General features: G+C 38.5%; 2 protein-coding genes across 2 annotated transcripts in view; both read right to left on the bottom strand.

The window, feature by feature from the left end:
• Positions 1–11,011: 11,011 nt before the first annotated feature.
• Positions 11,012–29,650, bottom strand: LOC139719678 (uncharacterized). The gene is made up of 2 exons (XM_071631077.1): positions 29,452–29,650; positions 11,012–11,292 (listed from the first exon to the last, which is right to left on the bottom strand). Exons 1-2 carry the CDS (start codon positions 29,648–29,650, stop codon positions 11,012–11,014), a joined length of 480 nt encoding a protein of 159 aa, XP_071487178.1.
• Positions 29,651–68,337: 38,687 nt separating this feature from the next.
• Positions 68,338–72,089, bottom strand: part of LOC139719679 (peptidyl-prolyl cis-trans isomerase FKBP14-like) — a 9,550-nt gene continuing 5,798 nt past the window's right edge. Inside the window, exons 4-5 of the mRNA XM_071631078.1 lie at positions 71,106–71,269; positions 68,338–68,460 (exon numbers count right to left, since the gene is read on the bottom strand). Coding sequence (XP_071487179.1) covers positions 71,108–71,269 — 162 coding nt within the window. The 3' untranslated portion in view covers positions 68,338–68,460; positions 71,106–71,107. The remainder of the gene's footprint in view (positions 68,461–71,105; positions 71,270–72,089) is intronic.

Here is a 72,089-nt window from a genome sequence, read left to right on the forward strand (position 1 = left end):
TGCATTGAGTCCTCCTTTTTGTGGATAATTAAAGGCAAAAACCCAAAATTAGTGCTTGAAAATTATTCTTAAGTGTGAGTTACGGATAGAAAGAACCTCTGTAAAAAAAAAATGAATCTGTATAATCAATGTTAAGTATTCTTAATAACACAAAATGTGAACAATATTTCTATGATAACATGTTTCCAGACTAAACCGTCCGCATTTATGCTTTAATGAGAAAAATACTGATATCTCTTTATATGTTTGCTTTGATTGCAAAAACTGTATATGGTAGGATGTCTTGTGATACAACAGGGGGGCATTTCATGAAGCAGTTTGGTCAGATATTTTTTCTGACAAACTGTTACAAACTACAGAAATCCTTGCATCTGATTGGCAGAGAGCAAATTTGTCCGACAACTTGTCGGACAAAATGCTTCATGAAATACCCCCAGACCTACACATACTATGCATAAAATGTGATATCCTGAACATTTTTTCAAGTCACTCTCCCAAAAGTGTATAAGGACCTTGAAGTTTTTCTTGTGTTTGTTCCTGGCAGATTACTAGTACACAAATGCTCCAATCCATGATGACCTAACGGAAATTAAGGAAATTAAAATGAATATACTGAAAACCAAAACTACAGATACTAATAACTTACTTCATTCTTCTCTCCCCACCCCACCCCACCCCTTCTTTTTGGTTTCTTGATATACTAGTAGATCTAGCTGACTTTGATAATTGTTATTATGTAACATCATCCTCAATTGACAAGGCGATAAAACTTAACAATCATTTCATTATGCTGCTGGACTAATGTGGTTAGTTGAACTATATTGTTTTTAATGTACTATACATTTTCCTCCTATCAATCACATGTATTTTGACATAAAGCATCATAGAATCAACCGCCTTTGGGGTCGGGAATTTTGTCATATTATATTGTGATTTTAAATAGATTCTGCTCTAAGCCGATTTTGTTTTATTTCTATCAACTTTTTAAACTTTCCCATAGACTTTTTTTCACCAGCCAACTAACATCCCACCCTCTTTGGATAATGTGAACCAATCAAACATTGCTTTTACTTTTTAATAACACGTCTATACATAGCTATCAGACCAAAAATATTCAAACCGCTTTAAGTCTTTATGAGTGAAATTACAAATATCAATACATTTTTAAAAATATTCAAATTGTCTAAATTCAACTTCATCTATGAAAACAAACTTTTAACCTTTTTAAACATTTGAATACCCCCATGAGAAATAAGAAACATATAGAGAGGGGAAGTGCAGACTATAAAAATTGCTTACGGGAACCAGGTAATCCCTGCGCTAAACCTATGGAATTCACACAATCTTGGAGGAAACGGGTTAAATTTGTTAGGAAATATGTAGGGCAATACCCAAAACCTTAAGTTCTCAATGGGATATGCAGCTCTTCTACTGGTAAACTAGTAGTTCTGGGAGAAAAAATGAGCTGTGACATAGTCCTACACCTGGCTCAGTCATTGCCCAAGATTTAAAGTATCTGAGCCAGAGTCACATGTCACTCTTTGCCATTTCTCTACAGGAGGTAGACAGTACTAAAAAAACCCTTTTCCAGAAATTAGTATCAAATTATTTAATGAAAAGGTGCTTAAGAAAACTGGACTATTCCAACACACCTCCCTCAGGTCTGCAACACAGACTAACCACCTGTTACCATAAGAAAACCAGTAAAAATGGTGTACAGCTGTACTACTGTAAACATGCACATAATATGTCGTATTATGGGTCTGAATTTTAAGACTAGCAACCGTGTACATTGCATTGCATTGTACAGAAACCTGGCGAATGCCCTGTGTATAGTCTTTGAATTCAGACATTATTGTTATGTACAAATTAAGGGCATTTTCTCATTTTTTCTGTTAGCGGATTTCTTGGAGCACCCCCTAATTTTGATCCTCATATATATACAAATGTCTGAGGAAAAAATGACACTTTTGTCCGGCGTGTCACGATTATCAATATATTTGTCACTAAGCCACCCCACTAATACTGCAAACACTGCGAACGTCACGAGGCCAATTATGCGGCATTAACAGCCCACATCAATGACGCTCATGGACACCCCATGACTTTAAAGTGTCAGAGGTGCAACTATGAAAGTGAACATCGAGCTGACATCAATCGCCATTACAATCGTCAACACCCCCACCATCGTCGGGAAACGACCTTTCTAGTACCAGACCCGGCAACCCAGAGGTATCTAGACAAGAGGCACAAAGGAGGAAATGAGAAGGAGAAGCAAAGTGACAGAAGGGTAAATGAATGGAAGTCTGGGGAAAAAAGGAAGCTAGAAGCCCATGAAGAAAAAGGGGAGAAGAAAGTAAAGGTGGAAAGAGAAAAGGAGAAGGAGAAGGAACGGGAGGAGAAGGAGAAGGAAAGGGAGGAGAAGGAGAAGGAAAGGGAGAAGAAACGTGAGGAGATGGAAAGGGAGAAGGAAAGGGAAAAGCAGAAGGAGAGCGAGAAGGAGAAGGAGAAGGAACGTGAGAAAGAGAAGGAGAAGGAAAAGGAGATGGAGAGACGAGACAAGGCATCTGGAACTCACCGTAATTCCCCCACCAAGTCTGCGAAGGAGGAGAGGTGGCAGGAGATAAGAGACCAGGAGGACAGCGATGTTGATGATGCAGGGAGCATGACATCGGAATCTGAGGGTGGAGATGGTAGCCAGGTCCTCGTCGAAACAGAGTCTAGGGCGACGGACGTCACCGTTCGAGTCAGGCACCCTGACGGCAGCGATGTAAAGCTGGTGAAAGTGGCCATCTATACAGAACGGTATGCCCACATTGATGGCAAGAAGAAGCTGGTGGAGAGTACATCCACTTTGTTTTATCCACAGTCCAGCCTGGAGGAATGAATGAATGAATTGTTGTAAACACATTGTATTTGGTTCTGGAGTTAAGTGTTAATTCAGGCAGGATATGTTGCAAATTTCACGATGATGTTTAGAGTGTTATCTACAGTATATTAGTACAAGTGACTTTAATCCGATCGCTGAGGACAGCGATGTCTGAGAGGAGGGCAGTGTGATGTACCACCCCCCCCCCCCCAAAAAAAAAAAATCATAAACTCTCAAAATACCATATTTTATTGTAAGTGTCAGATGTAAGCGAATATCACTTGTTTCTGCCAGAGAGACTTTGGCAAGCACACCAAAGTCATGCGTGCTTATGAATAAAAGTGAAAGGGCGCCCCCTTTTGTTACACTACGCACAGTCCTTACTGAGGGTCAATAAACTTTTCGGTAGCGTCCTTTTCTCAGGAATCCCGATCGTAGCGAAAACGATCTTTTATCCTCATCACTCTCCCCTCTCACCTCAATTATAAGCTAAAATGTGTCATTTTATATATAGATTCTGAGAGTATAAGATAAGGATGAAGAATGTTAATATGGATATAATGGCATAGTTTATTTTATATGGTATAATGCAAGAGATGCAAGAGCATCTCGCTCCATGGCCGAGTGAAGAGCCGGGTTACGTTAAGGTTAATGATGCGCCATTGTCGCATCGCAGAGCGAGTGACTCCACTGTAGATTACAATTGAGAGAAGGATGCGGTGTGCATCACCAAATCTTTTAATGATGAAGAGGATCAAAGCTCATTTGCATATAAACAAAGTAGTAAGTTTCCCGCGGTTCCTTTGATCCACTTGTTTTACTCTATAATATTTCAATTGTCAGAGAGATGAGTGTGGATTAAGGTATACACAGATAGTTTAACAATTTTTGTATGGAATAGAGTGATAAATTTGCTGGATAACGCATGAGAATCTTAATATGAAGAGTTTTCTTGAAAGCTGGTTTATTTTATGAGGTAAACTTCTCTAGGCCGTCATTGGTCAGTCGGCAAGTCCCGATATTTATTTGCATATTAAGTGTCCATTCATAGAAAGAGATGTTGGTACTTTTAACCAATGAGAATTGATTGCGGGATTATTGGAAGTGATTTTGGATCCTCGGCGGGAAGTATAAATAGCGGGGAAAATTTCTCAGAAGGGTTTGGCTCCACAACTTTCAAGGCCGTTTACAGTTGTCTCAAGTCCTGTCAAGTTCTAGCTTCCCGATCACTCCCGATAGTTCAAAGCGTGTTGCTGACGGCAAACACGGTGAGTGTTTTGATAGGCATATCAAGACTTTGCCACAAAGGCCCAAAATATTGTGATACTTGCGGAGATATTTGTTAGCGTCATTTTTTAGTATTCCTTCAGCAGAGATTCTGTATCTCAATTCTTCCATGTCATGATATTGGATTGAGAGATTGATTGTTAGGCTTTTTCGGACTGAACTTTCATAATGCCAAATGGAGTATGAATTTTATTTAGTGTCTGCTACTGTGGCTCACGACCAAAGACACAAATTTTTTTAGTCACTGTAAAGAATTCCCGTGGTTGAGGTGAAACCCCGTTTCTTTTTGGACTAGAGTTTTAACTCTCTGGTGATTGTCATAAAATCATGGCATCACACTGAATTCAGATTTAGTCCAGGATGTGTCACAGTTAGGCTGACTGTTGACATTGTAGCTAAATCTAGAAGCCTAGCCTCTTCCACGCTTATTCTCGTGACAAGTAGACATGTCGTAAGATGGACTCTGTTAGTAAATGACAATTAACGAGTGGTATCTTTTGTCATTTCTTTTGTCTTTATTAACAACCATAACGTTATAACAGAGGTCAGCATCATGATAGCTTTTCCGTGGAGTAGGGTCTTTGACCCTGGAAGACATGTTTTAATATTACGATAGATTTTATAGGCTACTTTGACTTCGGAACCGACTGATAACGAGAACGAACTTAGAACATTTTGATAGTTACTCAAATCCTGAAAACGATTAATGAGAACAAATTGTGATAGCATGTTTTATTGGTTAATCTGAAATTCTGCAAATGATTGACAATATAAACGGTTTGTGACAGAACGTTTGGTTGATAGATTTCTATGTCATTTTGGCAGTGACATACAAGAACGGAGTTTACGATAGAATGCAAACTATTCGAATAATGGTGTGCCTCAGTAGTTAGTTAGCGGTAGGGTGAAATATTGTAAAACTGTCAGATGTGTTAGAATTTGAAGAAGTTAAGTCGTTAGGTGATACTGAATGGTAAGACACAATGGCTGGTAAAGGTAAGCGGTACCAGTATTTAATTTATAGCCCTTGGCTGCTGATGGTTGGCAATAACGAGAAACGGTAGCCGATCCCGAATAGGGAGCCCCATTAGAAATCCTGAACAAGGTACGAGTAAATGGTCTTGCGCCGGCAGTTCATCAACAACCGCCATCAAGAATGGAAGGCTTTGGTCGATTGGATGTAATCCTGAATAAGGAATGTTAACAACCATCGTAGAATGTATCTCAAGCCTGAGCAAGGCATGACGAGATCACTGGCCATGGCGTGGCAGAGTGCAGTGGATGCAAGTGATGGCAGTTGATGAAGTTGGCAATGACCCCCCCCCCCCTTTTTGGAACTAGGTACCCCCCCCCCCCCCTTCCCCTTCTTATTTTTACCATGCCATATGTCTATTACCGTTTGATTACTGTATGTACATAATGTACAATATAATACAGGTTATAAAAGTTATTAAGTAACCAGAAACTGGTTTTGGAGTAATGTTGAGCAAGATATATGGTCAGTCAAGTGACACCTGAAGAGGTTAATAGTTTTCGTTTGGCATATGACCTTAGGAGTATCACGGAATTTCGACGCTCGAAGCTAGGGTGTAATGCGGGGCAGGTGGACGGTATGGTTATGGCATGGCCACCGACGGACCGAGTGGTTGCATGTTGCATAGGATACCAGTTGAGTGGTGCTACATTGTTATTGGTTTATTCTTATTAAAACCCGGAGAGGTGACAAGGAATGGAATAGTTTAGGATTTTTATGATAAAGGATGCCTTGGCCAGGCATGCCGGTCTGTTGACAAGGACGGGGTCTCAATGTGGCAGACATGGTTGTCACGCGGACGTGAAAGTTATTACCTCCGAAGAGTTCGTTTTGGACTGCTATTGAACACTGCCAAGTATAATGCCAATATGTCCTCCAAAATTCAGAATCTGTTAGGTTAGGGAGATAGTACGGTATTAATAGTAAAAGTCACGTGCATTTAAAATAATTGTAGGGGATAAGATAACAGGTAGTAGAATAAATATCCTTAGTGTGAGGATAAGGTTATTGATATGTAGCTGTTATTGACATCTGACAGTTAATGAGAACTACCACGTTGTGCTAAGTATGGTAAGGTGTGCACATCAGTTCGGGAAACCCACTCACAAGGGGGGCCCCTCCTTATAAGTAACCCGTCCCCCTTATAAGTAACCCCGTCCCCCTTATAAGTAACCCCCGGGGCACCCCTTATAAGGAGTCTCCACGCTTTTTTGCAATGCAACGCGAAAATGAAAGGACTGCGGCAATTCGCTTGATTATGTCCATAAAGCTTCACAAGTTTCCTAGTTACTCACGAAATTTGAGCAAAATCGGTTTGAGGCATCATATCTAAAATCATGGATTTAAATGCGATGTCAAACGACCCATGCGAATGCTGAAATGCGAGCGATTACTGGCGTGAGTGTCGCCAGGCGCGGCGGCGCGGCAAATGCTTGAGTGCAGACGTGGCGACTGTGTACATGTACTCAGTCGCCACGTCTGCACTCAAGCATTGCCGCGCCGCCGCGCCTGGCGACACTCACGCCAGTAATCGCTCGCATTTCAGCATTCGCATGGGTCGTTTGACATCGCATTTAAATCCATGATTTTAGATATGATGCCTCAAACCGATTTTGCTCAAATTTCGTGAGTAACTAGGAAACTTGTGAAGCTTTATGGACATAATCAATCGAATTGCCGCAGTCCTTTCATTTTCGCGTTGCATTGCAAAAAAGCGTGGAGACTCCTTATAAGGGGTGCCCCGGGGGTTACTTATAAGGGGGACGGGGTTACTTATAAGGGGGACGGGTTACTTATAAGGAGGGGCCCCCCTTGTGAGTGGGTTTCCCGAACTGACATACAATATTTTGTAGGCTTCTTTTGATAGTCAGTATGTGGTACAACAATGAGTGGATGGGCTGGAGTCTGCCAGCCAGTGATGGTTGTGAATTGTAAATACGTTTTATCAGGCCATGGCATTGCCATTGGATGGCCGGTGAATAAATGTACAAACGTTATTCGAGGCTGAAATTTGTGTTACTTACAGTTCTCGTACTGATAACAACAATTACAGTATACTGGTTAGAGAATTAGGCAGTATAGAATAACCTTATGCACTTGTCAATGTAATGACTCACCCCACTACCCCCGGACATGGGTGCGTCATTTCCTCGTTTGGTCCGTCAAATTTGTGACCCAGGTGTTCGTCATTTTACCAGCTTTGTCCGTCAAATTTTTGACCGAGGGGTGCGTCAAAATCCCATCATTGTCGGTCAAAATTTTGACCGAGGGGTGCGTCATGGTACGTCACTTGGCTATGGAAAATAACACGCATTTTTGCACGCTGGATACACGTACCGCGAGTGAAATTACAGTGAGCGCTTTCCCGCGGCAAGTGAAAATCAAAGTCGGGAAGCGTTTTGGAATAAGAGGAAAAAATGCTTGCCAGAATCTGGCAAGCAAAGAATTTAAAAGCCACCCTTTCTCCTTACATTTTCCCTCCAACAAACCCATGAAATCATGCATACTCAATCTCAAACCAGGGACTGTTCAGCGATGTAACAACTTAGTTAAATCTTTCCTGTCGAAACGGCAGCAGAAGAACTGCTTGCCGTATGCCATTTTCTGCTCGCGGGATAGCCCGACCAGCTGGCCAGACGCGCGCGCGACGCTGTTAGCTGTGCGAATCTCTACGTACCGCGACTTGGCTGTAGTTACGCAGTACTCGAGCGGGAATATGAATGCCGTGGCGTGGTGTGTACCTACCTGCGCTGCAGCAGTATGCATCCACCGCACTAGCACTAGCAATGGCCGCGCACACACAGCGCATTCTGCACACATGTGATTGTCATGTATGGATTGCATGCACAGAATACATACTACTGCACGGAATATCGTAGCAGCAGCGTGATGTACGGTGAATGACAATACGGTGCTTACATGGTAAGGGAAACTTGCCGAAACTTTTACAAATTATGTGTACGAACCAAAAGAAAATGAAATTGCTTGAATAAAACGTATGCAAAAATCGTTTCAGTATTTACGGGGGTGCGTCAAATGTACCGAGGATGTCCGTCACAAAAGTGACCGAGGTGTGCGTCTGCACTTTCAACGTGTTGTCCGTCAAAAAAGTGACTGTGGTGTTCGTCACTTGCAGCGTTATGTCCGTCAAAAAAGTGACTGTGGTGTCCGTCAAAAACCCCGTGTGGTCAGTCAAAAAATGACCATGACGCACCCATGTCCGGGGGTAGTGGGGTGCGTCATTACATTGACAAGTGCATTATGATGAGGTTGGTGCTGTGGCGCTGGTGAAGATGGTGGTGAATGATGAGTGTAGCACTTGGTAAGTGATGTGTGGCAGGTAATGACTGGCATCAGTATTCTAGTACAAAGTGGCATGTCTTGATGGCATGCAGTATTCTAGTATACATGAATGGCATGTGTTAGTGGCGTGTGATATCAAGTGGCATGTCTTGATGGCATGCAGTACATTAGTATGTGGCATGTGATAACGGCAGGTGATAATGGCAAGTGATGCCAAGTGGCATGTCTTGATGGCATGTAACCGCAGCAGCGACCCCATACGGACAAATACGTACCGTAACTGTGTTACAGCGCCCCGCGACGGGGTTAGATGGCATGCAGTATTTTAGTACAAAGTAGCATGTCTTGATGGCATGTGATAACTGCAGGTGATGATGGCAAGTGATAAATGGCGGGTGATAATGACTAGTGCTATTGCTAGTGCTATGTGTGGTTAGTGATGGATACACACACAAGTCTATGTAGGCTATGGTTATCCATGAACATAATGACATGTATCGTAGGCATGACAATCACACCCTACCCTCATACACATAGAATTACACATAGGGTGCTCGTATTTTAGCGTGAAGTCTACAGCAAAGTCAACCTAGAGTTGCAGCAGTTTCAAGTATCTGATTGAGTGTGTGGATTGTGGCAGTGAATCCCGTAACATCTATTTAGTAGGCAGTTTGGAAATAATAGTTCGTGGACTGCGAGCTACTTACCCAGCATCGAAGCTCGGCAGCATTATAAACTGTGAACACGCTACACGCGAAACGTATAGGGTTACTAGTGGTGATGTGGTTGTGTGGATGAACGGAGTAGGCGGTGTGGAAGTTGTTGTAGTCACATGGTCGTAGGTCCTGACATTATAGACACTTCCCTCGCACACGTTATTCTATGTACACATGGCATTGAGACCATTTATTGAGGTCGTGTCCCTCTCTCGACACGTGGTGGCAGCATACCGGTTTTGGAGGGTTTCGCGTTACAATATATATGTATATATATATGTATTTAAAAGAAAAATAATATATATGTATATATATATGTATATATATATATATATATATATATATATATATATATCATTTTTCTTTTAAATGAGAGGTTCTAGAAACTACAAGCTGTGCTTTTTTTTAGTATCTGTCATGAAACTAACAAATTGTATTACAGTTTACAGTTTGCTTTTTATTACATTGTTGTGGTACTACAAAGTACTACAAATTCAAAATACTGTAATATTATGTTGGAAACTAAATTCAATTCAATTTTCAATCTATTTCATACTTCTCGTATATCAATATCACATAAAGCATACAACAGCACAAGTTCATTTACCTTGTCAACAATTACAAAAAAAAAAATACATACATGATAATAACACATTAAATATAATGATAACTGGTCAAAACCAAAATGGGGTTGCACAAAGAGAAGTATGATGGGACCTACATGAAAGCAAGTTGCTTGGCTGTTAGTCCCGAGTAATCAGTGTTTGTGAAAGAGAAACGAAGAAATAAAATGAAACGAAATAAAATGGGGAAAAAATACCGAACATTCATTCTCATGCAGTATGCAATGCTAGACAGATACGACCAAAGAGTGTAGGGTGATGTTTACAAAGAGATGGAAAACACCAAAATATTCGTGTTTAAACTACATCGACATTGTCATTATTTGAATCCTTTACAGCATTCTCCAGCATATTTGGATTAAAAACAATCCAATCCCGTTCCACACAGCATGGTGAATGGTAATACACTTGTACTTTCTGGTACAAGAGCCCTTTTATTTAAACATGTAATACTATTATCGGTATTGTGGTAAGCAAAATTATTGCAGCTACTACATCCACACTCCGATCTGATGAGTCATTGCCTACTCTAACTGCATGTTTTTAAGTTGCAAGTTGTTGTTAAGTCCTTTATGGAAAGGAAGGCAAATATTTCATTGTGCTACCAAGAAAACTTTTGCAAGGAGTCTGAGATGCGTTGCCCTATTCACTTCATTTTATAAAACACGTCACGATATAATTATATGGGCATGCTGAAACGGTTATAAGGTTCGTTATTCCGAAGGTTCATTGTTCCGAATTTCATTTTCGGATTAACCAATCTTCGGAATAATGAACCTTCGGAATAACTCCACAAATTTTCGGATTAACGAACGCTTTTTCATTTTCGGATTAACGAACCTCTAGGTATAGGGAATTTGCATGTTTCGGATTAACGACCCTTCGGAATAACGAACCTTCGGAATAGCGAACCTTCGGAATAACGAACAGCACCCCTCTGAAACTGTCCACATGCAGAGAGTCGACAGTTTTAACGGCATTAAGATGAATTACGTTCACAAGTCATCTCAGTTTTTGAAATAGACTCATCACATACTGATACATGCAATGTCAATAGCAGCTCTTACAAAGCAAGACAAAAAGAACTATTGAGTATCGTGACCTTTGACCTCGTGTTTCTTTAAATTTGCGTCGCGTCAGTGGCCTTCGGACTCCAAAACGATCGTATACGTATCTTCCATTAACAGAACGAGTGAAACTTCCATCGACCAGTTGATCCCCACCATGTCATAAGCCCAATGGACCTAAACTCTAAGGGGTTTGGATCCAACCAATTAAAGAATGGCTCCGGGTTGCCATAGCGTCCTACTGAAAAGTTTCCCGAGTCAAAGTTCAGCCAGAAGCGATCGTAGACATGAGGTCCAGAGAGTCGACCTACGCTGTCGCTGAAGAGGGGCTTCTCCATCTTCCGGACATTGAGACGGTCAATTATTGTCCTTTTGTTACCATCTCTACCAAGACCTGTTTGAGAGCATAATGAATCTATAGAAATGATCAACATCTTTTTTTTTTTCAAGCAATGTTTTCATGCTTATACACATGATTCTCTATCGTGCATACACCATGACATTTCATGTAACCAAGGAAGTTCTTCATGTAATGGAGAATTTTCTCTATTTTTTCATAAAATTGAACCACATTTATCTTTTTACTACCAGCACCATATGCACTTGGTCAGCTTATTTCATTATGCATACGCAGTTAAGTCAAGTTAATCCAATTCAGATTTAATTTTCATTTCATTGATTGTTTCTGCATAGCACAAGAAATCAACGAAATCACTTTCAAAAATATACACATTGTTCATCTTTATTCATGGCTGATTTTGCACATGAAAGGTAAGCAAATAATTGTGACAGAGAACGGAGACATAATAAAAGGAAGAAAAAATCGAAGTGCCATATGGTAGGATCCCCAGTAAGCCGAGCTTTATATAGTGGCCTCATTGTATAAAATGCACAATAAGTATACCGACTTACTGATACGGCAAGTAACAAACTATTTCACACATCAAAACATACATGGTCATGTACACAGGTGATGATAAGCAATATCGAGAATGGGAGATGGTGAGAAAGAACATGAGAGAAAGAAATAGAAAGACTCCTCGTTCACTGTACACAATATTAATGCACTGTACAAATACAACACTATGAATTGAAGGTGTATTCACCCTGTTGCCATTCAGGTAATGGCTGGGTGAAGCAACGTATGGATTTTTCGGGGGAAAAAACCCTCGTAGAATACATAACGAGGCTTAACGTGTCAGTTTCCCTAGTGTCTGTCTCATTGGCCTTATTTGCTTACTATCGAAATCATGGGCTGTATGACTCGTCGGCTGTACAGTATGCCCTCCCCCCCCAAAAAAAAAAAAAAAACAACAAACAAAACAAAGCAAAAAACGCTTACAATCGGATTTCGAGTTGATAACTTCCAATATGATTTAACCGCGTAAATGCTGTACTTCAGGGTCTTAAAATATAACATCTTAGCTATATTATGCAGAAAACTAAATGTGGATCCTTGTAATGCATGTCATGGGTCTGATTCTTCCAAGTTAGGCACTTGGATGCTCTTGGAAATGCATCTTGCGTGAAGACAATGGACAGAACTCCGAGGGAAGGGATTCCTGGCATGCTCTACAAAACTCTTCATTTCTCTTTGACCACTGAAGCAAATCGGATGGGGTTTTCTGTAAGATGTGGATAATAAGTTATAGTTTCATACCGTGAAAACGTATTTGGATTGATTCACTATATTTTGTCAGGGTCCTTTTATAATTTTGGGGGGACATACGGTACAACTCGCGGACTGAGTGACTCATATGGACTGTATGAATAGTGGGCTGTATGATTCGTGGTTGTGGAACTCATTACATGCACCCGAAAAAAAAATCTTACCTGGTATTTTCTTTAGATCTTAATAACCAAAGGATGATGAAATAACGTGTTTGAAGATTTACGTGACAAATCTCATGTACCTACTTTTCTTCAGAACTATTGAGTGAAAAAAAATCTTCAAATGAATGCATTGTCCCAATGAATGGATGAATCCTGAGAAATATGTTGTCGAGGAGTTAGTTTTTCAAATGAATATGATAACGTTGTTTTAGGAACGTAGGCCTACGTTTCACACCTGCGCTTTTCCGTGAAATTTAGATAACATTAAGTTGCTGTTGGTTTTTCTATATGGTGAGTTGATTATGTTAGGGAATGTCTTACAGTTGAGCTATATAGTATTTCATAGTCCTTTTGATGAAGTGTCAGAGCATAATAACGAATGTATCGTATTCTTAAAACACTTTTATGGAAGTTAAAAAGGCACATTTACTTCGCCACGGAACATATGGCTTATCTGCTTGCCTTGGAAGGAACAGATAGTGGAGGTGCCATAAGCGCTTTCCGTGACATTCGCAGATTTATGTGTGTAGCAAGAGAGAAGGGGTGTGGAACGACATTTCAGATGTAAAATTGAAGGCTGTGTACTCAAGAAAAAAAATGGTGAGAACTCTTTCTCGTTTTTTGTTTTGTTTCGTTTTTTTCACGCGAATATATTGTTTGAGTTGTCAAACGTCGGTAAATATCAATATACCTAACAAATTACATAAACTTAAGACTAACAAGGAGACATTTTTGATATGCTTTAAAAAAAAACTAAAATCCTTGATCGTCAACCTAAAACATCAATGTACCACAAAAAAAAAGACAAATGGATACTCTATCATTTCCTGACGACAGTGTCATTTATCTTTTAGTGATGGTGAATTCTGTAATCTCATTGGTCAATCAACCACTGAATATATCCCGTATTCCGTGATATGACGTCATGATCCTGTATTACACGGCCAGCTGCGCGTGTACCAAAGACGCTTATAGGAAAGTGCGCGCTAATCCTGTACAAAACAAATGGACAGCGCGCGGTCCTCAAGCGTATTGCGCACATGACCTGAGACCACTAGACGCTTGATAAACAAAGCAACTTATCTGGCTACTGCACTGTAGTATACAAATATACCAGGCCTGAGAGGCTCTGGTTGAAACTATGCGCATGAGGTGACTTCAGTAGCACTATTTTCTGAGGGGCGCAGCCCCGAAGAAAATAGTGCTACTGAAGTCACCGAAGGCACATAGTTTCAACCGGTGCCTCGAAAAATTGGCCTGGTATATTTGTTTTATATCCCTCCCAATGAATTTAAGAGTATTCGACTGCTGGTATTCTGTAATTTACCTCTTTTTTAAGGGCATCTTGCTTTACTTTTCAAGAAGATTGACTAGTCATTATTTACGCTCGGGAAAGCAGCTCAGCAGGAGGGCAGCGCGTACGCGTACGTACTATGAAGAGACAACTGCGCGCTCAGCCGCTGAAGTGTACTCGGTGCATTGCTGTACAACGTACTGGTAAACATGCGCAAACTGCAAACTCACTACGCGCTTCACTATCCGATCTGTCAACAAGTACGTTCGGTTGCCAGTACAGTGCGGTGATGTGCGTGCTCGAGCTGATCAACGATGTGACTGTGAGCTGCAGTTGATTGTGTTTTCTGTCGTCTTTCTACCTAGCTGTCTGTACATGAATATGGACTATCACTTCCTGTTAAAATGCAAGTATACATTGTAAATTTGGGTAGCATTCAGTAACAGCGTATAAGGTTAGATTAGGCACTGGAAAAATTCTAGCGATTGAAGCATCGAGTGCCACTGTAAATTTGTGTGATTCGTACGGTTCGTACGGTAACTGACTCGTTAGACACTCTAAAAAATAATTATTAGGAATGAGATTACGGGAAATAGGGCCTACTGTTAGACAGGTAGAACTAACGTTAGGCTTAACTAGCGCTAACGTTAAAGCAGGCCTACTATCTACTGCAGTTTCGTTTGTCAACATCTTTTGGGTGGGTCGCTCGAGTTAGTGAACTGCGAGACCAACTTTAAAACGGCGAAGCATGAACTCCCCAAAGGCCTACGGTACGTCGAAGAACCCTAACGCTATCTTGCTTATTGTTGTCTAATTATAGATCTACGATATCGCCTACTCTGTTGTAACGTAATACAATTTTTTCTTTTTAGGTAGAATGAGGGCTTTATAAGAGTCTCTCTGAGTTTCTCTAACGTAACCCGTGTCGCATTGAGTGTATGCGTGCCTTGTGGTTTCCGAGAAGTGCAGTGATCTAAGGCGCCGCGATACCCATTCATTTGTACATGAAATCTGTCGCGAAGCAAAGGTGCTGCGATACCCATTCATTTACACGTGAAATATTTCGCGTCGCGACGCGAAGCAAAAAAGGCGCGAAAATCACCAGCGTGGTATAGTTTTTACCATTTCCCTAGGGAGTATAGTCTTTTTCGCGCACTTGTATGGTAGAATTATGTTTTGTTGTTTACAGTGCTCTCGACCAATCAGAGGACGAGATGCATTTTGTGAGGGATATAATATCTTATGGCTTGTACTGTACGTGTACAGTATGCGCGCATATAATCGCATGTATGCAGTAATCAGCTCGCTCGCGAGACGTAGGCCTATAAAGTCAACATGGTCATGGCTGACAGCCGGCGATTTCAACATCATTCACGAGAGGAAATCAGCGAGAAGAAGGTTAGCACTTACACTAAAAGATAAAATCGTTACCCCCTGCTTGTTCTTACGAAATACGGGAAATATCTACGGTCTGGTGCCATATTCCATTCGGCCTTCGGCCTCATGGAATATGGCACCAGACCGTAGATATTTGCCCGTATTTCGTGAACAAGCAGGGGATAACTAATATTATCTTTGTACTTTTGAAGGATTGGGGGTTGAATCTTGTTTTCCCTCTTTTTAATTCATATAATATAGGTTTTCCCGGTCAATTTCATACCTTTGTCACTCAAATTCATTAATGTGCATTCAAATTCACGCAGCGCACGCACGCGAAAATATTCGGGCATTCAAATTCAGAATCCGAGCGATCAATTTCATTTATGGGCGTTCTGTTTCGTTTTCGTGGAAATCAAATTCACGATTGGGCATTCAATTTCAAAATGCGAGACCGACTTTCCTACTCGGGCATTCAAATTCATGCGATAGTCACGTGATAGTCCCAATGAGCTTGTTTGGAGCGTTCAAATTCATTTTTAGGCGATCAAGTTCCTACTTCGTGCAATCAATTTAACGAGTTAAATGGAGTAGACTTTTAAGAAAGGAAAAAGGGCCAACACAACCAATGAAGGCTTGCATATAGTGTAATTATGATTGTTTACAGGTTCTACATTGTTCTCTTTTCATGTACTCTTTGTTTTTCATCTCTATAAATTTCAAATTGTATTGTCCAATCAGCAGTGCATCCAAACAACACAAAGGCAATTATAATCATATTTCTTGATGATACTGCATGCTGACAACGCCCCAACACCAGCCCTATAATGACAATTCATCAAAGACAAACTGACACACAATGATCTCACATAGTCCCGCAAAAGTAAATCAATAAGAGAGCAATACATAACAAACAAGACGTATAAAATGTTCATGTTTCAATGTCAATATAGTCGAAATTGTTTTTTTTTTTCCTTCGAAAGTGTCAACCAACCCTCCGTATTATGCTCGTCTGTAGGCCTATACAGTGCCTAATGTTTGTTTGTTTCATTTTCCATCAAAAAAAAAAAATGGCTGGATAACTGTCAAACCTCTGTTTTCTTAGCAAAACCTTAGAGAGAGTAGTATCCAAGCAGCTCACAACATTCTTACAAGAAAACAGCTTATATGATGATTTCCAGTCGGCTTATCGTGCTCACCACAGTGTGGAGACTGCTGTACTTAGAATTCAGAATGATCTCCTTCAAGCTATGAATGTTGGGAAAATATCTCTCCTGGTCCTTTTGGACATGTCTGCAGCCTTTGATACTGTAGATTATGGAGTTCTTCTTACTCGCTTGGAAAGCCTCTTTGGTGTAACTGAAATTGCGCTTCACTGGTTCCGTTCTTATCTCACTCAGAGAAAACACTTTGTGAGCATGGATGGTGCTAGCTCTGACAGATTGCCTTTGCAATATGGACTTCCTCAAGGATCTGTCCTGGGCCCAGTGCTCTTCTGCATGTACTGCTTGCCACTTGGAGATATCATCAAGAGTCATGGCCTTAGTTATCATTGCTACGCTGATGATATCCGGATATATTTATCAGTGAATCCTGTCCATTCTGAAGTAATCCAAGCAATACAGCGTATTGAGACTTGTGTTGATGAGTTGCATAAGTGGATGATTTCAAACTTTCTGAAGCTTAATGAAGGGAAGACGGAGTTTATGATCATTGGGTCTAAGCATCAAAGACCAAAGGTAAACGTCACTGGGATCAGAGTGGGTGGAGATAACATCCCTCCTTCAGATACTGCCAGGAATCTTGGAATCATTTTTGACTCTAATCTTTCCATGAAAAGCCACATCTTGGCTGTATCCAGAGCAGCTTTCTTAGCTCTCAGAAACATTGGCTTGATCCGCAAGTACATCAATAACCATGTTGCAGAACTTCTGGTGCATGCATACATCACATCGAGGCTTGACATGGGAAATTCAGTATTGTATTATCTGAATAAGTCACAAATACACAGACTTCAGCGCCTGCAGAATAGCGCAGCTAGAGTTGTCACCATTTCCAGGAAGAGTACAAGCATCAACTCTCTTCTGAAAAAGCTACATTGGCTATGTGTTGAACAGAGGATTGAGTATAAGATTAGTTTGGTTGTGTACAAGGCACTGAATGGCAGTTCTCCATCATTATATATGTGATCTACTAGAGCCATATGTCCCAGCAAGAGAAAATCTACGTTCTGCAGACAAGTACCTGCTGGTGGAACACAGAGCACACAACTCTTGGGGAGCTCGTTCATTCCGCGTGGCTGCTGCAAAGATATGGAATGGCCTTCCACAGTCAATCCGCCGAGCTCTTACCACAGAATCTTTTAAAACAACCCTCAAGACCCATCTCTTCAAATTGAAAAACTAGCCAATGTGTAAGAATGTATGTTTACACATTTGGAGACAATGACTTCCTGGAACTATTTCTTTTTGTTTTAACTGTCATATCACAAGCGGTGCACCCATGAAATTTAAGCTGAATTATGTATTTATTTTGGAGCAAGCGCCATGAGCGCCTGACTTGGCGGATACCGGCGCTATACAAGACTTCATCATCATCATCATCATAATCATCATCATATTCAACTGCAATAGTTGGTCTTAAATATGGGGTCCAGTTGGATGTTCTGCTCTCTGCGATGAATAAATGAAGTGGGATCTTTTACGTACATGAGTTGTGACTCTCTCACACATGGGACCTCCATTTCATGTCCAATCCGAGGGACATGTGCCTGTATATTCCTTTTTGCTTGGCGCGAGTTCAAAATAGTCAATGAACAGGTGGACCTCTACTGCAAATTAAATAATTATCATAAATCCCAATATATTCAAATCCAAATGAGAAACACATGCATACACGGCCCAAACTAACTAAATTCAGGACTTCTTTTAAATTGAATGCAGTTATTTGGAACATGGTTGCCTATTCACGAATTTGAATGACCGACGAGATTCCGTCGCCAGCTTGACATGAATTTGAATGCTCATTGGTGAAATGCGTGCTCCTCTCTTAAATTTGAATGCTCCGATAGTGAATTTGAATGTTCCGATAGTGAATTAGAATGCTCCGACAGTAAATTTGAATGCTCGGATAGTGAATTCGAATGACCGGATTTTGAATTTGATTACTGATTTAGTGCTGCGAGCGTGGAATGCGTGAAATCGAATGCTCGGAATAGGAACTTGAATGACAAAAGTATGAAATTGACCGGGAAAACATTATGCGTATATATATACATATATATATACATTACCTTGTCTCCGATATCTTCTGTTCTATTCCTGCTTCACGAAACTCCAACAGCTATGTCAAATTGCTTGTGTTCAATAATGTGAATATTTTGTCTTTCCGTTGTATATTCTTATATGAAAAATATGTATATGTATGATACGATCCATGACGAACAAAACTTACCTGAATCTTATTTTGATGTGCCCGCCTTTAACTCAAAATATAAAGATGCCAAGTTTTCTGATTCATTTTCGTTAGTTCATTTCAATCGTATAAGTTTTTCGAAAAATTTCGATAATTTGAATATGTATATAAGCAGCATTGATCATAATTTTAAGGTAATAGGACTTACTGAAACTTGGTTAAATGAATCTTCTTCAGTTGAAGCTTATAATTTCGATGAATATAATTTATTTTGTAATAATAGAATTAACAAACGAGGTGGTGGAACAGGTGTATATGTTCATAATTCCTTACATGTATTTATTAGACAAGAGTTGACAGTTATATCTGAGTCGTTTGAAAGTATTTTTGTTGAGTTAGCAAATAACAACACCAAATGTAAAAAAAAAAAAAAAACAATTGTTGGTGTGGTAGATCGTCCCCCGAATTGTAATATTTATATGTTTTGAATGAATTTGTAAATTTTTTACATAAGGTAAATCCGCGTGTATATAATTGTTTCATAATGGGTGACTTCAATTTAGATTTAGTGAAAATAGGTTTAAATTCCAAAATTGATTTATTTATGGATATTTTGTATGGATTTTATTTGGAACCTTTGATTAGCAGTCCCATTCGGATAACTGCAACCTCTGCCACTTTGTTGGACAATATATTTACAAATGTTAATATTTGTACTCACTCAGGAATTTTGATTAGTGATGTAAGTGATCACCTGCCAATTTTTTGTATGTCTTCATCCATTGCCCATTGTACAAACAAATCACCTCTCATTTATGTAAAGCGTAATATTACTCAGTCAAATATGATTGCTTTTTTTAACACATTGAAAAATGTTGAATGGGAAAATTACATTGATGTAGGAAGTGTTGATTTCAAGTATAATAGTTTTTTGCAAGTATTTAAAGATATTTATGAAGAATGTTTTCCTTATAAATCATATGATTTTAAGAAGAAGAATAAGAATCCATGGTTGACTAAGGATTTGATTAAGCTTTGTCGTAAAAAATCAAGTATGTATAAAAAATATGTTAAGAAACCAACCCCTTATAGAAAAGAGGTGTATAATAAATTTCGAAATTATGTTACACTTCGATTAAGGCAACCAAAAAAGAAATATCTTAATGAAAAATTTTATCAAGTGAAAAATGATATTAAATCAACATGGAAAATCATCAATAATCTTTTAAAGGGTACAAGAAATACCCAAAGTAGTTTAATAGAAAGTGCTGAGATTGGGAATGAAAAAATAACAAATAATAAAGATATAGCTGATTGTTTTAATGATTTTTTTGTTAGTATTGGGGAGAAACTGCAGATCTGTAATGATAAGAGAAATGAAAATTCATATGATAAATATTTGAAATTTCCTAATAAAAATAGCATATTTTGTAAGCCAATATCAAAAAAAGAAATAATAACGATTGTAGAGGAAATAAAAAGTAATGTAAGTTCAGGTGTAGATGGTATAGATATAAAAGTAATAAAGCTTGTAATTTCTGTTATATGTGAACCATTAAGTTTTTTTTTTCAATGACTGTATGTCTGTTGGTTTTTTCCATCAAAAATGAAAATTGCACGTGTAACACCTATTCATACAAAGGGTAACCGTAATGACATTAATAATTACAGACCAATATCGGTGTTAACTATATTTTCAAAGATATTAGAGAAATGTATATTCAATAGATTAATTGAGTTTATAGATAAACAAAGTATTTTGATAAAAAGTCAGTTTGGATTTAGAAGGGGTCATACAACAGCCACAGCAATACTAGATCTTGTGAAAAAAAAAAATAAATGATGCTATTGATAATAAAGAATATGCTGTAACAATATTTATTGACCTTACTAAGGCTTTTTATGTTATAGATAATTTTGTTTTATTACAAAAATTATATTATGGTATACGTGGCCCCCCATTTAAACTTTTAAGTAGTTATCTTAAAGATCGTCAAGAGTTAACTGTAGTTAATGAAATTGAATCTGATATCAGAACAATTAATTGTGGTGTTCCACAAGGATCGATTTTAGGCCCTCTTCTTTTTCTTATATATATAAATGATTTACCATTATAAACTCAACATTTAAGTTATGTTTTATTTGCTGATGATACCAGTGTATTTTGTAAAGGCTCAGATCCATGTAAACTATTTGATATTGTTAATAGACAATTGCGCAATATTAGTGATTGGATGGAAGCCAATAAGTTGATTTTGAATATAGATAAAAATCATTATATTTTATTTGGTATGCGAATCATAACAGACCACAATTTGCAGTTGTATTTTAAGAATATGAAAATAGATAGAGTTGTAAGCACAAAATTCTTAGGAGTAATTATAGATGAAAGATTATCTTGGAATTATTATATTGATTACATAGCCATCAATTCATGATTATAATACCAGAAATGCTCAGAGTATTCATCCCCCATTAAATCGCACATCTTGTACGCAGTCATCAATATTTTACAAAGGTACTATTTTGTGGAATAATTTGAATATAGTTTTCAGGATCAGTAAGACCGTAAGACAATTTAAAAGATTATATAAACAACATCTTTTTGATGCAATTAAGTTACAAGTTGACGAATAGTTGAATATGGAGTTTTCTTCTTTTCTTCTCTACTTTCATATCTAAACGTATCCGGTTTTTTATTGATTCAAGTTGTAAATCTTATCGTATTTTGTATTCATGTTTGTTTCAATTCAGTTACAAACCAATGATTATAAATGATTACATGTATTTACATCATAATATTTCTTAAGGGATCATTTTCAATAAGCCTACTTTGTGCTTCTCATGATTCCGCCACTATATTTGACACCCTGTATTTTTGTTTGTTTGTTTGTCTGTCTGTTTGTCTTTAATGCAAAGTTTGTAAACCAATTATAAAAGTGGAAATAAATGAAATGAAATGAAAATGAAATGATATATATATATATATATATATATATATATAATGTATACACGTATATCATATATACAAACACATATACATATGAACATATTCTAAACAGTAATCATAAATACATACCTGTACATCCAAGTTTTTGTGTAATCAAGCAAATATAGGATAGACATATAGATGAAACAAAATGAAATATAGCAAGTACAATTTTAAATCCTTGAGAATCATACGTTAAGAACATTTCTTTCGACAGGAAGGACACTCACCGATCACATATTCGTGGATATTCGTCTGGGAAGGGTTCATTGTCAGGGCAATGTGAGGGGCCTTGTCAGTACTGACTTCAAAATCCAGTGACGTCATATCCGTTGTTAGGTTCAGCCCATAAAAGTTGAAGACTAACTTGCGGCCGCTGTTTGGTGTGTGGATTACGTTGCATGCTTTAAGAAAAAAATGCATGTTAACTGCTTATGTAGTATTGCATGTGTAATATTTGTATATGTGTATGTGTGTATATATATATATATATATATATATATATTATATATATAATAGTTCCCTTCCCAAACGTACGCGGTGCCTCATTGTGGGTAGCATACTGAAAGAAATTAGACTGAAGCGGACGTTGCTCTCGATCTTGAGTCTCCCTTTTAATCAGTCGAGCTTTCGGCCAGTCACCAGGCCTTCATCATTGGGCGCGGGCCAGGAAAAAAAAAAACAGTGTGTGTGTGTGTGTGTGTGCGCGCGCCCAATGTGAAAGCTGTATCTTTTGTTGACATGGATCAACGAGCTTGCACAATATTCACCGTATGGAACGCGTGTCACACCCAAATTATTATCTCATACGTCGCAAAAATCCGTCGAAATTTGAAAATGACTGCATTTATAGAAATTGGCGTGAATAAACAGTGCTGAACCAAATTTAATGACTTTGGTATCATTGTCTTTTGCGGAAGATGCTCTTTCTAATGATGTCAAAAAAATATCACTTTTAGAGCGCAAGGTACTGAAAATCCACCGTTCCGCTTTTTTGGGGACACCCGGTATAGTTAATGTACATTTCATGACAGTTAAATGGTTTCCCGCTACAGAGAAAGAGTGCATTAGATGTTATTTAAGATTCATGCGAGGGCAAAATCTGAATCGAATAAAATCATAGTGCGCATTAACTTCACATTATATTGAAAGGCCTTAAGAAATACGAAACTGACTGACTCTTGAGCAATTTGGCCTGAATGTCTGTTGTATGCGTAAGTGTAAGGGTGCTGTGTTGGGGAGGCAGGCTCGTTACGTATACTTGTAGGGATGTTATTTCGTTTTGCATTTCTTTTTTTGTTTTTATCTCTTTTTTTTCAGGGAGAGGGGAGGGTCCAAATTTAAAAACAAACAAACAAACAAACAAACGGGCCTTTTCATTAAGACAATTCCTTCCGAGACCGTACATCCGTCTGGTAAAGGACATAATTTCATACTGTGACTGTCTAGGTCAAAACCAAGTAAAAGATTAGAATTCTCTATAATGGACCAAAACAGACATTTGCATTGACAGATAATTCATATAGATTTATTCATATATATATATATATATATACACACATTTATATTTATATATATACATATATATAGTGTATTTCTTCATGTATTCATATTCATTACGAATATGCACGTAATATAGATATATCATGTGCACATGTAGTCATAGCATATCTATATAACCTTGTACCACAAAACGAACAAAAAGTGGGATTTAGTTAAAGACACATTCTGAAAGAGCAATAACTCAATTCAAACGGACTTAATATCTTGACATTAAAAGGAAAACGCATACTCTGGAAAATTCTATTCAAGCCCTTTCTCTTACCAGCTGTGCTATCTGTGCAATTGATACGGACAAAAATAAAAGCAAGGATGTAAACACCATAGCGATAAGAATGAAGGGATTATCAGATTACGGCGAAATTCATCACGTTCTATCACCGCATTCTATCCGTTAAAGATTAAGAACAATTTTCAAAGCAGTATGGCATCATCTTTTCAAAAGTTATTACAGTTGAAAGTAAAGAGTATGTAAAGGAGCTATAAGAAATGAAAAGAGGACTCTATAGGGCTTTTTACACTTGTGTTTCTTAACCCCGGACTTTCTCTGACCCAGGACTATCGTTAGTCCCGTACCAATTTTTTCAGCTTTTTACACTCGCCAATTAGTCCCGTACTATCTCTTGTCCGGGGCTAAGGAGAAAACTGACCTTTTTACACTCGTATTTCTTAGCCCCGGACTTTCCAAACCACATGAATATTCACAATTACGCTGTGTACTGTACACGTACACGCACGCACCGGCAGCACTTGATTACCTCGTTTCTGATTGGTCAGTGAGGGTCGGACTTCGTCTCCGTCGCTTAGCCCAGGATTATTTTTTCGTTCTGTTTACACTCACTTGCTTGGCACCGCAATTGCGGTGCTAACCCCTGCTATTTTGCAGGGCCAGATAGTACCGTACTATCGGTGGGGCTAGCCCACTTTGGCAAAAACGAGTGTAAACAGAAAGTGGGCTAAGGATAGTCCCGTACCAACGGTGGGGCTAAGGCCCCCCCCCCCCCCCTTAGCCCCACCGTTGGTCCGGGGCTAAGCAAAAATTTACAAGTGTAAAAAGCCCTTAAGATACACCTAATCACATTATTGTACAAAAACAAAAGTGTTATAGAATATTGCCAAAAGAACCCCAAACATTACCATAATGTAGAAAAAGACTTGCCTTTTTGGAAGATATCAAAACTCAAGATGACTATAGGTTTACCCATTTCACCTATTTTAGATTCCTCACACAAAAGCAGTGTGCGCGACTTTTTGTTAGTCTTGTGATGCACAGTCACATACACAGCAAGAGTAAAAAAAAAAGTTTACGCTTAGAAAACTAACATTCTTTAAAAAACGGCTATGAACGAAATATTTGATATTGCGTTCGTGTATAATTAGTTGCTTGTGAGTAGATAAGAGATAAGTTGTAAGAATGTTTAATTGAACGTCTTTAACACTGAAATTTTTCATAACACACATTTTCAAGACATCATACAGCATGTACAGTATTCAGTTTCCGAAATTACTACCTCAGAACATCTTCTCCTTTAACCCCACTTTCAAACTTGCCACGTATGGGAAAATGATTTTTTTTCTTTCGGAATACATTTGAAAAAGTGGAAAAGGATGAAAACGATTGTTTTAAGTGGACCTTAACAGTTCATGCTACTGATGCACGATCAAACCTCGGTATCCTACCGAGGTGAAGACATTTTTGTTTCATTATCTATGAGATTCCCTATTTATAGGAAAAGAAATTATGTCTTCTTCGCTTTTTCCTATTTTTTTTTTTTTTTGGGGGGGGGGAGGGCTTTTTGATGCATTTTGTATGATTCAAACAATTTCTACAGATGGTGAATGTGTATTGGAAGCATATTTTTGATAACAATTGAAATAATGTATAGAACTACAAGTTGCCGGTCTAGCCATGACAACTGGTCTGTTTCAGATGAGCACAAACACACATAATTATGCTTGAAATGGTTCAGATTTATTACTTACAACAGGTTGGGCCAAAAAATTCTTCACCGCAGGAGCACTTGTATCCTGTGTATGTCTCCGTACAGATTCCTCCATTGTCACATGGTGAAGAAGCACAATCTGTAAAACGAACATGTCCTGTCTGAGCTATTTCTAGAAACAATCTAATGCCTGTGTTGTAATCATTAGGGACTTTGAATTTTAATTTTTAGATTTAAAAGCGCAAGTAGAAGAAAATGACGTGAAAATTGGTCTAAATGTTACCTGCTGAAAAACAAAATGTGGTCCACAATGATTATACAAAATGATGATAGTAATAGTAGTAGGAATAATAATAATGATAATAATAATGATAATAATTAACGACTTCTTTATCTAGGGTATAGCCTCTTAAGTGTTGCCACTGCTCTATGAAGGTCCTGACATTATCATTACCCTATAGCGTTGCCAGGTACCCATTTATACACCTTGGTCTAGAGGTAACGTGGTAGGTAAAAACATCTCATCAAAGGACGTAAGCACTAGGCGGGAATCGAACCCGAGTCCCAGTGTCCAGTCCGATTGGTTGTCGGGAGTCCTATCCACTATGCCATAGCGCCCACTCATCTCTACATGCCAAGTTTCATTAGGATACCTCAAACGTTTTATTTAGTTACGCTGGCCACAAAGTTGATTACGGACGGACGGACATCTCGAAACCATAATGCGAAACTTCGTGGAGGAGGCATAAAAAAGAATTACAAATCTCATCAATTTTATAGAGACACATGTTCCATCATGATAGTGCTTAAACTTTGAAAAAAAAAAAACTTGTCATTGTTAATGTTGTCATTGATAATGTGCTCAGTCATGTGGATCTTTTACCGATAGGTATCAATGGAAAAATCAAGAGTGTCCCTTTTCTCACAACCAGCATTGCGCTCTCCATAGTTGACATCATCGAAAAGTAGCCCTCTAAAGTTGGATTACTTTTTTTATATATACGCACTCTAGACTTATAATGGGCCTACTCATGATTATGTGCATGTACCCTATGACTATGGTTTTGTTTTACCTAAATAAGAAATACAAATAAAAAAAAAATGGGTACATTTGCATTTCACTCTCAGCGAGTCTATCCCAATAAATCTATCTCGGCTGACTTTTTTTTTTCTTTCAGGGCTACGGGAAATTTTACTGTAAAGTCAAGTCCAAGAAAGCCTTTTGTGATTGGTGACACGACATTTGCTCCTGTGACAATAAAATTGTTTCGGTCTTATTTTCTCAAAGAATTTAGCGTATGGGTCAGGATTGTGCTAGGGTTTTAGGTTAACTTTGATGTGAGGATTAAGATAAGGGTAATGGTTATGTTTGTGGGTGGAATCTATGTTTGGCTTTAACATACAGATATTTCATGGGAACAATAAATTGTCCCTGGAGCAAAATAATGTCATGGAACCGTCGTGATTACATTGATGCTTTCCCGGTTAAACAAAACAAAACCACAAGGTGGGAGAAGAAACATTATCTATTACATTGTATATAAACCTAGTCCTGTAACTATAGTTTGAGGAAAATATCAAGCGCATGTGTGCTTGATTATGTTGTGGTTGTGTTTTCATCTCATGATACGTGGAAAGTCATCTTGAGTTTTCTTTTTGACGAATATTGAATACGAGTTGTAAGTAGAATGTTATGCTACATTATTGGAGTTTGTACCGTTGAAATGACATAAAGTAGTGCAACTTTAGTTCTACCCAAACCCGAGTTTGGGTGGATAATGACGCAAGTTCGTAATTAGCTCATGTACACATTATTATGAATTACCTTCTTTTTCACTCTTTTTCAAAGCTGCATATTGCATAAGCTTGCCCGACGTAGTAATTTGTGGAATTTGCGTTCAAACTATGAATGAACTAGCGTTAAGACAAGTTGACAAGAATAGTCCATCAGTTAACATTGTAACAGGTGTCCATTTCATTGTTTTGTATTGAATGCAATAACAACCCTGTTCTATTGATATTACCAAATACCAGACTTGCTGCCATGTGGATGTGCTGGCAAGCACCATTTAGATAAGGATCACATGAATAATCATCCCATCGTAGATGCTTAATACCTTATCTCAGTGAATTAACAAACCAAGATGCATGTTATTACAGATGACCTTTTTCTGCTAATGTGCAAAGTGGAATAACGAACTGGTCTATAAAAACCAGTTGCAGTGAATAACTTGAGCTCATGTCTCATCAAAATCGAACAGGGAAGAAGGTCCTCAAGGGAAACACACCCCATCCATTTCTAGTTTATAACATTATAACGCCTATTATTACTTAATGGAAAGTATAGCAGAAATGTGATTTGCTTTTGTATTATCATCGTGGAAATAGAGTTTGCATAACAAAAAAAAAGAAAAAAATATCAGTAAGAAACAGCGTTTGAAAAAGCAACGAATCTGAATGGAATAATTGCCGGTGGACACAGAAGAATTTTTTTCTTAATTAATTGATAATCGCAAAATTCATGATGGTAATGTCATTACCTCATTATGTGCCACTTTTGCATGCCCCACCCAATCTATTACGGGGATCGACGAATGTTCATTTCGTTATGAAATCATTCCGTTGACGAAATGTTAATTTCGTAGCGAAATACAGTCACTTCGAAACGAAATGAACATTTGGTTCGTTGATGAAATGACAATAATCTATTGCCTGAACTAGGTTTGCATATTATGCTCAAAGGCGCACCCCACCCCACCCCCCCCCCCCCTAAAAAAAAATACCACCGCACAATGAGATCTTCACTCCTGATTCCGTTTCTTCAAACAGATAACTTGCGTTGGCAGATGATTGAATAGTAGCTTTCCGTAGGGGTTTTTTTCCGAGTAAATTCAAATTCTCTGTCGTGGTTGTGTCTGCAAAGGAGATGCCTCCCAGGCCTTGAAAATAACGTATAGCAACTGGCCATTAAGCGTCAAGAAGAAAATGTAATAATCGTAGATTGGCCATAGAATTTACATCACAGCATGTGGGAAAACGTTTCTATAACACATTGCATGGGCTGTGTGAAACACAGCGTTTTCCAGTCTTATTGAATTATTCATGACTTGTAAGTTGTATGATCACTTGAAGTCTCAGGGTCATCAATAAAAGCCTTGTACATTAGCATAAATTTCTCTCAACAACTTTACTCATTGCTTGTTTAGCATATGGGAAAACGTTTCTACTGTATAAAACATTACATGGGCGGTGTGAAACACAGCGTTTTCCAGCCTTATTATGAGTTATTCATGACTTGAATGATCATTCTGAAGTCTCAGGGTCATCAGTGAAAGCGTTGTACATTAGAATTCAAAACTGTGAAAGGGCAGCAATAAAAAAAAGAAGATAAGGATATGCTATTTTTGTCCTGTCACCATGTCATTTCATTACTGAAAGAAGAAATAAACGACCCGTGCCGACGAAAAGCAATGACAATAACCCATTACCGTGATTATGCAGCTTCGGGATAGCCGGATCCTATACTGTTATGTTTCCATGGTAACACTGTTATACAGATCGTGCTGGCAGAGGGAAGAGGGGGCACTTGCCACCCTCTCCCCCCCCCCCCCCCCCCCCCCCCACACACACATTTTTTTTCAGGGGGGGGGGGGGAAACTGGTTTCCCCCTCCCCGAATGTGCCCCTTTAATAAATAATAATCAATGATTTAAAGACCAAACTGAACAATAAAGGCATTTTTCTTGTTTAAAAATCGTCAATTTCATGACTGACAAATGCGAAATTTTCGCCCCTACCGGGGCAACTATACACTTACAAGTAAATTTAGTGTATAGATGGTAGCTTCGCTTCTTTTGACGAGTGTGCCCCCTGAAACATATACCTTTATATATAAAATACCATTTCATTTTTCCTTTTCTTCTAAGTTTTCTTGCAATATAAGAATATTTTATATCAGCATACCCCAAAACAGCACTAAAGAATAAAATATAGAATTTTTCCCCTTAAAGCACTATTTCTTTTTTAACCCAGTACTGATATGCATCTGGTATTATACTTTAAAAAAAAAACAACCGAAAAATAAAGAATTATCACAAACGCAAGATCATTACGTTAAATGGAACTGAGTTGTCAGTATACACACCTGGATTCCTACAGGTAAACCTTGTCTTCCCTTTCAGCATCGGATGATTTCCCGCTCGTGCTATTTCATCCTCCGTCATTAGTTTGGGTACCATGGCAACCGTTTCTCCGTTGCCCAATGTCACTGTCCGGGTGCCGCAAATCATTCCAAACGCAGGTGGGCAGGTTTCCTGTTCATTTTCTTGCTGCAGGAGGGCCATGGCCACGTCTATCATAAGAAAGAAAAAACAATACCCCAAAGTTAATGGAAAGTTATTATCATGATTAAGATGCGTTGGAGACAAAAGGTGACAAGTAACATCAAATTGCTTATGAGGGGATATGAGAGGAAAGCCGCAAAACTTGGACATAGAACACTGGTCATAAAATTGTATGTAATATCATAATATCAAAATGATAGCCTAATACAATCATGTACCCCCATTCCTGAGATATTCTCTCATCGGTGACTCATCGGAAGCAAAGCCGGCCACCCATGAAGTAGGCTACATCGGATCGCAGTGCGATGAATTCGACTAGTGTTGGTCGACTATCAGGTATGTCAGGTCAGTGTCAGACATGTCGGGCGGGTGCGAGATCCGATGAGGCAAGATCGTCTGATGAGGATCAAGCGCGATATGTCTGACACTCACCTGATAGACTTTCAACTTTTAGAATAGAATAGAATTTTCAGCTTTTGATTGTGTGGAGAAATTCGTACTTAGTCCTACTTTGTTACAGCTATAATATTTTCACAGAGTTTAAGTTTCACCTTGACCATTTTCGTCTTCATCCTATATACCTAATAACACGTGCCTTTTATATTTTTTGTCTGTTTTTGATAGAAATGTTCTGGAGGATAAAAGTAAGAATGATTGTTTATTTAACTGCGATTTTAAAAACAAAATTAGTGCACGAAAATTCGATCATGATACGCAAGTGTCGCCAAAGATTTTGCCCTAGGAAGAGAACATACCCCCTGTCACCAGCTAGGATATCTCTCTATTGTAAAGACATTTCGACTTCTACCTTTTGCGTGCCAAATTGATTCTCTGTTCTTAGTTACGTGTGTAAAATTTGTGCACATTATTTGACTCCTCGCCACCGAAAAGGTAAAAGCCTTATGCAATGCAATGTAAATGCAAATGTAAATGACTCGTTTTGGCGTCTGTTGACTTGTATTATCCTGGTGTATCACATATATATGTGAAAAAACAACATATTTCTCCAATCCAAGATTCTGTCGAGGACATCATATGTCCTTTACTGGTATAATACTGGCATGTTATTAACGAAGGACACTAGAATGCATTTTTTCCATAAATTGATAAGCATAAATGACATACTTTTATTTATCCAAACCAGAGCTAATATTATCATAATAATTGTATTCATGTTCTGTTGAAACGTACGTGATTCAAAGTTCCTTTAAATATTATGTACTCATGTAAGCGTTATGTATATTACTTTGTATCATGTTGTTTTGGAAATAAAATCATTTTGAATTGAATTGAATTAAATTGAAAACTTGTACATCTTAGGGGTGTATTAAACAACAACCACCAGAGGGAAACACATACTAATGATTTTACAACACATGTTTTTATATAGTAAGCAAATAATCAACGTTGGTGAAGGTGATGGGACAAACTATCACTTCCGAGGCGATCTGGATGTAGCTATCTTTCCGAAGCGCAGTTGAGGAAAGATAGCGTACACATTCAGATCGCCGAGGAAGTGATAGTTTGTCTCATTGCCTGAAACTAAAAGTTGATTATTTGTTTTATATTCCACATCTAGGGTCCTAGAAATTCCCATTTTATTCCACATCTGAAACCGTTTTAGCTGTGTTTAGGTATCCTTAGGGCTTAAGCTATGTGTGCGCGTAGATGACAAAACAATGAATTTGCTGCACGCATCGCGCGACACTGAAGGGAAAGTGCGTTGCACTGTGTGCTATCAAGTGACCTAGTTCTTCTCAGGTGATGTGATGGACAAAACTACGCTTTATCACGTGATCAGCTCTTGACCAATCCTATAGCAAGATTCTTAGTATGTGGAATATAAATAGCTAATATATTACACAAACACAAACTTATCATTTTATTACACATATTTATATAGATAGCTAATTATAGTATATTGCATGTGCACATATAATTTTGGTTGCTACAGCTGTACTTCCCGCACTCTACCGGCTCCATTGGGCCTGTAAAATGATTTTTAACGGTGATATTGCTAAATGAGAGGCAATAATGTCGTTCATTTCAACTATCCAAGTTAATAGACCAGACAGGAACGGAAATGGTTATCATCTCATTATGCTTCCACCCCATCCCCGTCTGTATGTTTGTCGGTCTGTATCTCTCTCTCTCTCTCTCTCTCTCTCCCTCTCTTTGTCATTATGAATAATAATCATAATAACATATATCTCTCCAATACTTTGTGAGCTTAAAGTGAGACAGTCCTCACGAATTTCCAAAAAAAAAAAAAATGTTGTTATTGGTACCTCCAATGAACTACTTTCACCAAAAACAAACTTTCAAATCATCAAATAAGCTCGTGAATTTTGATTGAAAAAGTGTGAATCTGCATGGTGAATATGCTAATGAGCAAGTCTTGGCGGAGAGTCAGACGTCACCGAGGCACAACTCTTCCCAGCCGTGTTCTGCTCGTCATACGTACGCTCCCTAATTATTTATAGATACATGTTTACTATTTATTTTTATATCAATTACATATATAAATAAGCTTGAAATATCTTGTTTGAAATAACAAAACCACATATTGTCACATTTTATGACAAAATCAGATATGATCATTTTGAACACTTAAATTGGTTTTCTGAGGCACGGCTGTCAACTTAGTGAGTTGGGAATCAATGACGTTGCACCTTTGTGCAGGCTCTTACACGATCGCTTGCAGGAATTATTTTTCTTAAATTGCGTACAGAGACAGTGTTTGCTTTCCGCGTGTATAAATTGGTGAAAGGTTATATCTTTTACTCTTCTTAATTATCATACAGTGAAAATCCTCAGGACTGCCTCCCTTTAATTGGCTGCCTGTGCAAAGCAGAGTGCATTATAAGATCTTACTGCTTACTTATAAGGTTCTCCATAACTTGTCTCCCGGCTACGTGTCTGCACTTATCAGTGTACGACAGCGGCGACCAACAATACCCGCCTAAAAATGTAAGGGGGTAGAGCCTTCTCTTCTGTTGCACCACGTCTGTGGAACTCTCTACCAGTCCAGCTTCGGAATTGCAACAGCCTCAATACCTTCAAGTCTAAACTGAAGACTTATATTTTCCAGCAACTTTGTGAATGATGTGTGACATATTTTGGGAGCATGGCACCTTTGAATGTTTCTGCAGATAAATGGCGCTATATAAATGCTGTTTCATCATCATCATCATCATCATCATCATCATCATTAATGCGTGTGGCGAGGGAGTGAAGAGTGATACGGTTGTTTTTTATGTTCTTGCCACAGCACATTGCACATTGCCGTCCCACCCCCACCCCCCCCCCCCCCCGGCCAGCCATACATCGACCAGACGATTTATTGAAATTACCCGCTGATGCGCAAGTGATCAAGGCACTTACCTTTATGACTGTTAACAATTCTAGCAATACACCAAATTGAAATTGCCTTGTGAGAGCGAGAGCTCGTTATAATTTTGGAGACACAAATACTCGGAAAAAAAAAAACTAACAAAGAAAACAAATAGATTATCAGCACGATTGATAGGGAAATTACATTTTCATGGCCAACCACATCAACTTCAATAATACCATACTCTGTTCTTTTATGCCTTTGCTAATCATCCTTTAGCAATGATTTATATATATATATATATATATATATATATATATATATATATATATATATGTGTGTGTGTGTGTGTGTGTGTGTGTGTGTGTGTGTGTGTATATATAAATAAATAAATATAAACGGTCATCGGCCTGTTTCCGGGAGTCACACTCCAGTGGATCCAGTCCAGTGAGGATGGCAGTGCAACGTCCGGAACCAGAACATCTAGGTCACGACAAAATGATACGACAATGGCTCACTACAACACAATAAGGAGAAATTTCTCAACCATTTATACGCACAACAAGACTACCTACTTGAATGTAAAGAAAGAGACATCATCCCTAACCTGAGGAAATCATACGCGCTCAAGGGCTCACACCTGTTAATAAAATGGAATGTCCCAGACCCCTTCACAAATTCGTACCAAAGATACCAAAATAAATGAAGAAAAAAATTCATTAAAAGTCATTAATGCAGTTTTGCATAAAACTGAATAGTTGCAGATATTGAGTATATATGAATTCCTCTACAAACTGCATTTTGGTTTGAAGATGAAAGCTTTTCTCATGGAATTTGGAGGGACTATATTTCATTGGGTACGTGTACGGAAAATATGTGATTTTTTGAGTGACAAGAACTCGTAGTTTGGCTTTGCGGATCCTTGGACAGAGTTTGAGCCGAAGAACCTGCCTTGAAAATTTCATGGATGACAGGGTATAGCTCACTTATCCAGGTTAGTGAAAATGAAACATCTCATTTCTCCCAGCTATTTTACGAATTTTGAATTTTAACACACGTCTCTATATGGGGATTTATTTACCCGTGTGAGCCCTCAACTGCGACGATGACACAACCAGCGAATGGCGGACTACACTTTGGCTTGCATCTCGCAAACTTCTAGACATCGTCTCCTCAGAAATCACGCGGAAAATAACAAGCACTCAATCGAACATAGAAACGGCCAGAGCTGAACTCTTTCAAAACACAACCCCGAGAGTGTGCCATGAAACACTTAACACAATCAATGGGAAATTAGCAAAGCAAAACCACGAAGAAAAGAAACAGCAGGAACGTAAACTGAAACGGGATGAAAAACTATGTGAGGAAATCAAGGCGTCAATCAAACACGACCAGAACTGCATGGTCCACTGGACAGTCTACCTGCCAGCTCCTCTAAGCCAACACAACCCCGGAACAAACAGAGAAATAGGCGATACAATAAGAGATCATATACGAAAAGAAGAAGAATCAGTAATCTAAGCAATACAACTGACTCCAACAATAATGAAACGAGTAGAGAAGGAGAAGAATTGGGAAATGTGCCAATAATTGTCAATCTTTCTGACCATGTACTAAGCCCTGCAGAGGTCAGTATCCTTTCAAAAGGTCTTACCTTCCGCCCAACCCCTCCCAATATTGATCATTTGCAAGTACACACAGATATTCTTAACTTTGAAATTGAAAGTATTTTTCAGTGAAAATGATCAACCTCAAGATGAATCGCCTCTTGAACCCACGCCCTAATTAGCAGCCACCAATGAAAATGCTGACAATTCCATTGTGTTAGAGACACAACGACGCTTCCGCTCCAATAGCAAGTGGAACCCACCTGTTCACAATGCACATTTAGAGGTCTTTTTTGGAAAACGTCTAGTGTGACATCGACAACGTGTTGCAAAGATACAATAAGCGCACTGACAATCTAGTCAAGGCTAGAAGGCACCCAACCTTGTTTTTCGATATATACAATGTTTTTTTATGGTTTCTTGTCAATTCGAGGGTGCTGATTCCAAATCCGATTGATGCCACTCGCGTAACCTTGAGCATTTTCGGCAAAATGCAAAAATCCAAAATGGCCGCCAGATATGCTAATTCGGCCATGATAAACACAATAATGTGCATTATATGACCAATTATTCCACCAAACTTTGTACATTTCTGTTCCTAGAGTTACTCCATCTCCATTTGCAAGAGAATTTTCATTTCATATAGGTTCATTTAGTATTTAAAGCTCATTTTTTTATTCAAAATGGCCGCCATTCCCATGCTTATGTGCTATATGAATGGCAAAACATATGCATAGAAATATAGAACAAATTTACTGTATTTCCAGTCCCGTACCTACGCTGTCATGAAGTGTTGCATGTGTAATACAAATATGTTGGGTGTCACTTACAATATAGACGGCCTACATGTATATTTGAGCATTATAATTCATAAATATAATTAATATTCATAAACCTTACGAGGTTTAAAGGGATCTTACAGTATTGGTGGAGATGAGAATTGGGCTTTTAACTTTTTGCGAGATACCAAGAAAACACTTATGATATAGTACAGAGCATACCATAAAGAGAAATTCAAAGTTTATTTGATGAAAATTGGGTTTGGAATGACTGAAACATCCAAAAACAAAGTAAAACAAAGCAATCGTAATAAAGTGTGGGTCCCACACTTTATTAGAATCGCTCTTTTTGGATATCTCGGCCATTTCAAAACCAATTTTCATCAAATAAATATTGAATTCCTCATAGAATTACATGCACTTTCATATTTCAAAAGAGGTTTCTCATTATCTCACTAAAAAATGTTAGAAACCTGAAATTAGGTCTCAACCAAAACTATACTATCCCTTCAACACAATTTCTTATATACTTCATTTTGTCTCAACAACGAATATAACTTCACTAAACGTCTCGCAAGATATCAATATACCATCATATTCTACATGCAGGTTGAATATAGAAATGTAATAGTAACACAATATACCAAGAAGCCTAGATGAATGGTATTTATCAAATAATGTTGAAAATGGAGGGGAAGCTAGAAAGCAAAGCTTCTAATATGCATTCCCCTAAAACCACACCAACAAAGTACAGAAAAATCCTATACAGTATAGTGCAGAGATACATGGTGCAGACAAAAATACATTGGACATTAATGAGCCAACTAAAAACCCTTTACATTGTAGATTTTTTTTTTTACCAGCAAGGAGTTGGGGGGGGGGGGGAGGGAGGAGTCCTGAGGCGAGTTTGAAATGGATCATAACCTCCATCACTTTGATATGATATAATTTAGAAGTACCGCCGTGATATTATCGAGCAAACTTTTCTTCTTGAATTAAAACAACAAAAACTTGTGAAGGCATAAACGTACGAATTTACATGCATTGTTTCTGTAACTCAAGAAAGTGAGATTTATGTTTGTATTACTTTATTGTGGAAAAACGAATAAATTCGAACTTGAACTTGAACTTGAACGAAACTGTCCAAACGCAATACCGTACAAATAATTCATTAAACATCAACCAAGGAGCAATGTGAGATACCTCTTTCAGTTCTCTCACAGTTCCCAGGTGTTGATAACACTTTGGCATCATGATCTCTTTCAATCTTGTCTTAAAACTAAAACTTTCATTAGTTTATCGTCTTTAAAGAACCCTTTAATTGGATGTTTGGCAGCAGGCGACATCAGCCCCAAATTTGAAGAATTCTCAGGCTAAAGATGCATATTAGTCCTGCAATTGCTTTAATTGCAACCACATCTGGTGATGTTCAGCACTTCCTCAGGGGTCAGAGGGCGATTATTTGCCATAGAAACAGAATGAAGACATGAAGACTTGCTTGATCACCACCCGTTAAAGCCCTATGGCTTTGTTGCCAGGCCAGAGACAGTTGTGAATAGGTAACTTGGGTTGTATTAGAGATGACACGAGACCAGCATCTGCACCAACCTGTTTTGGGATCAAAGCTTTCAAGTTACGGGAGGGAAATCTAGACTTGTGGGATTTCAGACGCATTGATGGCAGGTTGTTCAAGGGGGCATCCCATGAAGCGCTTTGTCAGATCTTTTCTTTTTGACAGCTGTTATAAGCTACTAAAATCCTTGCATCTGATTGGCTGAAAGCAAATTTGTCCGACAAATTTGTCAGACAAAACGCTTCATGAAATGCCCCCATGCTATCGTGTTTAGAAGGTCAGGGTATGCGTTGACGGCACTGGTGACACTTGCCATCTTTTCCTTCCAGCGTACGAGGGAGAGCGATCGAGTGCCAGTGAAGGAGGGTAGACTTCCTTAGCCTATGCTTGGAAGGCTTGCCACAGAGGGCTACCTTGAACATAGCGTTGGCAAGATGGTTATTAAGATGGAAGGCATGGGTCTGATGATAATCTTATAAAGGTTGGGGCAAAGTCTCCAGAAGGTGAAGTACTCCTCTATTGTCTTGAGATGCTGGGTCAGTACTCGGCTGGTGTCATCCAAGGACTTTCTATGAGACGTAAAGGCGAGATCATCTGCAAACTTCCTACGTGAAGTGAATGTTATGTCACCATGTAAATGTTAAAAAGAGCTCTAGTGGAGTTAGTTTACGGCCACCATTAAGGAGGCCATCATTCAGAGTCCTAACACAGATGGTCTGGTTACCTAGAGCAATCCTGAATCTGCAAGTGCTGAAGATTGAAGACAAGCAGTGTGAAGTTGTTATAACACTGCTTTCAGAATGAGGCAACACTTTACAGCTCTCAGAGTCTCCCTTGACAGTATATACTAGTACGCAAACACATTCACTCCGAAAAAATGGTGGTAAAATTAATCTACCATATATAATTCATCTGGGTTAACATGAAAAACTTTTGGGTATTATTTTCCTTTCAGAGATTTGACGACAGGAAGTGAGGTGGTCCGTTTTTTCCCTTTTCCCCCTGACTCATTTTCTTTCTCGGATGAGGGGACTGAAAAGTTTGTACAATATCGCTTTTAGACAATGTAGAACAGGAAAGGTAATTGGAAATTTCATTTTGTCATCATCTAGGATTCAGCCGTTTAATTCAGCAAATCAGAGTGAATGTTATGATGTTAAACATCTCAAGGAAAGTAAGTATCAAATGTTCATACTTAATAATTTCTGATAAACAATCTTGATGTTGGCGTCAATTCAAGCTTTGGTGGATTTTCCAAATTCCTAGGGAAAAATTCAGATTGAGGTACGTAGCAAATTCGGATGTTTGCATCAAAAATAAGACAGCTTTTGTTACTAACAACCTTCTGATTTATAATCAGCACACAAATTGATAAATAGTTTACCTGAGTGACAAAAAAAGAAAAGAAAATCTGTTTATTTCCATGTACACTTTGCCGTTCATATTGTTCAGGGGTATATGAGTGGCATCCATTTTGGAGTTTTGTATTGAGAAGAATATAATAAGCCTAAAAACAATAAATTTTCTGTTTTTTTGCTTGTTTGTTTGCTTGTTTTGCTATTGGCACTCATCAGATTTGCATTGCACATGCAAAACTTGATAAAAGCGTAGGTATGTGACTGAAAATTCGTCTTCTATTTCTATGCATATCTTTTGCCATTCATATGAGTATAGGACTGGCGGCCATTTTGAATTGAAAATAAGCTTAAAATGTTAAATGTACCTCTTCAAATGAAAAATTTCTTGCATGTGCAAGTAGAATTACACAAGGAACAACAATTTAAAAAACTTTGAAGGAATAATTGGTCATAAAATTGACATAACGGGAATTATCATGGCCAAATTAGCATATCTGGCGGCCATTTTGGATTTTTGCATTTTGCCGGAAATGCTCAAGGTTACGCGAGTGGCATCAATCGGATTTGGAATCAGCACCCTCGAATTGACAAGAAACCATAAAAAAACATTGTATATATCAAAAAACAAGGTTAGGTGCACTTTCTATGGAGCCTAGCCTGGACTAATCCCTCCCAACCAGAAAAACAAGCACTACAAAGCCTATGCAAAAATAGGGACATTGTAATCAAACCAGCGGTCAAAGGCTCATCAACTGTTTTAATGTCAACCGCTGACTACATCGCTGAAGGCGAACGACAACTATCAGATTCCAACACCTACACACTACTAGACAAAGACCCCACACAAACTTATCTAGAACAAGTAAAGGAAGCCATTGAACCACTAGATATTGATCCCAAGGTAAAGAGGGTACTGACCCCACCTCACCCAACCTGCCCTAACATTTATTTCCTACCCAAAATCCACAAAGAGAACAACCCTGGGAGACCGATGATATCCGGATGCGCATGTCCAAATGTAGAAATATTCAGACTCGTCGATTTACACCTAAGACCGCTTGTTCAAAAATTGCCCTCTTTCAGTCAAGACACGACACACTTCTTAAGAACATACATGAAATAAACACCAAGCATGCCCCATTTTCACTGCGTAGCATTCTAGTGTCAGCCGACGTATGTAGTTTGTACACCAACATCCCTCACTATGAGGGTATCCTAGCAACAAAACGCGCCCTGGACAACCGCATCAACCCACATCCCCCAGCTGACCAACTCTTGCGCCTATTAGAGCTTGTACTTACTTTAACGTCCGCCGAGAGATTTGCGTGTGTGTGTGTGTGTGTGTGTGTGTGTGTGTGTGTGTATGTGTTACTCGCTTTTTGGCCACTACGGGCGTGCTACATTTCGAAGGTGCTGAATCGGAATCTTGATGATACCATACTTGAATATGATACTTTATGATTCTGACATATTGAAGATGGCTACAAAAATCTGAATGTCCATCTATGTCCGTTAAGACGGTATTCTTGCATCCTTAGGCCTTTTGAGAAGTCCAAAGATTGCCCTCTAATATCTCTGCCTTAAACTGAAATCCAATCTATTTTTTTTTTCTTACAAATGATGAAGTTTTGAACATGAACTATTCATGGTTTTACCCAACACCAATCTGTAGCAGCCTCGGAACATCGCACCACCTTTAAAGGAACAGTATAGTATTGGCTGACATGAGAATTCAGCTTTACATAGACTTACCTAGACCCCACTTTATATGAAATGTAAAAAAGCATACAATTCTAAGAGGACTTAAAAGTTTATTTGATGAAAATCGGATTCAGTGAAACAACTGATATATAAAGTGAAAAGTGAAATAGTGAAACAACTGTGAAACAACTGATATGTATCTGTATATATCGTAAATGATTTTATATAACATTTGTATCTCAGGACCTTGATGAAAATCAGTACATTTGCTGACCATGTAATCCTGAATAAAGATGTTTTAATAAATAAATGAATAAATAAACTAAAAAGAAATCAAACAAAACAATCCTAATAAAACGTGGGTGCCACCGTTTATTAGGATCGCTTTATATTGCACATCTCAGCCATTTCAACACCAGCTTACATCAAATAAACCTTGAATTCCTTTTAAAATTGTATATGCATTTTCAAATTTCATACGAGATTTCTCATTGCCAAAAAAATCACAAAAAACGTTGGAAAAGCCAAGCCCCTTATCAACAGAAACTGTACTTTATCTTCGATGTCACACCCTGCATTATGTCATTGATAAAATAATCCTTTGGAATTTTCTTTTCTTTTCTCTTCTTTCGTGATCCATTCCAAGTAATCCGAAGATGTAGCGGGAAATTAGTATACAATATACATGATATATAGCACATACTACGATATTCTTCTCGCCACATACGTGACGTTTAGGGTATCAAGTCAAAATGTATTTAAGTCACAGAGGCCCTGTCCAGCGGCGGATCCGGGTTTTTTTTTTATTAAAACAAAAGAAATAAAAACAAAAAAATGGGGGCGCATGCGTCCCCCTTTAATCAAAAAAAAAGAAAAAAAAAAGAGGCGCCTCCTCTTTCCGGAATTCCTGCTGTCCCTACTTTAGTGTCGGTATCATTTTTCTGAGTATCATGAAAACAGATTTGATTACATTGAAGAAAAAAAAAGTTGCTTTGAATAGCAAACTTACCGCAGAAAATGAGCATCACTGTGAGTTTGTAAAGAATTCCTGTCATAGCTACTGGTAAAATCCACTTATCTGACGCAAAGTGAAGTTGTTTTCTCACACTCTGATAGAATTGTACAAAGAAAAGAAAATAGGTGTATCAAGCAAGTATCACACCAACGGAGCAAACGAAGTAGGTTTGGTTTTGCTGTCGAGAGTTACCAAAATTATTTCCAACAAGCGTAATGGAAAATTCCCACTATGATTTCAACTGTCATGTAACAATCCAAGGTGTAAACCGCTCGCAGGTACTTTACGACTGGGGGAACTTCTGTGTGAGTTGTGGACTAAAATGGCATTTTTTTTTTCATGTGTTTTTCATGTGATGCGCGCGGGCGGGCGCGCGCGCATCGTGTGTGTGTGTGTGTGTGTGTGTGTGTGTGTGTGTGTGTGTGTGTGTGTGTGTGTGTGTGTGTGTGTGTGTGTGTGTGTGTGTGTGTGTGTGTGTGTGTGTGTGTGTGTGTACACGCCATTGATGTGGTACTGACCTGAACTCAAAAGTTGTGCCCCAAATCCCCCCCCCCCCCCTTTTTTCTTGTCTGGGATATTAGATTTTCTTACAATTTGACCATTACTAGTATATCAGATGTCAATCAACATTTTAGAATTCATGGGTGTTCTTTTTTTTTCTTTCTATTTGTTAATTACTCCTAAATGTCTATCTTGTCGGGAGAATACACAAAATATTATCGTGATATTGGTAAACGTTCGATTCACTGCCCTTTATTTTGTTATGTGCAGGTGAGCAACATTAATGTTATAATAGGGCCTAGTCTTGAATTAGTAATGTATATTTGATACGAACAGATGAACAGACAGGCGAACAGACAGACTGGTGGAAGAACGGAAAGATGGACGGGTAGACAACCCCAAAACATAACCGCTTCCATCCAGGCGTCGCTTTGTGGCGAAGGCATTTAAAAAAAAAAAAAAAAAAAAAAAAAAAAAAACGTAGTATGATACATAGTTTCATATAAGGCCTCAATTTAATGCTAAACCGCTATTTTCCGTATAATCTGCCTGAGTGAGCATGTAGAAGTATGGTAAGGCGTGAAGTAAAACGCGTCAAGATAAAGTTATTATGTGAGAAAATTCGAAGATGCTGCAGGTAATATTAAAAAGTAAAGTGTAAAGTAAAGTATACTTGGACATTGAAATAGACATTGTTTGATATGTTTTTATGTAGTAATCGATTGGTAATTCATGAATAAAAATACGTGATTCTTTAAATTTCTCTTTTTGTGTAAATATCGGTTAATCTGTCTCATTAGTACGAGGATGGTTTTGTCGAAAGAACAAATGAACATAAAACACATATGAAAGAAAATTATTTAACTGCATTTGTCAAACCCATCATTTCCAAATGATATTGTTTGTAGTTTAGCTCATGGCAAAAGTTCTGAGTATGATGGTGTGATTTTTTTTTTATTAATATATATATATATATATATATATATATATATATATATACTCCTGGAAGAAACCTTAGGGAGACGTTCGTGAAATACATACCTTACAGCGACAATATGGTAAACTCTGAAAAGAGTGATTTTGTCATAGTTTCTATTTTTGCATATTACGTTAAAACATTGGAAATGAAGATCTCTTTTTAATCCGAAATATAAATTGGAGCCAAGAAAATTCATTTCAGATATTTATTCTAAAAGTTTTGTCTCCTTTAGGTTTTCTAACCCAAGAGTCCACCTTAGGGAGACACTTTGAAAAATAAGTATCTTAGGGAGACCTTTTTCCATAATGTGCCAATATCAAATTTCATATTAATTTTTATGTATCACATAATTATTAGGGAGACAGAGTTTAAGTACACACGTATTCATATACATATTGACAGCAATACGTACATTATTTTTTTTCTTCCTTCTTTTTCTTATTATTTTAATAGCATTTCTGTTGCTATGCTATTGCTCTTGTTCACAAGGAAATATTCAATTCTTATGTTGTTTTAATGATTAAGTACTCGTAACTTAAAGTTTCATACCCTTCCCCGTAAGCTTAACCCTTTAAAGCCCATTAAGGGGAGGGGGGCATTGAGCCCGTACCAGATTTTCATTTGCCTTTCCTTTGCCCTCTATCCAATTTCAACCAGATTAAGTGACTTATCCTAACATCTTATTGCAAACATTTCGATATACATTTAGTTCTATTTGATATTACTGGCTACCATGGCAACCATAAACTGATAACCATGTCAGTCAGATTCATTTTTTTTTTCTGTTCCACTTTCAATTAACAAAATTACAATGAATGGAATGGGCGTTTCTGGACTGAAATTTGCTGGAGAAGCGACATGTGAAGTGATTATGGTCCTAAAAATGTTTTTCTTATCATGTCCATTGTTTGTATGTGACAAAAGCATCAAACGTTGATAGCGAAAATAAAAAAACCCGCTTTTTACAACGATTGCCCTTCTATAATGTATCATTTTGATTCTTTCACTCTAGTTATGCCTGTAATATCATTACATTGTCATAATCAATTATTATCTATCTACAAACTCAAAATTCCAATATCATGCAAATGTGAAATGTGATAAGTATACACGTACGCCTACCTATCCCAGGTCACAGGTCTCAAAATGTATTTTTTATGTCATATGAATAGCGCTCCATGTGATGATCTTGAGAAATTTCCACCATAACCAATAATGCGATTCTACTTACTTATCATTTGTGGCAAATATGAGAATGATTGGTCTATAATAAGACATGTATACCGAGATGAAGATATTACACAGGAAAATCATGTTTTTAGCATATTTCTTATGTATTTCTTTATCGTTTCTCGTAAATAGCGCCCTCCATGGGTGACCATGAGAAAATTCAAATGTACGGTCATGCAGCATGTGAGTTGCTCTATCCATGTGCCAAATATGACGGTGATATATAAAATGATTGAAATAAAAAGTTAGCCCCCCCCCCCCCCCGGGCTTGGGAAGGGTCAAAATAGCTTGGGCTTTTTTTTTTTTTTTTGGGGGGGGGGGGGGGGGGGCTAAATTCTAATAAATCCTAAAATCTGTCAGATGTTGCCACAGACTATAGGTGACCCTGCATCACAAAACGCACAGAAAGTCGCCAGACATGAAATTTTAGTTAAGAGCATAATCTAAAATAGCAGACTTTAAGTTTTAAAATGATGTATAACTCAAATCAAATGGACTCTCCTAACATATTTTTATCTAAATATTGAAATGAAAACACACACTCAGGAAAAGTGTGAACTGAGAAAAGAGGCTCTGAAGTGCAGTGTCTATTCAAGCACTAACTAAATCTTTACCAAGCCGCGCTGGCTGTGCAATGAATGGGACAAAAAACAGGATGTAAACCACAAAAGTAACAATGATGAAGAGATTATCAGATTAAACTGAAATTGAGCGTGCCTTATCAACATATTTTGTTCATAAATGATGCTAACTTTCAAAGCAGTAGCATCATCCTTTAAAAAGTTATCAGAGTTGAAAGTGAAGAGTACGCACAAGGTTCTTAAGAAATGAAAAAGGGACTCTAAAAACATACCTGATAACACTATTCTACCAAAACATGTTCAAGATAAACTGCTAAAAAACACACTTTTCTACCCGTTTTATGATCCCAAATTTTAGCATAATGTAGAAGAAGACTTGCTCTTTCAGAAAATATGAAAAACTCAAGATCGGTTAAGTTGGCCCATTTCAATTATTTTCAGTCCTCACACAAAATCAGTGTGTACGACTTTTTGTTCGTTTTGTGGTGCACGGTCACATAGTGTCATGGGTGTCAATCGTAAGAAAAAAAAGCTCGCACATTTGTATTTGTAGTATTTTTTGACTATTCTTCCATGATCAGTACGCAAGCTTATACAATTTGCAAAATCTCACGATTCAATGTTTCAGAATTTAAGTAGCATGACAATGACCCTACCACGAGTACAAGGCATGGGCGTAAATACTAGGGGATGGGGGGTATGAATCCCTCCCCCCCCCCCCCCCGAAATACAGGTAACAGAACTGAACAGTATTCTATCTTGTAGGATGTTGTGTAAATACATATTTTTCTCAAGCGCTGAAGAAAGTAATAATCGACATACACTGTAAGGAATGGCCCAGACGTTAACAACGTCAATAGATATAGACCTACATGTAAACATGCTATGACGCGAGCAACTCGGGACCATCTGCAAAATATGTACGAAAAACAAACAAACAATAACAAAAACTATACCGCCATAATTGAACCCTCTCCATTAATTCCTGAATCATTCCTGAGAAACGATGATGACTCTGCTGACTCAGTCAGGATACATCTATGGGTATACTAAGGGATGATTAGGGGCGTCGAATCTATCTGGGGGGAGGCAAAACAAACATATCATTTTGCTCCTCCTCGTAACTCCCGAGATGTAGAAATGTTCTTACCTTTTTTTTAAATACAAAAAACTGTTTTAATATTTCACCAAAAGATGGCGGAATTTCAATTCTGAAAATACAAAATCTCCTTCGAGTAAGAGGGGGATAGGCCTAGGCCTACCCCCTCCCATACCCTCCCCGTACACTTCAGATTGACAGATTTTAAAATGTTTCATCTAAAGTGTGCACCAGGTCTGTTACTTCAATTAAAAGAAAATGCAAAAGTTCAGTGGTGGGAGGAGATATCTAGATGCTTTCAATTTTTGAAGGGTCCCCCCCCCCCTCAAAAAAAATATACACTTCTGGGATTGAAATTTTCCCAGATTACCTTATAAATGTGTTTGCGACATATTTCATCTGAATTCTAAAAATGCAAGGGGGTACCAAACATATAATTTTGACCCCCAATGATTCCCGAAATGAGGAAACTTTTCTTGCGTTTTTGGATAGAAAACTGCCAAACATCTTATCCAAAGTGTGCAACACATTGCAGAATTTCAATTCTGAAAATGCGAAAAAAAATATCTCGCGTGGGAGGGGGATACCCCCTCCCCTTTCGGTCCTTTTCTTTTTTTTTCTTTTTAGATTGCAAGATTCCCAAAAGTTTTATCTTAAGAGTGCACCAGGTCTCTCACTTCAGTACAAGAGAGAACACGACAGATCCATCGCGGTGGGAGGGGATATCTTCTTTGAATCCACCTTTTCCCCGCTTTGTTTCCCATTAAAAACCTTATAGTACATTCTGGGGATTGACAGCTTTCCAAATTTTCCATCGAAATTTTTTCATTTGTATCTGTATTCTAAGAACGAAAAAGCCCAGTTCGTATGCAGGGACGTAGATTCTGGACGACGGGGGTGGGGGTAAACATGTCATTTTGTCGCCAAATAATTCCCGAAATGAGGAAAATTTCTTGCGTTTGTCTAAATATCTTTTCCAAAGTATGCACCAGAATGCATGCAATGTAAAATCTCTTGTGCCTTACGAGGGGGATCGTACCCCTCCTAAACCCTCCCGCTCTGTGTCCCTTCCTGAGCCTGTTGCATGTGACCAAAAAAAAAAAAAAAAAAAAAAACTCATTCAAATTGTTTCATCCAGTAAAACAAACTGGTGACAGAACATTGAGAGATATATTTTTGGAATGCATGTGCAGCCTTATCATAATCCTTTCCATATTAGTTCCGACTTCCAGTTGTTTTGCTGGTTAGGAAACATTGATGTGTACACTATACGTAAAAGATTACAGCCGAAATAATTTATGAAATTATCGTGATGTCCATTATTATTTGACACTGTATTTTTACAAATGAATAATTTCATTCTTTCAGAATGTCCGTTATAATGAGGAAGAGATAGGCGTAAAAAGGATCACGAATTCAACCATGTCGCCTACCTTTCCAGAACGCATGTATAAAATGCGAAGGATTTTGGGGAGAAAAATACAAAACGCATTTTCAACCCCTGCTGATGCAGACATGGAATACAGCCTAAATATTTAATGTAATCATCGCGATCCCGCTGGGCGCACACAGCGTAAAATAATTGTGAATAATGCATGTTACTCTGCTTGCACCCATGTTCAGAAAAAAAGTAACAAACGTTTTTAATACAATATGATTTTGTTTGTTAAAATTTTATACTGTGTTTCACAACGATATTTCTATTCTTTCAGAATGGTTCAAAACAAGAGGAAGAGATAGGTGTCAGTGTAGAAAGGATTACGAGTTCAACCCTGCCGTGCACTTTTCTAGAACGCATGCACAACACACGCGAAGAGATTTTTCGGAAGAAAAACAAAGAACGCGTTTTCAACCCCTTCTTTTTTATTCTTTTGGTATCAACTCACGAATGATTCCTTCTTATTCTTTCTCAATAATAATGATACATTTACTTGTGTAATGTAATAACGCAAAGTGCAGACTTGGAATACAGCCTAAATAATTAATGTAATCATCGCGATCCGCTGGGCGCACACAGCGTAAAATGATTTTGAATAATGCATGTTACTCTGCTTGCACCCATGTTCAGAAAAAAAGTAACAAACGTTTTTAATACAATATGACTTTGCTTATTAAAATTTTATACTGTGTTTTACAAATGATATTTTTATTCTTTCAGAATGGTTCAAAACACGAGGAAGAGATAGGTGCTAGAAAGGATTAAGAGTTCAACCCTGCCGTGCACTTTTCAAGAACGCATGCACAACACACGCGAAGAGATTTTTCGGAAGAAAAACAAAGAACACGTTTTCAACCCCTTCTTTTTTATTCTTTTGGCTACGGTATCAACTCACAAATGATTCCTTTTTATTCTTTCTCAATAATAATGATACATTTAATTGTGTAATAACAACACAAAGACTGCTCATAAGTTTGATTCCTTGGTATGCGACTCCATGCTTATGTTTTTCTTTGTTTTTAGCGCGTACGTTGATAACGAGGAACCAGTTATAATTCGGCGGTCCCACGGACCTCGTTATAACGGGGTTTCACTGTATATGTTTCTGGCGACTGGCCTGTCTTGCGAGTGTGACTGCGATATTGATTTCTAAGCTTGAGGAGACAGGTCAAATGATATTTTGCTTCCATTGTAATGACATCTCCTACGACTATTCTGGCCATTAGTAAGGTGTCATTGAGCTCTGTGATCATGTCAATGATATTCTTATCAGCGTCGGATGTTGACACTTCATGGAGGACATCCTCCACCCTCTGCTCCTTTCTCACAGAAGAAACATTTTTAAACATCTCTGCGCTTGGTGAGCCTTTTTGGTCTTTATTTGGGGTGTGAACGCTCTTTTCTTTGGCTTCTCCACTTTAGATTTATTGAATTGCAAATGGTAAGCTCTGTGCCATTGAGCAGAGTTTAGTTGTAAGAAAGCTTTCAACACTTTCTTCGTTCCAAAACAGAGTTAAACTGGAACAGCATTAATGACTCGGAACTGTTCGACATTCGACAGGAAAGACTTGTAGGGATCTGTCTTGTCACCACTTGCCCTTGAACTCTTCAAGAGACACTTTAAGGGTTGAGCGGTGTCTTGCTGGCAAATCACGCAACGATCCCACTTAATTACCATGATGGATTACATTCTGAAAAGCAAAAGTATTGGAATTTAATCCAATTATCGTATAAACCTTTGAATTCCATTCAATCATTTCACTTAAGGTGGATTGGAGTAATATTGTCATGTATTTGGCAGCAAAGACATTTTCTGGTGAAAATTGATCTCTAGGTATGTACATTTATGATGCCTTGGGCTGTTACAGCAGAAAACATATGTACATGATAAAGGTAATCCTCTGGGGGGAAAAAGGACAAAGCGACTATGCCAGTCAGCTAGTTTCTTTCGTCTGATGAAACATTCTGCAAAACAAACCTCCCTCATCCCACAAAACTTCAAACATCTGTAAACACAAATATAGATTATGGCCAACACAACTATGACAAGACATCGTGTATATTTTTCTGTCCTCATTTGGTATGATTATCTGATTCAGTGAAATTCTTGGTAAAAGATAAAGTTCACCCATAATCTCAGAAGGGAAGTTTTCGGTTGCTGAGACACGTTTCGGTGGCACAAGAAGAATAATGCAGTAGCTGAATGTAGTCAAACATCCTCACCAGTGGTTTCTAAGATGTCTATCTTTGGCTGTTTCTAGATGAATAACTTATCTCAGCATGACCTTGCGTAGCACAACAGGAAGTTGTTCGTGGTTTAAGTAATTAGTTAATCGATGACCATTCAATTTCATGCAATTTAGAGCTTGCTAGATTTACGATGGGAGTCAAAATAATGTTTTCCAAAAGACTGCAGTACAATGCACCCCCATTATAACAAACGTCGTCGGGACCAGCAGTTTTCTTCCCGTAATATCGAAATTTCGTTACAACCGAACAGTAAAGTATTAATTGAAGGATATATGATAGCTTTGGGACCTGGTTTTTAACTTTAAACGAAAACGTTTATAATGACGAAAATTATTACCACGTTCGTTATTACAAGGGTGCACTGTACCTGAAAACACTTCAAAATCTTACTGCACAATAATTTCAGTGTAAAACAAGTCTCAGATTATGGGAGAAGCAGGGACAGATGCAGGAATTCCATGAGGGGGAGGGGCGCCTTTACAAAAATCAAAAAAAAAAAGGGGGGGGGGTACGTGCTCCCCCGCTATGTTTTTTTTTTTCTATTTATTTCTTTTATTTCAACAAAGAAGAGGGGCCGGTGCGCCCCCACCTGGATCCACTATTGAGTATAGGAAAACCGCTTATGTCAGAAACTGTTTTCTTTTTAAACTGTATACATATATTTGATTGGTATGTAATATATGTATATCATATTTGATCGGTAATTAATTCCACCAACTCCATGTTTCATATGGTTTGATGTTGATCAGGGTTTCAAGTTTACGTTAGATATTTTCAATCCATGAAAACATAAATCAATTCACAACAGATCTGAACCTATATGTCACCATATTCCCCTATATATTACGCAAATACGGTATATATCTATCATAAATAGAGAAATATTGAAATTCAGCATTTTCACCCTAAAAAACAAACAAACAAAAAATCCAGAGGGCTCCTGCTCTAATATCAATGAGTAGGTCCTAGGGGATCACCTCTCCAAATTTGGTGATTGTATCCGCCCTGTAACGGTAAGCCCAAATTTTGACATTAAGCGACCTGACTATGGGGGCCGGGGACAATATTCCCCCCCCCCCCCAATATTTTCATTGCCAACTGCCCCCACCCTTCACGAGGAAAAATCAGGCGATTTATTAGGAACACGTATATTTTACTAAAGTATCTCTGAAACCTGCAGGGAATGATTGTGCATACCACCCCCCCCCCCCCCCTGCTATCTACGCCCCTGCTTGGTGGAGAGGGGTGCTCTGGGAGATGGGAACAATATGTTTGCGAAATATGATATTGCTGTAGAAGTAAAGGAACGACCATAATATACATAAATGACAGGTTTATGAACTGAGCTGCCTTCTCCCCCCCCCCCCCCCACCTCCGTAAATCGATCTATAAGCTTGACTCTTGTATCATTTTTTTTTTCTAGTTCTTGCAGCTTGTCAAAAAAGTTAGTGCTAGTGGCCGTAGATAAAATCTATGCCCTCTCCCCATTCCGCCCTTGGTAAATCAATGCTATGTGTTGATATCACATTTTGTTGAGAAATGCTTATGATAATACGTGTGTCAATTGTCAACGCTTATTTAATGATTCTATTTTAAATTCCAGAGTGAATGGCTCAATAGTCCATGTCTTTGATTTGGTTTTAATCCCAATTAATTGCATAATTTATTTTCAGTTTTTCCACAAAATTTCAAAATATCAAATGAAGAGGCTTATTTACTGTCGCAATTTATTCCTATAGTTTAATATAATTTCAGATAGTTTCAGATGTTTTAAAGAGCAAGTTGCTGCCTTCCGTCTGTCAAATACGTATTCCAGTACTATTCTTTCCATGATAACAATTTGTGGAATATGGCAAATAGCTTAAAAATCAGGAAGAATGTCAATTTTCCCAGATATTGCTGTCGTGTGGAAGAGAAACTCAGTATGCAAATCCACGACGCAATGAGGTTGCAAATGTCGCAGAGAAATATGTATATTGACTTGCCGAGTTTCAACAACACGGCTCCTTGTCCCCTTGTCCAAACAACTTGTCATCTTGTTTTCTTGTCCTAAACATGTCGACTTGGAGAGTTCCAACAGCTCATCATCTTGTCTTCTTATCCCCCAAAAGTTAATTTCCGAGTTTCAACAACTCGTTATCTTTTTCAACTCGGCCTCTTATCCCAAACAACTTGTCATCTTGAAATCTTGTCCCAAACAAGTCAACTTGCCGAGTTCCAACAACTCGGCTGCTTGTCTTCTTGACCCAAACAAGTCGACTTGCCGAGTTCCAACAACCCGTCATCTTGTATTTTTGTCCAAAGCAAGTCGACTTGCCGAGTTTCGACAGCTCATCATCTCGTCTATTCGTCCCAAGCAAATCGACTCAACAACTCGGCTTCTTGTCCTCTTGATCCAAACAAGTCGACTTGCCGAGTTCCAATAACTCGGCTTCTCGGTATTTAACTTGTCTTCTCGTCTTCTTATCTCGTCATCTGGTTGGCGCTTATAAGCTTCCGTAGATCGCCAAACGAGCGTGAAGGTTCGGAAGCGTCGTTAATCGTTCGCGAATGTAGTTTTTACTTCAAACCGCAAACTGTTCGCGTACTTTCTGAGGCATTCTCACGCACGTTTAGCGCTTGTTTGGATGACCTACTTTTTCTACAAATCAGAATTGTAGCATATATCTGAACAACTATTAACAACTTTATAGTAAAAAAGAAATTAAAGACCACCAAAGAGAAAGAAATGTTTGATGTACAAAAAGTCGCAGAATCTAAAGTATGCCAAAACTACATCTGAAACAAGAGATTATGTGTTGGAGAAACTGCCCCCCCCCAAAAAAAAAAATCAAATGGTTTACTAGTGGAGATAGGTCCCATGAAAAAACTCTAGGCCAGCACACAATAGAGAAATAAGAGAAAAAGAAAAGAAAATTTCAGGAAAGAAAAAAAAAAAAACTCAAGACAGCTCCCACCAACCCTTGGGTACATTAAATTCTCCCATGATTATTGAAAAATTGGGGTTGTTCGCATTTCCTTCGTGCGTTCTTCGTGCACGTAACATGCTGTACTTTATAGCAATGATACACACGACATTCGCACATAGTACGTCGTGAGAACTTCGCACAAAATAAAATTGCGCAAGAATGGTTTTCAGCTTCACACTCGGAGAAAAACTTTTCCGAATATTGGATGTTTCCATTCTTGTCCTTCGCGAATCGTTCGCGTGCTTGGACTTTTTCAAGTCGATAAAACACGCAAATATGCATAAAATTGCACAACTTACAACATCAAAATGCAAAAAGTTTTCACCGTGGGAGGAGGACACCCCTCTCCCTCCCACCCACCACCGCCCCCGCCCCCTCGCTCCCTCCGCTCGCTCGTGTTCATGATATTCAGTGTAACGCCCTCCCCACCCCCCCCCCCCCCCCTCACCCCACCCACCTTCGCTCGCTTCCGCTCGCTCGGGCTCGGTTGCGTTCATGATATTCAATTGAAGAATTAATACAAGAAGTTTATTTAAATGATGCTATTAAAGGTTAATTGTTCAATAATACTACATCAAAATTCATTGTCACCTTAAACAATTGGGACTATTTGAAGTCGATAAAACACGCAAAAACATGCATCAAATTGCACCATGTTCAAAATCAAAATGCAAAAACTTCTCACCATGGGAGGGGAGTTAGCCCCTCCCACGGTGATGATTAATACAAATGTACAAGAAGTTTATTCAAATGATACAATTTTGTAGTTAAAGTTGTTCAATGATAATCTACATCAAAATGTACTGCTACCTTAAACAAAAATGCCTCAAATTGCACCATGCACAACATCATAATGCAAAAAGTTTTCATCGTGGGAGGGGACCCCTCACCCCCCCCCCCCCCCCCCCGCTCCCTTCGCTCGCTCGGGCTCGGTCGTGTTCATGATATTCAGTGTAATAATCAGTACAAGATGTTTATAAATCATAATATTTTATAGGCAAAAACTTTCAATAATAATCTAAATCACAATTAAGTGCTACCTTAATGATGTGGGACTGTTTCAAATCGATAAAACACGCAAAAATTGCATCAAATTGCACCATTTACAGATTGAAAATGCAAAAAGTTCTCACCGTGGGAAGCGGAAGCCCTCCCTACACCCTCCCCCCTCGCTCGCTTCGCTCCCTCGCATCCCCCGGCTACGCCGGTGATAGGCCTTCACAGTTATGTCGCACAGGCGGAGCAAGAGCTGAAATACCCCCGATTTAGTCATTCAGTTATATTCATTTTCTTTTCTTTTTTGTATTTTTTTTTGACAGAAAAATGCACAATTTCACCAAAAGTGTGCACCATATCGCTGGAATTCGGGTCTGAAAATGCAAAGGTTCCTCTTGTGGGATACCCCCTCCCACACCCTCCTCCCGCTTGGTCGCTCCTCTTCCTCGCACAGATATTTCAAACACAGAAAAGGTCTTCATACTTTTAAGGTCTGATTTTCCGCCGAAAGTCATCTGACAAGCAAAAAAAAAAAAACCCAACAACAACAACAACAACAACAACAACAAAAGTATTCATATTTTTGCTGCCACTTTCCTCCCACTTTTTATTTCATACAAAAGAGTGGGACATTCAATCCCTGTAAAGTGTGTGTGGGGGGGGGGGGGGAGGGGGCACCAAGCTCTCTCTCTCTCTCTCTCTCTCTCTCTCTTTCTCTCTCCCCTCCCCCCCCCCCCCCCCCCCCCCACCCCCACCACCAAGGCTGCGCCGGTCCGGTTACGGGCTTGCAATCGTGGTGATGGTGACTATCGCCGATCATCGATTCCCTCCCCCCCCCCCCCCCACTCGTCAGTACAGATTTACGCCGTTGGTACAATGTACAGAATAACGTTTGTAACTGTCAATATTTTAGGTGTTTCCTTTCTTTCTTTCTTTTCTTCTTCACACGTTCTGGGTGCAAGTGTTTTGGTACTGCCGCGACATTATCATGCAACGGCGCGCGCGGGGGAGGCGTACGTAGCGCGCAAGCGGACGAAAAGCCGATCGAAAGCGAACAGTGCGTAAGGGTCAAAACGTGCAATTTCGGGGGCCGTTTTTCAGTTAAGTGCATGTTTAATGAACAACTCGGATGTATATTTGATGATACCAGTACCAGAATGTATAGAAAAGATATATTTGTTGCTGCCACCTTTGTAATAAAGATATACAGTTTCCTCTTCCCACAATAGGCCAAAAACTAAAAAAGTCTCCTTTATGTCGCTTTATAACCCCTACAGATATACACGATGAGAACAACTAACCTATCCCGTCTTCCACCTTTAAATCATAATACAAGACCGAGTGGTATTGCAGACTTAGGTTGGTTCCCTCTAAACGAAAAAGAGTGCAAAAGACGCCAACATCCTTACAGCAAGATGGTACAAGGTGTAAAATAATTACGGAGACATCAAATTGTCTCCTTTGAGAAATTGTCTCCTTAATATCCACATTATAACCCCCATTTGTCTCCCTATTGTGGGCTTCAGGCAAATATATATATATATATATATATATTATATATAATATAACGTACAACATTATGTAAAACGGACCAACAATTTCCAAGATTTTTTTCTTCTTTACCTGAAGTCAGTGTCTGAAAGACAATGCACTAAGCTTTAAAATGATCATCAAAAGCATATTTAAACGAGTTTTCTGCCCATATTATGATATTTCCTGCACACCGCCGCTGCGGTGCCCCACTTCACCAGCTCCCATGGGATATTTGCACAAAATCCACAGAGACAGGAGGTAAACAATTTCTTGTCCTAAGACAAGGAAAAAGAAAACTCTACAAAAGATAGGAAAAGGATTATACTCACTCATCAGTTCTAAACAAAAGACGACACGAATCTTCGGAATACTAACTGGAGTTTGTTTGCAAAAACCGATAAGTCCATATTTGCCAAATGGGGATATTTGCGATTAAAGGTCAAGAAAAATATAGAGAATAATAAGAAAATTTTTGCTTCTTTTGACCATAACTTCAAGAATGTACCTTTATATGTAGTGACCAACATATCATTTAAAAGGTATTATTTTGTACTTTATGACAGAGACCGTACTTCAGTATCTTCAAAAATGGACTTATCGGTTTTTGCAAACAAACTCTTCGTATATATATATATACATAATCATATACTAACATAATCATATACTATATATATATATATATATATATGAAATCATATGCTAACTATATACATATATATAATATATATATATATATATATATATATTCAATTCAATTCAATTCAATTCAAAGTTTATTTCATTTTTCGACAAAACATATGTTACACTTCTTTTGACAACAGAGAATATAATCATATGCTAAGTATATATACATGTATATATATATTTCATTATTCATATTCATATATTTATGGATTGTATATAGAACATTATACACATTTTTTGGAATTGTATGGATTGGTCAATTGAGTACCATACAGTTAAAGATTATTGATAAAATACCCCGATAATAACAACGCCAATAATACGACATTGCCGTCGGTGATGCCAAGGCTGCGGTTACCACGGAACAGTAGCTGCGGAATATTCAAGATGAAGGTATACGTCCTACATGATGCAGGTAATCTCAATGCACTCATCCATCGTAAGAAATGGTGACTTCTCATGACCCTTTCGCTGGTTTTGATTACTGTGTATGCTATACGTAGACGATCCACCGGGCTTCTGCATAGAGACCCATTAAAGGGTGTGTACAGTCCTGGTCGAGGTGAGGATTTAGCTTTTAACACTTTACGAGATATTCAAAAACCACTCTATGAGATGTCACAGAGCATACAATTCTAAGGGATATCAAAAGTTTATTGATGAAAATCGGTTTTGAAGTGGCCGAGATATCAAAAAACAAGGTGAAACAAAGAGATTCTAATAAAGTTGGGGCATGTAGTCTTTTATTATTATCACTCTTTGGGATATCTCAGCCATTTGAAAACCAATTTTCATCAAATAAACGTTGAATCCTTCTTGAAATTATATGCTCTGTCATATTTCATGAGAGGTTTCTCATTATCTCACTTAGGAATGTTAAAGCAATGAATCCCCACCTCAACCAGTACTGTACAGCCCCTTTAAGGCAGGACTTTCCTTACGTTCTTGCTCTCGACCTCTCTATCTGTGTATCTGCCATTTCCTATGGTTCCTAGACCCATGTCAGCGTTGGTCAAAAGATGGAAGGACGAGATGGATGACTGGTGGCTCACTTTCAATTTTCAGGGCGTCTTTGACAGCGTGAAAGGTTTCAATGATGCCTTACCACCTGTGAGTATATGCAGGGAGACGAGACGAAACCTCTCTGGAGTAGATGTTACTTTGTTAAAGGGATGGTAGAGTATTGGTGGAGATGAGAATTGGGCTTTTGTTTTGCTAGATACCAAGAAAACACTTATGATATAGTACAGAACATACGATTTTAAGAGGAATTCAAAGTTTATTTGATAAAAATCAGGTTTGGAATGACTGAAACATCCAAAAACAAAGTAAAACAAAGCGATCGTAATAAAATGTGGGTCGCACACTTTATTGGAATCGCTTTTTTCTGGATATCTCAGCCATTTCAAAACCAATTTTCATTAGATAAACGTCGAATTCCTCATAGTTATGCTCTTTCATAATTATTTCATAAGAGGTTTCTCATTATCTCACCAAAAATGTTAGAAACGTGAAATTAGGTCTCAACCAAAACTATACCATCCCTTTATTGCTATCTTCCTTCTTCCCGGGCTCTTCTCCTTATAAACAAAGTTGGGTTTGTTTGTTTTTTTTGGTAAATAGAGAGAGAAAGATATGGGGAAGTGGGAAAAGCTTGTGTGAGTCATTGTCTTACATGATAATTATTTGTTGTTGTTCTTATTATCAGCTCACCGGAGGCGATGGCTCAAATGAGCTTTTGCAATTATTCATATTCCGACGTTCGTCTTTGGTCGTGCGTAAACTTAAAAAAAAAAAAAAAAAAATCAGCTAGTTCTACCTTCTTCTTCAAGACTCCGCGACAGATTTCCACCAGGCTTAGCAGGTAGAATGTCGTGGGTGAAACTTGAAGCTACCATGGAGCTACAACAGCTCCATAGTGTTACCGACTTACGATAACTTACTCATGTTACTGCTCAAACTAATAGCGCTCTCACTTCCAGAACTAGAGAAGGTTTTTGTAAAGATTCCTTCATTTCGGCAGAGGAGCGCTATCTGCTAACCTGATGAAATCCGTCCTTATAGTTTTCAAGACGACGCTGTAAATGTTAAAAAATATATGAATGAATGAATAAATAAATACGTAAACAAATGAATGAATAGATAAATAAATAAATGAATAAATGAATAAATACATAAGTAAATAAATTAAAAAAAAATTATAACGAAATCCGAACGCCGGACTATGAATGATCATATTAATAGCTAATTAGAGTCATTGGCTCAGGTGAGAATATGTGGTCCTCGGATCTTTACGCTCTATACACACCACGGCTAATGCACTTGTTGTATACCACAGGAGCCACATAACACAAGGCCGATCGGCAATGGTCGGGCCTCTAATATCTTTAAATCTGAAATTTCGTTGATCCGAAAAATAACTCCGTAGTGCCCCGATGTAAACTAAGACATATTCATTTTGAATCTGAAGTGCCCGACCGGGCGACCAAAAGATAATCTTTTTGGAAATTTGGTGGCCCAACATTAATTTCTAGAGTGGCCCCAGGCCACCGCTAATATCAAGCCCTGAATAACACTTTCACGATATGTACTTAAAAAGATAACAAAAATATACTTTAATTCCTGACAACTGGAGAAAAGGGGAACTTGAAACCAAAAAATAATAATGATGATAAAAATGCTCATAATCTTACAATAATGCAATGCAGGCGCACCTAGGAGAAGTAGGGCATACTTTTATTTTTGCTTTATGACACAGGTTAGGCCTGTATCTCTATTATATATTGTTCACTTTGAGAACTTGTGTTGAGAGCATAATATACTCTTATACGGATCTGAGACATGAACCATGAAAAGGCACGATGACACATACATCCGGCTTCTTATGAGAGTGCAGAATATAATCGGAGAGAGCACAAAACAAAACAGTAGATCTGTGGAGATAGGTCCCATCCACTTCTTCTATTCAATGTTATTGTCGCTTGTCGTACATTGTCATATACAGTATAGGACACGATTTGCTGGTCACTGTCTCATGTAATTTCTCCAAGACTACCCTGCTGGCAGAGATGGAAAGATCTCTGAGGTATATCATCTGGTGATAGTGCATTGCACAAGATACTGGGCATGAATTAGCCGACAGGGAAACACTGATGATATAGACACGTGGGGGGGGGGGGGGGGGGGGGTGGCAGGACATGTAATTTATAGATAATGAACCCGTAATAGATAACGAATAACATGCAGGACATGTAATTTATAGATAACGAACCCCGATGACAATTTCCCAAAGAAATTGCACGTCAGAGATCACGAAGTATGATATTTTACGATGAATAATCTATACATCTTTTCTAACTCCTTTTTATAGGTGGGGAATTTGAATTGTCCCATCCTGGCGTTCCGTCACGAAGATGACAGGTTCATGCCCACTGCACGTATGACTACTGAAGTAAGTATCCTACGGTCCTTTCAGTACATCAAGATTGAGGGCGCACCTCTCTGGTATGGTACAGTGCACAGCCTGTGGTACAGCGCCGTACGTACGAGCAATATAATGCTTCTGCTCCTGCAATATCACAGTCGCTAAACCTCCGTTGAAATAATAATTCATGTTCATTTCACACGAGTCAAAAGGTACAATTTTCACCAGGCTTGATGAGTGATAGAGGATGCCCTCCATATTTTAGTTAAACGGGCACAATGCTCTATAGGTCAATCCAAAGCTCTATTTATTCTAGACACAAAACAAAGCAAAACAACAACAACAACAACAACAACAACAACAACAACAACAACAACAACCAGGGGCCGCGGAACGGGGGGGGGGGGGGGGGGCGGGAAAAAAGAAAGAAAGGGGAAAAATCGGGGGAAAATCACACTGCCCGAATTTCTCACAAAAAGTGTTCTTCAGATCGCTTTATCTTGATTTTAAAAACGCAAAAGCTCCGTCGAGTGGGAGGGGACATCCCCCTCCCACAACATCCCCCTCTACCTCATTAGACTTTGTATACACATAGATGATATACACGCGGAATATGAGCTAAATGCCGTGATTTTGCCATTAACACTTTTCTGAAAAAAGTCCAAATTATTTCCAGAAATACTTTTTTTTTGGGGGGGGGGGGGGGAGCTAGAAAAAAATCCAAGTATTGAACCAAAAGTTTGCACCAGATCGCTGAATTTCAGGTCTGAAAATGTAAAATCACCTTCGTGTGGGAGGAGAAAATAATATCCCTTTTGTAGCACCCTCGTGAGCATGCCTTTTCTGTTTGATTGCTTAACAGACAACGTTCATGAAATTAATTGTAACAATAGATTAATACAAGAAGTTTATTTAAATGTTACCTCTTTATAGACAAATTGTTCAATAATAATCCACATCAAAATATCCTGCTACCTTAAACAAGTGGGGCCGTTTCAAGTCGATAAAAGACGGAAATACATGCATCAAATTGCACCATTTACAACATACAAATGCAAAAAGTTCTCACAGTGGGAGGGGGAACACCCCCTCCCACACCCTCCCCCCCCCCCCCCCGTTCCCTCCGCACTCTCGGGTTTGGTCGCTTGGCTTCCTTGCATAGTAACCGCCACCCTCCAAAGATAACAAGATCATTATCCATCAGGCTACGCCGGTGCGTTATAGGGGAGGGGGGGTGGGGGTGGGAGGGTGGGGGATGGGAGGGGGTGACCTTTATACCTTTCTACAAACTGGCCAGCCTCACATATTCACTACTGATTGACTAGAACTGAAAAATATACATAAATAGACAAATGAAAAATATAAAAGAAAAGAAAAAATAGAATAGAGGGCAATAATTTTAAATAGTGTCAGGCTGTTTCTCCGAAATCTTTTGCACTAACCTGATTCCTCCCCCGTAAGGGGGAGGAATATCTTGGGGTACACTTAGACCCGGCTCTTAACTGGAAGGAACATGTATATCATACAAGTAAGAAAATAAGTTCCAGATTAAGTCTGATGAGTCGTCTGAAAAAATCCCTACCTCTGAATTCACTAAAACTTCTTGCAAACTCTTTAGTTCTCACATTGTTTGACTACTGCAGCATCGCCTGGTCAAAATGTCCCTCTACTACGAAAGATATTATTGTGAGATAACACAAACGAATGGCCAGAATAGTCTTAGGGGTAGACACATGTACATCTACTGACTACGTACTTAGTCAACTAAACTGGACCACGATAGAGGATAGGTGGAAGCTTCAAAGGTGCAAACTGGTTTATAGGGCACTAAATGGGGACGCTCCAGAGTACCTGTCACTCTTGTTTCAGAAAGTTTGTAATACACACAACTGCCAGACTAGATCAGCAGTCTCTGACGGGCTAATAGTAACTAGAGCTCGAACGAATGCTGGGAAACAGTCTTTTTCATACACCGGCGCACTCGAATGGAACAGTTTACCAATAAACTTAAGGCATGCTCCATCTAAACATTCGTTCTCACCCCAATTTTGGAGGGCACTCCACTGTGCCCAAGTATAGTTCTGTTGTTGTCGTTTCTTTTTTTTTCTGTTTGTTTTTTTTTTCTTTCTGAGGTAGGGGAAATTTAAGGATATGAGGATGTAATGTGTTGCATAATATTTGTTAAATTTTGAGTTTAATATATATCAGTATACAGTATATTAAGATATATACAGATTTGATACTGCAAATACGATTTTGTTGTTGGTATTGTATGATTATCATACATTTTTGTGTTTATTTGTATGCATGTGTTCATGCAGGGCCTCCAAGAACAACAGTGTTTAACCCACTGACGGAGCCACCCTGTGAAAATAAAACATATAAATAAATAAATAAATAAATAAATAAATAAGGTGATTGATTTTATCTTATTTTATTTCTGAATTTCTTTTTCATATAAATGAAATACAAAGTCAATTGAACGAACTAATTGAGCACAGTATCATTTGAATCTGAGAGTTAAAACAGAAAAGAGATTAATTGAAATATCCAACATTTTTTCTAACACAATTCAAAATGAAAACAAACAGGCATTATTTTATGCATACATTTACGTAACAGTCTTTAAAAAAACCTCCGTTTCACGATAGTTTCATATTTCTTCTTTTGAATACTTGGGCGTTTACGCTTCGCAGACAATCATGGACTACATTAACAATTCTCCTTATTTACTATCAATATGTGAGTTTATGTATTTCTTATTTTTGCATGTGATGAGCAGTTGCCTTCCCATGATATCCTTTGAATTGTCATTTTTTTTGTGTAGATCGTGAAGCAGATGGAAGAGGCTGGTAAAGGTCATTTGGTGGACTTGCATTCACTCCCTGGGACTGGCCACTTCCTGGAATGTCCGTACCATGCAATCAATACTACCTCTGGCCTATATGACCCGCGTGAGGTGACCATTGGTCAGACGAGATGTGAGTTAACCCGTTGAGGACAGGCTGATTTTGCTTAAACACGCATTTCCCATAGACACCTGCCCGAGTATACACGCGTGACTCACTCGTCCTCAAGAATCAGGGAAAGGCTACACTTTGTACAAACCTCTTTTTACACTTTGCGTCAACTTCTTTTTAGAGTTTGTATCAACTACTTTTATACCACAATAATCTGTGTTTTCCCATACGTTCATCTTACGCCTGTGTATCAGAGCCTAGTCAGGGAGAGCGTAACTCCAGGAACATATTATTTCCTCTAAGACAAGGAGTGGTAAGGCTGTGGAGTTGTAACTTTCGGCTGTTTGTTTGCTTCCTTGCAGTGTACTACACAGACTACGGTGGTGAGGACATCCAGCAAGGTGCCAAAGACCAGGAGTTTGCTTGGAGGAAGATCATCAACTTCTTCAGGAAGCACCTGGAAGTGAAAGAAATGTACCGCAACGACTGGATATCAGACTAAGGAAATGCCTGTCATCCAAAGAGGTTCTATATGTATAGAACCTATTTGCAGCTGTCATCTCCGCAGAGTTTTCCTTTCAGAAGCGTGTTCCTTGGGCACCCACATGATGTTAGAGGCGCGTGTTGACTGTGTGCTCTTTATGGAGTGAAAATATGCTGCAAACTTTGCATTACCTTTTGATTTGACCTGAAAGCGTATACATGTACCAAGAAAGCTCTTGCCCATTTGTAAAATTATTCGTCGCTGACACCACGAAATGGCACTTTGGCTCGTGAAGAAAACCGCGTTCGAGAAAAACGCAGTTTTACAATTTTTTAAATCATCAACTCGAGTGGGTTTCTGTAATTAAACATGATAAATTGTACATGAACGGAAAGAGGAGAACTTCTTCTTTATAGTCACATGCCAATTTCAAATATTGAAAGTGCAATATACCGATTGCGAGGCAGAAAATGATTGTCATTTCGTGGACGAAATCATACGCGTAAACCGCAGTTCGATTTTTTCCACGAAATGGCACAGTGGGTCGTGTATATGATACATGTATTTATGATTTATTGTCCAGCAAACCAGCTTGGTTTGCTGGACCAGTTTGTCCAGCAAACCAAGAAGGGCATTTTTTTTTCAACAACTACTATGATTTTCTTTTTCAAATCGAGGAGACGATATATTAAAACAATTAAGTTGCAAACATTTGTGTCATTTCGTGAACGAAATCGTACGCGCAAATCGTTGTTTCATTAATTCCATGAAGTGGCACGCCACTTCAAATCTGCATGTTTTCAGTTATGTTAAATGATCTGCCCAATTCAGTAAACAAGTGTGAAGTAATCTTGTATGCAGATGACACGGTTCTGTTCCATAGTGGAAATGATGCCCAGAAGATTGAAAACCGTGCAACGACAATTGCATAATGTGGCCCGGTGGTTGGGACAAAATTGTCTAATATTGAATGCTAAGAAAACTCAGTTTATGTTAATTGGAGCACCAAGAAAACTGTTACCGACTGGCAGATCGATTGAAACTTGAAATTGATGGTAATGAATTGGAGAGAGTAACGGAATACTATCTAGGAGTTCAGATTGATGAATCTATGAGATGGCAAAAACAAGTTGAAGAATGTAGTAAAAAAATGCTATACACAACTAGCATTGCTGAGACGCCTGCGGAAGTATCTAACCGAAAGCAGCGCTAAATTTTTGCAAACTCCTTAATAATACCGTATTTTGATTATTGTTCTTGTGCATAGTCAAACTGCTCACAAAGTCCTGAAGATGTGCCTATCAAGCAGCACAAGGAAATGGCCAGAGTGGTAAGGAGAGTGGATCACACAGTGCCAACCAGCCAGGTGCTTGGAAGGCTAGGTTGGACGACGCTTGAAGAGAGGTGGCGTTTGAACACTTCATGGCAACATGACTGAATACAATGTATGTGCGAGAACTCATTACATCCCTTGGTAACGCACACTCATAAGAGTACACGAAACCCAAGTAATAATGGTCATAAGTTAGAACTTGAGCGGGAAAAAAAAAATCATTTTCACACTAAGCTTCCTGTCTTTGGAATCAGCTCTCTGCTGAAGTCTGAAACGCCACTTCCCTTCAAACGTTTGTAAGAGCATATACACACTTGGGGTAGAACTCGGTCATTTTGAAATCCCTATACATGTATTATGCAAAAGTATCATCATATTTCAAATAAAGTGAATTTGTGTATTGTCATCATCAAAGACTTATTAATTTGTATTTTATATACAGCATTGATATTGTTTTGATATTGCGATGTATAACGGGATGTCCTTGATTTGTTACTGCGTGTGTGTGTGTGTTGAATTAATCGTTGAAATAACTTGTGTTATTCTATTGCAGGGCCCCAAGAAATACCAGTGTATAGACAACTGATGGGGCTACCCTGGGTAAAGAAAACTAAATAATAAATAAAATATATTTAAGACATTCTCTTCCATCCCTCTTCCTCTTCCTTTTTAACATTGGTTGATTAATAAAGAATTGTATACCATCCTATCTCTCCAGCTGTCTTTGTATATTTATCTGTCTTTTTACTTCTAACTTCAGCATATTGAAATAAAGATCTACTCATTCTTCTGTTCGTCGAAGTCAAAATTTTAACACTGTCTATTTTGACTATGCGTAATTAAAAACATGCAAAATTCATTGCATTCGGCAGAGCGCAAAAATCACTCGCGCGAAAATATCCACTTTTAGAGTAACTGTGCAGCTATACATGGACATGGAAATGGCTCGGCAGGCTTATACTTGATCTGCAGAGATGGGAACAGAGAGGGCGCTGGAACTTCGTTGTGAAGTGTTGCGGTAAGGACCACTGCTCTTTGGCAACAGTCTCTTGGCAGCCTGTGCCTAGTTGTGCTGGTAAAGCTGGCACTCTACTTGGGGAGGGTGCGCTGACACACCTCATGCTCTATGAACAAATTCAGAGAAGGGGGAGAGAGGGTAGATGTTGCACCCCTACTAGAGGCTGTTCATAGATTCATGATGTCCTTGTAACGAAGAAGGGCTAGACTAAAAGGGCGAAAGCCATAGATGACAGGTTTGAGTCCCACTGGTTCCTTTTTTCCGACATAACTGTTAATTTACAGATCAGCAGTTGAGATCTTACAAAATGTCATTTGTAGAGGGAGACAAATTAAAGAAACTCACATCTGAACCTTCACCCCTCTGAATAATATTTTGCTTTCAAGGGCTAAACTTGTCTCCCATACCCCAAGCCCAGTTCACAAAAGAGTGGTTGTTTTCGGAAGCAGCAGTTCTCTGCTGTGATAGCAAGGCCTGACCACGGAGGTCACGCCTTCAAAAGCATTGCCTAACTCCATACGGACTTTGGTTCCCATGAAGGCTTCTATTCTGGTGGACCTCCTGCCATCAACGCCAAAGGATGGAGCGTATAGCACGCTGGTGGAACTTCTCCAACTGGGTTTCAGATGTTGCCGACAAACTATCTATGCCTCAGGGGATTAGACGCTTAGAAGAAGCGACATCAAGACGACTGCCTTGTGAATGTTTAGTATTCTGTAGCACAGACATCCAAGGTCATTATGGCTTGCTTTTCTTGAAGGGATGGTCTAGAATTGGTGGAGATGAGGATTGGGCTTTAAACTTTTTGTGAGATACATGTACCAAGAAACCACTTTATGAAATATTACTGAGCATACCATTCTAAGAAGAATTCAAAGTTTTTTGATGAAAATCGGTTTTGAAATAACTGAAACATTAAAAAACAAAGTAAAACAAAGCAGCCGTAATAAAAGGTGGGTCCCAACTTTTATTAGGATTGCTCTATTTTGGATATCTCGGCCATTTAAAACCAGTTTTAATCAGATAAACTTGAATTCCTTTTGGAATTACATCCTCTTTAACATTTCATAAGAGGTTTCTCATTATCTCACCAAAAATGCTCAAAGGCGGAAGTTAGGTCTTAACCAAAACTATACAATACCTTTAAAGAAAAAGGGGCTGGATTATTATTGTAATAGTCCACATCTGGAAGTACACACATCACTGAGCGCACCATTCCACTGCCTGACCACCGTTTTCATACAGCAAGGACACTTGTAACAAGTACAATTTGTTATCTCAGTAATTCAAGCTTTGTATTTCTGAGGGGCACGTGATCAAAAGTACTGCAGACTTGCTTATCTGCTACAGACTCTGGACGTGAAGAATTACTTGTTTGGAACGATTGTGCACAGCATGCTTTTATACCAACTACTATTTCAGCATTAGAGTGATTAACAAAATACTTCAAAGACAGAAAGCACTGATGCAATTGTGAAAGACGCTTGGGTATGCTACAAAAGTGTTGAAAAAAATGCTACAAAAGTATTGAAAAAGAAAAAGAAAAGCTGCATAACTAGTTCATCAATTGTTCCATTTTCAGTTCTGTCTTGGGACAGATCTTTCTTTCTTGACATAACTCTTTGCTATTATTTTCATTTTGTATGCACCATTATACACAAAGCACCATGTACCATGAAATACCACGGTAAGCATTTTCTGTTTCTCGAACATTCTTCCTAAACATATTTTCTGTTGCCAACATGTTCTATCCAAAATCTATTTTTAACAAAAAGTCTACCCTTGCTTCTCTGCGGATAATACAAAAAAAATCATAACAATTTTGCAGGATGCCACTACATATTCAACAAAATCACCATCAGGTCTCACCTGCTAATTACAAAATACATCCGTGTTGAGTTCTCTTGCTCATTGTGCAAGTTAAAAACTGATAACTGGTCTGTCACTTTCATTATAATTTTTTTCTTGACCATACAGCATTTGAAATGAGAATAATGAGCACAATGATTGAGCCCAATAATGGCCAGTCTATCATAATGATAAGGCTAATCATCAATTTATGAATACATTATCATACCATCACTCACAGAACACAATCCAAACTAATGTAAACATCACATGACAATTCATTTGTCTATGGTGTCAGACTTCTATGAATCTGAGAAAATGTAGAAAATGTTCATCAGGCAAAAAATAAAAATAATACTTTACATTGTACTGCACAAGATTCTTTGCAACGTAGGAATAGACCATTTCTGTAATGTATTCAAAATATATGCATGCTTTGTTAAAAAAAGACTGCTTTAATAACCAGAAAGCTTGCCAGAGGCTTGCCCTTCCTAGCAACAACTGATGAATACTTGATGAATTCCTGTCTAAAGCCCCATTTTAACAGAGCCTTTCGAACTACAGTTTAACCGGAGACAAAGCATTAGTTCACTGAAAATTTACGACTGAACTAAATATACAGAAAAAAAATCACAAATTAATGTTACTGATGATTAATGACCAAAATTTGGTGAAGCAACAAATATTTAATCTTTTCATCATTTGATCAGACATTTAAATATAAAAATGAAAATGATTTGAGTACCTTTGAGTACCTCACCATAATGTATTTCATTCTTAAATTTTTCAGCCATTCTTTTAATTGCCGACGACAGGCAAAGAGTGAGTTCATGCAGAAACTCAGATTCAGTTCACAGAATTAAGAGAAAGCAAAAAACAAATTGCTATCGGTCGTAATCATTATTACATCACCAACAGCACGTATACATGTATACTAATAGTAGCCCCAATACTGTCAGCTCTCTTCGAAAAAGGTAAGCACTATTTGGGCACCCGTCCCGCTTCACCATGAATAGTCATCATCTACATGTATCCGTAATACCGTGGAAATACATGATTTTTACATTTCCCGGCAGCGTTTTTAAATTTCGCGGCAAAACTGAACATTTTTCCATCTCCCAGCGAGACATTTTTACATTCCCCGTTGATGCAATTTTTTGAGATTTTTACATTTACCAGCGATACGTTTTTACATTCTATGGCACCTATCCAGCGTTCTGGGCACTTACTTGTACAGTATCTTACTGCCTGATGAATATTCATGATGAAGCGGGACGGGTGCCCAAACAGTGCTTACCATTTTTTAAAGACCCAATAGCATAGCGATTCATGGGTGGCCTGATTCATTCACTGACCATCAGGGTACAGTGTACATTCACAAAGATTAATCATGAATAGCATTGGTCAGTAAATACAGTACGTGCATCACTCATCGTATGCTCATCGGTAAATGGTTGACTACAGTCTAGATTCTTCAACTGTGTGTGTACTTACTGTACGAGCTGAAATTTTCGCGGTGGTTTATTTTCGCGAATTTCGCGAATCGCCTTTGAACCGCAAAAATAACAACACGCAAAAATAACAATGCACGAATAACTAAGTTCAGTTAGACCCTTGCAACTGCGATATTAACAACACGCGAAAATTTCCTCCAAGTAGCAATTCGCGAAAATATCTGTACGCAAAAATTTCAGCTCGTACAGTACACAGAAATCAGTGATAAAACTGTACACAATTCCCAACGTGGATTCTTGAATATATCCAATCCTGGCCAGCCTTCCCACACCATGGTATCCCCACGCTACAGAGTCTGTATTGGTCAGGTCACTATGGGCCCTAATCTTCAAAAACAAACAAGAAAACAAACAAACCAAACAAACAAAAAAACTTCCAACTGAAACTCATACGACAACAGTGATGCAGCCACGGAATCTTTCGGAGTACAGCCTGCCGGCAAGACTTAGAACTCGTCATGCTTGGGTCCGGGGAACTCCTTGTGGCTAATCGTGCCATCCTTGTCCTGGTCCATGGAGCTGAACATGTGCTTGATGGCCTGGTCGCGGTCCGGAAAGTCTTCGATTCCTCCCATACCCTGATCCTGGATGTAATTTAGCATCTGTAGGTGATGGAATAACAAGCATTGTAGTCATAGTCACTTTTGCATTAAAAACAAAAACAAACAAACATAAAATTATATATATTATGTCATTTATTTGGATTTTATATTCATAATCGAATTGATTAAATTGAATAGATTTCATAGATAAAAAGATAAAAAGATTTCATAAACACAGAGATAATTGTTCACTGGATTTATATGCCATGTCATCTTTTTTTTTTCTTCTTCTTTTTCTTCATGCTGGTGTATGGGAGGTTAGCCCATAAAGTCATGTTCAAGAAAAAACTTGAAAGAAAAAACTTGAAACAAACACACTGCAAAAAGGGCAAAAATTCACGGGAAAACACTATGAAAAATATGTTTACTCATACTGGTGCAATGTTGACATTTCAGGTATGATGGAACATTGTAAATGGGCATGTTTTTCATGGGACTATAATTGTTGCACCCTTGTACAGAGAGGCAACTTCAGTATGAATGTCTTCCTTGATTTCTACTGCAAGAATGAAATCACCGTCTTATGATATGAGTGTAAACATAGCATTCCTCAATATATTTTGGAACAAAAAGTGGAAGAGGTCCCTCACACTTCATGTGAAGCAGTGCTATCGAAACTCATTCAAATTTCTTCCTCGTTCCAATTGGCTGCAGAAATGGCTCTAATTACTACAAAGTACCAGCATTGTGCTAATAATGGGAATTTTCTAAAGGGAAGAAAAGAGAGAGAAACAAGAGACCCGCGGGTCTAGCGCTCACCTGAGTATCGCAAGTTCACCTTTCACGCAGTCACTAATCTAAATTATTCACAGCTCTACCAAAATTTGACGAGGCATTCTCAAGTGGAAGATGAAAATGTACAATAAGGGCCCAATTTTTTCAAGATTCCTTAATTTGGGGGAATTGGGGTCCCCTGGGGCCCTCTGGGTGGGGCATGGTGCCCAGTTTGATAAATTGAGATCCTGACCACCTAGGGATGCTACCTGCCAAGTTTGACAAAAATCCATCATGAGGTTTTCAGGAAGAAGATGAAAATGTACAATTCAGGCCCCCATTTGGACCCTTCCAACCACCCCCCCCCCCTACCCCCAAGAGGGGCACCCCTGGATCTCCTATGAACAAACTTGAAACTACAGTCATCAATGTGCTAACTCATAGTATTAACCTAGCTGTATCACTTCTGGTTCTAGAGAAGAAGATTTTTGCGGATTCCTTAATTTTGGGGGGTTTGGGCCCCCTGGGGGCCCCCTGGGTGGGTCATGGTGCCCATTTTAACAAATGGAGTTCCTAACCCCCTAGGGATGCTACCTGCCAAGTTTGGTGAAAATGGGTCATGGAGTTCTCAAGAAGAAGATGAAAATGTACAATTTAGGCCCCATTAGAACCCTTCCCCACCCCCCTCCCCTGGGTCCCAAGGGGGGCACCCCTGATTCTGCCATGAACAAACTTGAAACTACAGTCATCAATGTACTAACTCATAGTATTAACTTAGCTCTATCACTTCTGGTTCTAGAGAAGAAGATTTTTACAGATTCCTTAATTTTGGGGGGTTCGGGCCCCCCTGGGGGCCCCCTGGGTGGGGCATGGTGCCCATTTTAACAAATTGAGTTCCTAACCCCCTAGGGATGCTACCTGCCAAGTTTGATAAAAATCGGTCATGGGGTTTTCAAGAAGAAGATGAAAATGTAAAAAGTTTACGCACGACGCACGACGGACGACGGACGACGGACGACGGACGACGCACGACGGACGCCGGACGAAGGGCGATCGCAATAGCTCACTTGAGCCTTTGGCTCAGGTGAGCTAAAAACTTATATGCTGGTGGCAGCCGGCAACTGAATTTTCCCATAACGATGGCAGGATTTTTGGTCATTACAAATTAATGCAGCTTCAATGATAATTTTTTCAATCTGCTTAAACATAAGATTTATTTTTCAAGGTTAGTAAAGAAAGAGTGAATGCTTGTTAGTTAAACAGTGACCACATGACATTTTTTTCCCCCCCATAGACCACCAGAATTATTGTTGAGAAGGTGGAGGCAACATGATTTTTTTTTCGATTTCTAGTCAAGTTAATAATTGACGATATGACAATATGTCGCAATTGACAGTCCATGGTCTTATTCACTGAGTGATAATAGCTCCTCAAAGTGACGACCTCTCAGGCATTGAGTTGTGAAAACATTCATTTGTGGGTCTGCCCATTGAGATTTGAGTTCTCAGGGACTCGGATGAACCTTGAACCAGCTCCAACAAGGGGAAAAAAATCATGTGCATGCACAATCCAAAATTATTAGATCATGTGAATATGATGTGATACAGGTGCATTTCATGGAAGAGATTCCTATATTTGTCCACAAAGAACAATAATAAAACAAAGAAAGTATTAAAATATGAAAAATTCAGTAAAAAAGACAAGTCTAATGGCACAATGGTCACATTCTGACCAAAGCCACCAAGACAATGAGAGGATTATTTAAGGGCAATCACTTGATGAGCCTTCCAACTTGTCAGCCCTTTAAAAAATTGTGAAGACACTCCACTACACTTTTCAACCGTGTTTATAAGAAGATACAAAATCACATAGTGTGCATATCTACATCCTACAAATTAATGATTTATGGCACGCATCAAAACTTTACGTACCACTATAACTCTTCGTGTCTGGCGTGGCCGAAAAATTCGCGTGACGAGATCGTATTGCTCCTGTCAAAGTCTTTGCTGTCAAAAATGTTTTGGACAGCCTGGTTGAGGGTGTCCTCTTGCCTGAGGGTATCGCCCATCCCTTTCCCAGAGAGGAAGACCCTCATCTAAAACCACCAACCAGAGAAAATGCCAAATATGAGTGGTTTGCAGTTACACAGTTTGGTGTGCAATGTGCATGTGAGTTTTCTATGCATTGTTGCTTTTTTTTTTCTTCTTTTTTTTTGTTGGAGGTGGGGGGGGGGGGGGGGGTGGTCATTATTCCAATGGTAAAAGAGTTCTACAGACAGGCAGTCCATAGCCTTGCTCACATGTAATTATATTTCACAAATGCTCTAAAGTGCTATGAATTTGTTTTATTTTATTGTTGAGCCATCATAATTGAAGTTGCAATACAGGTACCAGAATTCTAATTCATGAATGGGTATATACCATCATATTTTCAGTCTTTTCTGTAAAGGGTACAGTATATTAGGGATAATGAATATATATTTGTTGTCAACATTCATTGACTTGCGCAGAAAACCTAGAATAAACAAATTTAGGCAAGACAAAATTATGTAAAAGCATAAAATATCATCCACATGAGAAAATTCCAAGTTTAGTCCCAGCCAGGTCTAGCACATCTGCCTAAACCTCTTGCACTATAAACTGACAGCTGATCACATGTTGCAATGCATGTACACAACAAAGCAGAACAAAGAACACTGTGCATGTTGCACACGCATTTGTGCCAACAGTTGCACTTGGCAAGCAGTTGCACATTCCAAAAGTTTCACTTTGTGATGCGAGCAAGATGAATAGTATGATTCAGGCAAGGTAAAGCTTTTGAAAAGCACTGCAAATAGATCTTGGAAAGTGACCAGTTAAATTCCTGTCAACATTAACTGCAATGACCAAATAGACACTAGCATTAGGTAGGGCAAT

This window comes from Diadema antillarum, unplaced genomic scaffold (genome assembly GCF_040938485.1).
Source record: "Diadema antillarum isolate AM-2024a unplaced genomic scaffold, OU_Dant_1.0 scf00000113, whole genome shotgun sequence".
In the NCBI taxonomy this organism is placed as follows: domain Eukaryota; kingdom Metazoa; phylum Echinodermata; class Echinoidea; order Diadematoida; family Diadematidae; genus Diadema; species Diadema antillarum.

Bases quoted from the DNA above. Each gene is read 5' to 3' on its own strand.
- LOC139719678 (XM_071631077.1), bottom strand. From the start codon at position 29,650: ATGGCCCTCCTGCAGCAAGAAAATGAACAGGAAACCTGCCCACCTGCG. The intron at 11,293-29,451 runs GTGTGTATACTG...GCTCTCAAACAG, and splicing joins GTTTACCTGTAGGAATCCAG to GTCTTGGTAGAGATGGTAAC.